Source organism: Magnolia sinica, chromosome 4, assembly GCF_029962835.1.
Source record: "Magnolia sinica isolate HGM2019 chromosome 4, MsV1, whole genome shotgun sequence".
Lineage (NCBI taxonomy): Eukaryota > Viridiplantae > Streptophyta > Magnoliopsida > Magnoliales > Magnoliaceae > Magnolia > Magnolia sinica.
This window is the reverse complement of record NC_080576.1, coordinates 2,875,359-2,947,447: the sequence shown is the minus strand read 5'-3', so window position 1 is coordinate 2,947,447 and position 72,089 is coordinate 2,875,359. Positions and strand designations below refer to the sequence as shown.

The 72,089-nt window shown below is 42.9% G+C and overlaps 2 protein-coding genes, 1 long non-coding RNA gene, 1 other non-coding gene and 1 pseudogene across 4 annotated transcripts; 4 read left to right on the top strand and 1 right to left on the bottom strand.

Annotated features, from left to right (window-relative positions):
* Positions 1 to 4,975: 4,975 nt before the first annotated feature.
* Positions 4,976 to 5,082, top strand: LOC131244765 (small nucleolar RNA R71). The gene has a single exon (XR_009170542.1). It is a non-coding gene; the product is annotated as a small nucleolar RNA R71 (small nucleolar RNA).
* Positions 5,083 to 26,944: 21,862 nt separating this feature from the next.
* On the top strand, positions 26,945 to 46,098 carry LOC131242154 (DNA-directed RNA polymerases IV and V subunit 2-like). The gene is made up of 8 exons (XM_058240604.1): positions 26,945 to 27,236; positions 27,420 to 27,958; positions 29,901 to 30,113; positions 35,470 to 36,350; positions 37,830 to 38,118; positions 41,542 to 42,492; positions 42,717 to 42,988; positions 45,552 to 46,098. Coding segments are annotated over exons 1-8 (3,648 nt in total). The 5' UTR covers positions 26,945 to 27,235; the 3' UTR covers positions 46,054 to 46,098.
* On the top strand, positions 27,965 to 29,121 carry LOC131242156 (uncharacterized). The gene is made up of 2 exons (XR_009169529.1): positions 27,965 to 28,623; positions 28,777 to 29,121. It is a non-coding gene; the product is annotated as an uncharacterized LOC131242156 (long non-coding RNA).
* A 2,372-nt stretch (positions 46,099 to 48,470) lies between the features above and the next one.
* On the bottom strand, positions 48,471 to 50,266 carry LOC131241979 (pentatricopeptide repeat-containing protein At1g34160-like; annotated as a pseudogene).
* A 2,643-nt stretch (positions 50,267 to 52,909) lies between these two features.
* Positions 52,910 to 71,569, top strand: LOC131242155 (co-chaperone protein p23-1-like). Its single transcript, XM_058240605.1, has 6 exons — positions 52,910 to 53,063; positions 69,301 to 69,487; positions 69,858 to 70,020; positions 70,141 to 70,178; positions 70,264 to 70,318; positions 71,412 to 71,569. The coding sequence occupies exons 1-6, from the start codon at positions 53,029 to 53,031 to the stop codon at positions 71,486 to 71,488; spliced, it is 555 nt and encodes a 184-aa protein (XP_058096588.1). The 5' UTR covers positions 52,910 to 53,028; the 3' UTR covers positions 71,489 to 71,569.
* Positions 71,570 to 72,089: the final 520 nt, after the last annotated feature.

The following is a 72,089-nucleotide window of genomic DNA, read 5'->3' as shown; positions in this document are numbered from 1 at the left end:
TAGGTGCTCTCGATTGCATTTAGCGTATGCAACAAGCCTTTAAACCCCTAGGTTGCCCCTAGTGGACGAGTTGTAGTCTCGTGAGGGTTTGCAGTAATGTTACCCACAAACATTGAACTAACTAATGATAAAAATGAAATGAAATGAAGAGCTGGGTTGCCTCCCAGGAGCACTAAGTTTACCGTCTTCAGCCAGACAAATAAAGCAACTACCCTAGTCCTATGAAAGCGATAAACCTACCTATACCTCTATCAGACTAGGAGATCAATCCTGGTAAACAGGAGCAGTCAGGGGCATGGACATGTCCTCTGAATCAAATTTCTCGACAAATGGTTTCAATCGTTGTCCATTGACTTTAAACTCCTTGCCATTGTTGGGATCTCTTATCTCAACGGCCCCATGAGGAAAAACAGTAACAACAATGTAAGGGCTGGTCCAACGAGATCGAAGCTTACCCGGAAAGAGATGTAATCGAGAATTGTACAAAAGGACCTTCTGACCATGTGTGAATGATTTTCGCAAAATGTGTTGGTCTTGAAATGCTTTCATCTTGTCCTTGTAAATTCTCGAATTATCGTACGCATCATTCCGGATTTCCTCAAGTTCATTCAATTGAAGTTTGCGTAGCGAGCCAGCATTGTCCAGATTAAAATTAAGATTTTTGATCGCCCAGTACGCTTTATGTTCCAGCTCCACAGGCAAGTGACAAGCTTTCCCATAGACAAGTCTAAAGGGAGACATTCCAATAGGGGTTTTAAAGGCAATACGGTATGCCCATAAGGCATCGGTCAATCGGATTGACCAATCCTTACGATCAAGGTTAACCATTTTCTCCAAAATATGTTTAATTTTCCTATTAGAAATCTCAGCTTGCCCACTTGTCTGTGGGTGGTACGGGGTGCTCACCCTATGAGAGATACTGTATTTATTCATTAAGCTCTCAAATGGTTTATTACAAAAGTGTGAGCCCCCATCACTAATAATGGCTCGAGGCGTTCCGAATCGAGAAAGGATGTTTTCTTTTAGGAATTTAATGACCGTGCGATGGTCATTAGTTCGACACGGAATCGCTTCGACCCATTTAGTGACATAATCCACGGCGAGCAAAATATATAGATTTTCAAACATTGGGGGAATAGTCCCATGAAATCGATGCCCCAGCAATCAAATGCTTCAATGATAAGGATGAGATTCAAAGGCATCATATTTCGACGGGATAATGCTCCCAATTTTTGACAACGCTCACAAGCTTTGCAAAACTCATGAGTGTCTCTAAACATAGTGGGCCAGTAAAAGCCACACTGCAGAATCTTGGCCGTAGTCTTTTTAGCAGAAAAGTGACCACCACAGGCCTGTGAGTGACAGAAGGAGATGACGCTCTGATGCTCATCGTCCGGTACACATCTCCTTAGGATTTAGTCTGGACAATATTTAAATAAATAAGGATCATCCCAGAAAAAGTTGCGCACCTCGGTGAAGAATTTCTTCTTATCTTGCGCAGTCCACTGTGTCGTATGGCACCTGTAGCAAGATAATTAGCAATATCAGCAAACCAAGGTGAATGGGAGACTCTGAACAGTTGTTCATCAGGGAACATGTCATTGATATGGGTCGTTTCAAGGGAATCAGAAGTATTAAGGCGAGAAAGGTGATCGGCTACAACGTTTTCTACTCCCTTTTTATCTTTAATTTCCAAATCAAATTCTTGAAGTAAAAGGATCCATCGTATCATGCGGGGCTTAGAATCATTCTTAGAAAGAAGATACTTCAGTGTTGCATGATATGTATAGATAATGATCTTGGATCCGATCAGGTAGGACCTAAATTTGTCCAAGGCGAACACTAAGGCTAAGAGTTCCTTTTCCGTAGTTGAGTAGTTCACTTGGACCGGATTTAAAATCCTACTTGCGTAATGAATGACGTGGGGCCTCTTATCTTTTCTCTAGCCTAGAACCGCTCCAAGAGCATAATCAGAAGCGTCGCACATAAGCTCAAAAGGAAGGCTCCAGTCAGGTGGCTGCATGATAGGTGCAGTGATTAACGTGCCCTTAAGCTTGGTGAAAGCTTCCTGGCATTGCTCAGTCCACTCGTACGGAGCATCCTTTTGAAGAAGATTACATAAAGGACGAGAGAGGAGACTAAAGTCCTTTATGAATCGCCTGTAAAATCCTGCGTGTCCTAAGAAGGATCGCACATCTCTAATGTTCTTAGGTGGAGGTAGGTTAGAGATAAGATCGATTTTTGCCTTATCTACCTCGATTCCCTTGGACGAGATGATATGCCCAAGAACAATTCCCTTTTGAACCACGAAATGGCACTTCTCCCAATTAAGTACCAAGTTCTTTTCTTCACATCTTTTCAACACACATTTAAGACTTTCCAAGCACTTGCTGAAAGATGGACCGTAAACAGAGAAATCGTCCATGAAGACCTCTAGATATTGCCCCACCATATCAGAAAAGATACTAAGCATACATCGCTGAAAGGTGGCAGGGGCATTACATAGTCCAAATGGCATCCTTCGGTAGGCAAAGGTGCCGTAGGGACATGTAAATGTGGTCTTTTCCTGGTCTTCAGGGGCTATCTCTATCTGGTTGTAGCCCGAATACCCGTCAAGAAAACTGTAATAGGAATGACCAGCTAACCTTTCCAGGATCTGATCAATGAATGGTAAAGGAAAGTGGTCTTTCCTCGTGACGGTATTCAACTTCCTGTAGTCAATGCACATTCTCCAACCAGTAGTGACTCTAGTTGGCACGAGTTCATTATTAGCATTGGCTACGATGGTGATTCCGGACTTCTTAGGGACCACTTGAGTTGGACTCACCCATTGACTATCAGATATAGGGTATATGATACCCACGTCCAATAGTTTAAGAACATCGGCCTTAACCACTTCCTTCATGTTTGGATTTAGTCTACGTTGTGGTTGTCAAGTGGTTTTTGCATTATCCTCAAGATATATGTGGTGAGTACAAATCGAGGGATCGATTCCCTTGAGGTCCGCTATCGTCCATCCCAGGGCTCCTTTATGCTCAATGGGAGTAGATATGAGCATACTCTCCTGTTCTTTCTCCAAGTGGGCAGAGATCACCACCGGATATGTCTCATCTTGACCTAAATAGGCATATTTCAAATCAGAGGGCAAAGGTTTTAGGTCAAGCTTCGGCGGCTTGAGGTTAGACGGTAAAGGCACTACATCGATTTGTGTCAATTCTTCAAATTGTGGCCTCCACTGGTTAACTTCAAGTACCGGTGCAGTATCAAGCAAGGCGCACGTCTCCCTAATCATGTCATCATCAAAATCATAGGAGTGGGCCAGGCACGTCTCTAGATGGTCGGAGGATAAAGTTAGAGGTGTCATATCTTCCACGAAAGAGTCAATCATGTTAATGTCGTGAAAATCGTCATCCTCCTCTAAGTTTCTGCCGTTATTGAAAAAGATGTTTGACTTCAATGTCATATTCCCAAAAGACATAGTCATGACACCATTCCTGCAATTGATAATTGCATTTGAGGTGACAAGGAATGGGCGACCAAGAATGACGGGGATCTGAGTGCTCATGTTATTGATGGGTTCGGTGTCTAGGATGATAAAATCTACAGGATAGTAAAATCTATCAACTTGGACCAACACATCCTCAATTATCCCTCTTGGTACACGAACAGTGCGATCAGCAAGTTGTAATGTGGTTAGGGTGGGTTTTAATTCACCCAAACCTAAGTGTTTGTATACCACGTAGGGAATCAGATTGACGCTTGCTCCTAAGTCAAGAAGTGCATGATCAATTCGATTGTCCCCGATTACACAAGATATGGTTGGGCTACCGGGATCATTGAATTTCTGTGGCACGTCTTGCTTTAGGATGACACTCACTTTCTCGGTCAAGAAGATCTTCTTTTGAATACTCTGTCGTTGTTTGGTCGTGCATAAGTCTTTCAGGAATTTGGCATATGAAGGTATCTGTTTCACGACATCAAGTAGAGAAATGTTGACTTTCACTTGTTTCAACACCTCTAGGATATCCTGAGAGTTAGAGAGAGGTTTTTGTGAAATCAACCGTTGAGGGAACGGAGCAACTGACTTCCCTAGAAGTTCCGGTTCTAATTTTTACGGGGCATCACTAGATTCATCATTGTTGTCCTCTTCTGGTTCTTGAGGCTTTTCGGGCCTAACCGGAAGAGTTTTATCAATGATCTTTCCACTCCTAAGAGTGGTGATGGATTTAGCGTGCCCCATCTGATTTGAAGAGCTGGGATCACTAATCTCCACTGCGGTTTAGGGTTGAGGAGAGGTTGTGCAGGAAGCATCCCCTTTTCTATAACCGTCATACAAGAATCTATCTTTTGCATAAAATCTGTAATTTCCCGCATTGTCTGAGCCAACTCTTATATGAAATTTTGAACCGGTTCCTCTTGAGGTTTCACTTGATTTGGATTTTGATTGAAGAAACCTTGAGGGGTAGCCGTTTGTCCATTCCTCCAACTAAAGTTTGGATGATTTTTCCAACCAAGATTGTACGTATTTGGGTTAGGTCCAGTAAAAGGTCTTTGATGGTTGTTTACGGCATTAGCTTGTTCATTCAACACTCCTCGAAAGGCGGGTATTATAGGACAATTTTCAGTTGTATGAATGTTGCAATCACAAATGCCGCAAATAATTTCATTAACCTTATCCTTCTTTCCTTCCATGGCCTCAACTTTTCTTATGAGCGTAGTCACTTTACACTTGAGATCATCCTCTTCTTTCAAGAGATATAATCCACCTTTCTCCTTTAATTAAGTCGGCCTAGACGTGGTGTTTGATTTTGGGTAGTAGTCCCAAGATTGTGTTTTTTCAGCCAGACTGTCGAGGTAGTCCCATACCTCGTCGTCATATTTATTAATGAACTCTTCATTACACATTATCTCGACCATTTGGCGCATGGAAGATGTCAGTCCATCATAGAAAAAATTTGTAATGCGCCACGTTTCAAATCCGTGTTGCGGGTATGAACTGACCAAATCTTTGAACCTTTCCCAACATTGGAAGAATGTTTCATCTTCCTTTTGGGCAAAGTTCATGATTGCTTTTCTGAGGGTAATCGTTTTATGATGTGGGAAGAATTTTTTTATAAATTCTCTCTGCATGTTGTTCCATGTGCCAATGGATCTAGGACGCAGTGAATGTAACCACATCTTAGCTTTCTCTTTTAAGGAAAAAGGAAAGAGTTTCAGCCTGATTGTATCCTCAGATACATTAGGAAAACATGATGTAGCTATAATCTCATCGAACTCTTTAAAATGTAAATATGGACTCTCCATTTCAAGTTCATGGAATTTGGGAAGGAGTTGGATAACTCCTGGCTTGATGTCCATTTGTCATGTGTTTTCAGGAAAAATCATGTATGAGGGCGTACTCACTCCCGCCGGTTGTAGATAATCTCGTAAAGTACGAGGCGAGGGTGCCTGATGCACCTCGTTCTCATCTTGGGTATCCTCCACCCTGGGTGGAAGTAGAGGAGGTTGGTCTTCAGCCATAACTTCAATTAACTCAGGGGATTTCGAGTGGTGTCTAGTCCTGTGATGGATAGTCAACCCCTCAACCAATCCTCCTTCAGTCAAGAGACGTCGAGTGTTGTCACGGGCCCACTTGGGCATGAAACACTCGCAGCCCTCAATCAAATTCGAACGAAAAGAAAATCTAGAAAAAAAGAGAGAGTTGGAAAGAAATTACCAACTTGAAGTCCCTAAGTTAAAGACCTGCAAAAGAAAACAAACAAGTCAATTTCTAAAAGAAGAAAAGTCTAAACTAGAAAGTAAATTACTAAAAGAGAACTGAAAAATAGAAAGTAGAGAGAAAGCTTACTGAATTAGAAATTTCTACCTTAAAAGCCTACACAATAAGAAAGTTAGTTTCTAAAAAGGAAAGTACCAGAATTAGAGAGTTTCTAAAAATGAAGGAAAGATGAGTTAGTTTCTAAAATTAAAAGAAAGCTCAGAATAAGAAAATTTCTAAAACTCAAATAATAATTCTAAAAATAGAAAAAGTAGAAGAATTAGAAAGGGATTACCAATTTAAAAGTTATTTCAGGATCCTACAAAATAGGAAAACAGGTTAGTTTCTAAAAATAAAATAAAAACTTTTAACCTAAAGTTAGTAAAACCCTAATCTTGACGTAATTCTAAAACTAATTAATTTCAGAAAACGTAGCCGTCAATCCCCGGCAACGGCGCCAAAAACTTGTTCACTCCCCAAGTATAGGGTTGTGATGTAGTAATAAACTCGGTAAGACCGAGGTCGAATCCCAAGGGACTGATACCTGTGCGTTATCTGAAACTAAGTAGAACTAGAACTTAGACTAAGATGTAATCTAAATCAAATAGAATTTAAGGAATAATTGTGGAATAATTATCTAAAACTTTAAACAATTCAGGGAAGGGAAACTAGGGATTCAGAGGATTCACTTGTAGAGATCAGGGAGATCTTATGCTTGCATCAAGAATCATGGAAATCAAACTGAACTTACTTGATTTAGTCTTCATGAGATGAAAGGTATATGAATTAGAATGGATTCCATCACTAAACCATGCCCAAGAAACAAAGTTAACAACAGAATTAAACTAATCACCAACCAATCAACATGCTATGAAGGTTAGGACGGGTACCATCATCCTACCATGCCCAGGAGACGATGGTGAACAACAGGGCTTCCTGACGTCATAAACATAAAAAGGGAAAAGGAAATATTCAAAGCCATTGCAGACCCATTGTAATTTCAGTCACAATAGACCATTAAAGACTAAAAATATTCCTTCCATAATCAACTAAAAACAAATTCAGTTCATGAATTTACATTAAAAGCATAGAATAGAATCTCCCATCTCGCTACAGGCTTCACCTCTTAGCCCTAGCTAAGAGGGTTAGCCTAGAAAAGATATGATTAGGCTATTTTCTTAAAATTAATAACAAAATAAAAACATAAAAAAAAAACTTCTAAAAGAAAGACTCTTCTCTGTTTCTCTTCCTCTCTCCCTGACGTCCAGCCAAAGCTCCTTCCAAAAACTCCCCTCCACATCCAGCCCAGGCCTTCTTTTAATAACATCCCGGAGATGCTAGGTCCCTCCTTACCTTCTCTACACACTACACTTTGTAAAAGAGCCGGACACGAGTCTCTGTTTTACGCAGCAACAATGCACAAATATCCTACGTTTGAACTGAAACCGAGACGAATGGTCATCCATTCCGCGAATTACAACTGCATAAGAAAGGTAAAAACCCTCCTATCCACCTTTTGGACGGTCTGGATAATCAATCTGATCTTGTATTTGATCACATAATGGCCCACAGCGGCCGGTTTTCTCGGCGTGCGGAGGCTGCGAAACGGTCTTGCGCTGGTATGATGGTGGGCCAATTTCTTGGTGTTTCTCGCGAGATCGGGTCCGTTCATTGGATTGTACATGGAAAACCAGTCGAACATGACCGTTTTTCGTCCGTTTTTATGTGGCCCTCCTTAGCTTTTTAGACCGTCGTCCGAACTGCGTTTGGACGATGAAAAACTGATCATGCAGCTCTCTTCAAATTCACTCTCCTAGGTCTACATTAGCTGGGTCGTTGGAGACTACTGAACGGTTTAGACCATCGAATCGATCATGGCCACGGATACAAAACTGCCCGGATCTTTCGGTCACGCGCGAACAGAGCTTTCGCTCTTCTTGCGCTGTGATGATGGTGGGCCCCAATTAGCTATCTTTTTGAGAAATCCAATCCGTCCATTATGATCCTCTCGAAAATCCATTAGGGAATGGATGGTTTTGGATTGATTTATGCGTGGCCCACAGGAGTCTTCTAACTGCCGTCCATCGTCCGTTTTGTCGGTTGAAATATGATATACTCTATCTCTTGAAATTCTGTCACCTAAGCTTTGGTAATAAGGCCTTTGAAATCTTAATGGACGGCACGGATCTTCTAATTACATGATGAATGGGGCCCACTAAGCAAATCCAAAGACGGACAGCGTTAACGCTGTTGCGTTTTTAACGAGTTTGAGTTTTTGTCGGTCAGCGCCTGCTGACCGACTTTGAGTGCATGGGTGCACGGCTGGTGCACGTGCACACTGTGCACATGCAATGCACACATGGGGTCCATCATGGTGTATGTACAAGATCTCCTCCGTCCATCTGGTTCTTCATATGATTTAAGGTGTTGAGACCGAAGATGAGGTATATCAAGAGATCAGGTGGGCCCCAGATCAGTAAATTGTGGGCTGATCTGTCCGTTGGGCCACTTCCACAGCGATCCAATGGATGATTTTTGATGTGTACGGATTTGTGGGGCCCTGGCCATGTATGAAGTTTTGAACTGAACGGATGGTGGGAACCCCATGATCTTGCATTCTGGCTGACTTTCAGGCAGCTTGAGTTTCAGATCCTCGATTTTCGCAGATCCCTGGCGTGTAATTCCATAGATCTTGGTCCCCTTGAGTCCGTCCCTTGCCTTGGTGCATTCTGAACGTTAAATCCGTGCTTTTAGCATCCCGATCCAGTCCCAGCTCGCAATTCCACCTTGCAACACAAACATGATTAAAATGGGATATTAGACGGTACCATGTTCATAAATCCAGGCAATAGCTGGGTCTTATATGCAATATTTGACCCTCAACATAGCGCGACTTTGGTTTAAGCAGCTGAAACTAAAGTCCGTTAGCACGTTCGCGGAACTCAGCGATGCCTTTCTCACCAATTTCATTGGCGGGAAGAAGAAGTTGAAGCCCCCTGCGCATCTGAACAACATAGTTCAGAAGGAAGGAGAGCTACTGAAAGACTACAGCAAACGTTTCAACTTTGAATCACTCTAAGTTCGGAAACATTCAGATGAAACGACACTCAATTCCATCATGCAAGGCGTTAGGGATAAGCCGTTTCTGGCATCCCTTGACAAAAATCTGCCTGAAACTTTGGCTGAATTCATGACTCAGTCATATAAATACGCGGACGCCGAGGAAACAAAAAACTTGCGTGAGGCCGCCCAGAACACAAAAACTTCAGCCAAAAAGTTAGCTAAAAAGGAAGTTGACTCGACCGAAGGAAAGAAGGGTAAGGACGACGGAACACGCGATGAACGCAAGTCGGGCAAGCGACCCGACCGAAGGTTTTCTACATGCACCCCGCTTAATAAACCTCAAGAGCAGGTGCTGATAGAAATCAAGAGTGAAGGATTTGTCAGTTGACCGAATAAGCTTCGGAATAATCCGAACTGACAGAATAAGGATAAATATTGCCACTACCATCGCGATCATGGTCACAGTACGAGTGATTGTTATCACTTGAAGTAAGAGATCAAAAAGCTTATCCGAGAAGGCTGACTCAGAGAACACGTCGAAAGAATCGGGACAACGGAAGAACGCTCGGGGGACAACCGACCCACGAAGGAAATCCGGACTATTATCGGTGGTCCCCGCGACGGAGGCGGTTTAAATAATGCTCAGAAAAGTCACGCCAAGAGCATCAGTCGACCCGAGTCCGAGATCCTAATCATAGCTCGGCCTTCGAAGGAAAAGAAGAAAGAAAAATATTACATCTCGTTCACCGATGAAGATGCTCGAGGCATCCATCATCCTTATGATGACGCATTAGTTATCACTCTAACCATCGCAAACCGAAGGGTGTTTTGCATACTCGTCGACACAGGATCGTCCGTTGACGTACTGTTCACTCGGGCATTCAACAAAATGGGTATTGACGATCGACCTTATGGCTGGTGCGTACCCCATTGATCGGATTCTCGGGAGGACAAATACTCTCAGAAGGTATCATCTCGCTACTACTTACTGCTGAAAACCCTCCACATCAGGCGACAGTAATGGTCGACTTTCTGATAGTCGATCAGTCGTCCGTTTATAATGCGATACTTGGCCGACCCTCTCTGAGTCTCCTCCAAGTCGTGGTATACCATCTCTCTATAAAATTTCTGACTGAGGCGAGAGTGAGAATCGTTAAAGGGGATCAGCAAGACGCAAGACCCTGCTACGCAACAGCTGTAAAAGTCCCGATCGAGGTATTAATGATCGAGTCACTGGATCCCCGAGTCGAAACTTATGAGCAAGGGCAACCGGTGGAAGACCTTGTTTCAGTACCTTTGGTTGAGACTGATGGATCTAAAACGGTACAAATTGGCTCGTCTCTATGATCGCCATTAAAAAACAGTCTGATAGCCCTACTCGGGCGATACGCTGACATATTTGTATGGAGCCATGAAGACATGCTGAGAATTGACCCATTTGTTATCACACATCGACTTAACATCGATCCAACCTACCAGCCGATCCGATAGAAGCGACGTCCGCTCGGTCCTGAAAGGTACGCAATCATGGAAGAATAGGTTAGCAAGCTCCTCAAGGCCAAATTCATAGAAGAGATATACTACCCGGAATGGGTAGCCAACGTCGTACTTGCGAAAAAAACCAATGGAAGGTGGAGTGGCTGTATTGACTATACCGACCTGAATAAAGCCTGCCCAAATGATAGTTTTCCTCTTCCGAGGATCGATCAGTTGGTGGATAGCACTGCGGGGCACGAACTTCTTAGTTTTATGGATGCTTATTTAGGGTACAATCAAATTGTAATGCATTAATCTGATAAATCTAAGACCACCTTTGTCACCGACAAATGTCTTTATTGTTACCGAGTGATGTCGTTTGGTTTGAAAAATGCTGGAGCGACTTATCAAAGATTAGTTAACAAAATTTTTACTCGATTGATCGGCCGAACCATGGAAGTGTACATTGACGACATGTTCGTCAAAAGTGTACACGCAACCAACCATATAGCCAACCTAGAAGAAATGTTCCTGATCTTACGTAAGGTCCAAATGAAGTTAAACCTGAGCAAGTGTGCCTTTGGTGTGAGCTCTGGAAAGTTCCTCGGATTCCTAGTCAGCCAGTGAGGAATCTAGACAAATCCGGAGAAAATTAAGGCATTACTCGACATGGAGTCTCCAAAAACTATAAAAGACATACAAAGATTGACTGGACGAGTAGCGGCACTCAATCGTTTCCTCTCCCGAGCCACCGATAAATGTCTCCCATTTTTTAAACAATTGAAGGAACGACAAACGGTAGATTAGACGGAAGAATGCGAAACAGCGTTCCCGCAATTAAAGTCTTGCCTCAGGTCTCCGCCCTTCTTATCGAAACCCGAGCCAGGAGAAGCCCTGTTGTTGTATCTTACGATGTCCGAGGCAGTAGTTAACTTGGCACTGATACGGGAGCTCGAAGGGAAACAACTATCGGTTTATTACGTCAGCAAAGCAATACAACCAGCAGAGATGAGATACCCACTCCTGGAAAAAGTGGCCCTAGTGTTGGTTGTCTCCTCGCGACGACTTCGGCCATATTTTCAAGCTCATACAATTATCGTCATGACTGATCTCCTACTATGTCAGGTCCTACAGAAACCAGAAGCTTCAGGCCGACTCACAAAGTGGGCGATTGAACTCAGCGAATTCGATATCCAATTCAAGCCGAGATTAGCAGTTAAGGGGCAAGCCGTGGTCGACTTCATTGCTGAAGTGAAACCACGAGCAGATTCAAGGGCTTGGAATACTGAGCCTACTAAAGAATTGACCACCGCTTCTCCCGAGTCAACGCCCGACCCAATCCCCTGAAAGTTGTATGTCGATGACTCCTCCAACTCTAAGGCAAGTAGGGCAGGAGTAGTGTCACGGTTCAAACCTGGAAAATCGGATTCACAGGAATCCCGATCGCCGAACCAGGTGCCGACAGCCTCCGTAGTACCACATTCTCGGCTCCTAGCGTCCATACGCCAGATTCCGATCCTGGGATCCTATAAAGAGGATTTTTCAATGTACATTTAACTTGTAATAAGATAACCACAAGATTACCCAATTTACAAAGGCAACATCATCATCACATATCCACTAATATAATCATTTGAGTACAATGCTAAAAGGAAAATACATCAATGAAAATCAAGCTCCACAAGACCGTTGCACGCTCCAAGCTCAACATTGCTGCAACCTAACATCACTTGCATGCATCTATCGTGCATAAGCTTATAGAAAGCTTAGAGGGTGGTGTAAGTGTGTGCATAAGGTAAGTGTCAAGTATGCAATACAATGCCATAAATCATACAATGGAATAAATGGAAATACTGACAAGATAAGATATTAGAGTAAGTGGAATTATACTGGTAAGTCCATTAGTCATACAATATCAGAGTACGCAATACAGATCAGTTATACAAATGAGGAGTCAAAGAGAGCCAAATATTAGATGCTGATGGTGAAAATGCAATATGTAAATCCTACTAAGTCCGTTTAGGCTATATAAGTGCAGAAACATAGTAACCCAAAATGCTAAGTACTGCGGATGCAATGCAATATGCAGTGCGAATGAAATGACCATGCTGGAGTGTAAAGTCGGGATGATAGTACGTAGTATCGCAGGCTATGGGGTCTATCACAAGGGACTTCTATCGAAACCAGTCTCATACCTAAATTTGTATAGTCAGACTCAACGTGGTAAATTCCTGATCTCAGGTTAGTCGCGCGCCCGACCGAAATCTTAGCCATGCGAAGGTACACGTAACAAATAATTGCGCACAACCAGCCTAAGTGGATAGTGAATGAATGAATGAGTATGCAATTCCTGCTCGATCAGTCCACATATCAGTACGGTTACTCTTTGGAAAATCACCGGGGTCTATTACACTCCAAACCAGGTTGCCGCCCCATCGCGCGCAACAAGGTGAGTGAAAGAGACCTCACTATCCGCCTGCCAATATCGGACTCGGCTCGTCGATAGCGAACCCATTCCTCGAGCTGGTCAGACTCAGCCTAGCATTGCCCCCTCCTCTCGGGCAGGTAAGACCGTACCCCCTTCCAACCGACCACGACACAGTGGGCGACGCGGCCTATCGGTATACGGCCCCCATGCTCTCATGCATCTACTTGGTCTAGACATTGGAGCAACCTTTGGAACCAAGAGGGTTCTGGAACTTTCACCCAAGGATATCTATAGCACCCCATGTAGAATGAATTTTCGGTGTCCCATCTAGCCATCCACGATATGCATATGGAGGCTACAACCCTGATGTCGCTAGGGCGTACAGTAATCATAATCACACAATGCGAGATGTATGAGTCACACAGTCCAATCATGCATTGATCCTGCGCATACCGTGCACTCATGTGGGGCAACTCCGCCCATCAGGGAGTTCCATGAACAACCTGCCCCATGGCATATGCAACGGTCAACCAAATCTCATATCAAACATGCAGATGATGCGTATGGACATGTATCATGATGCTATGCTGTCACATACTCATAATCAATATCAATAACCGGCATCAATAATCAGCCTCGACAATGTGGACATTTAACCATCATTGCCTCCAAGGAATAACCCACATAGAGCCTAACATATAGTAGATCCATGGCCTCACACAAGGGTCAAATATACAACACTATGAGCCTCAGTCAAGAACTTAATACACATCACGATGGGCCTAACATACATCACGATGGGCTTCATCGCCTGGCCCTCAAATGCATCACAATGGGCCTCATCACATAGGCCTCATACACATCTCATTGAAACTTAAACACGGCCTGAATACACATCACAATGGGCCTCAAATATGGGCCGCGTAAACATCGCATAAGTCTTGACAATCAGCATCGGCAATCAAAATCGGCCTTGACATTTGAAATTGGCCTCAACAATCGAAATTGACACTCGGAATCGGCCTCAACAATCGGAATAGGCCTATACAATCGGCCTCGACGAATCAGAATCAGCCTCGATACTCGGCCTCGACAATCGGAATTGGCCTATACAATCGGCCTCAACAAATCAGAATCGGTCTCGATTATTGGAATCGACCTATATAATCAGCCTCGACAAATCAGAATTGGCCTTGATTATCAGAATCAGCCTATATAATCGGCCTCGACAAATCAGAATCGGCCTCAATTATCGGAATCGATCGATAATCGAAATCGGTAAATCGGTCACGTCAATCGGAATCGGCAATCGGTCGTGACGATCGGAATCGATCAATAATTAGCATCAGCAAATCAGTCACGTCAGTCAGAATCGACAATCGGTCATGACAATCGGAATTGATCGATAATCAGCATTGGCAAATCGGTCACGTCAATCGAAATCGGCAATCGGTCATGACAATCGAAATCGATTGATAATCGGAGTCGGTAAATCGGTTACGTAAATCAGAATTGGCAATTGGTCATAACAATCAAAATCGATCGATAATCAGCATCGGCAAATCGGTCATGTTAATTGGAATCAACAATCAGTCATGATAATCGGAATCGATTGATAATTGGAGTTGGTAAATCGGTCAAGTCAATCAGAATCGGCAATCGATCTTGACAATCGGAATCAATCGATAATCGGAATCGGCAAATCGGTCATGTTAATCAGTATAGGCAATCGGTCATGACAATCGAAATCAATCGATAATCAGAATCGGCAAATCGGTTATGTCAATCAGAATCGGTAAGAATTGGCTTAACAAGGCCTAAGAGATGGTCACAATGAGGACATCTAGCCATCATTGCCCATCAATGTGGACATCTAACTAACATTGCTCCCAAGGAGTGGCCCACATAAGGGATTCATACACAATGTAACGACCACTCATACATCACATTGGGCCTTGCCATCTGGGCCGGAAATACATCATAATGGCCCACAACGCATGGGCCTCAATATACAACGAGTGGACCCTACAAGATGGGCCTCAAATACATCAGGGTCGGCCTCATGAATGGGCCACAAATACATCCAGGTGGGCCCCACGGATGGGCCATAAAGACATAAAGGTAGGGCCCACAGTATACTCTCCATCCAATCTGTTTATAAGGTCACAAAGCCCTGAATAAGAGGTAAAACAAATTTCATACAGATCCAAAGCTCTGTGACCTAAAAAGGGTTTCAAGGGTAGCCGTTCAATTCTCTAATGTTTTCTACTGTGAGGTCCACTTGATGGCTGGACGGTGTGGGTCACAAATACATCACGGTGCACCCCACATAGCCTGTCAGATGGACGGCTGATACAAAATACATACAATCAAGGCGGGACCCATGAAACGTACTGACATCTTCACAGTAGCAAAATGTTGCTAATGGATGGTGAGATATAACACATACATCAAATGAGGGCCCTACCGTCCAGGGTCTGGACGGTGTGGCAAAACACATATTTCACGGTGGGTCCCACCTTCTAATGGACGGCGTGAATGAAACACATATCATGGTGGGCCCCTCCTGCCAAATGGATGGACGTGTGAATGTAACACTTACCCCAAATCAGACCCACTGACTGATGCCAGTACAGCAGCCACATTGGTGGGGTCCTTGATCACGTCCAGGCATTTGGACAGCTTGGATAAAGCAGATGGACGGTAGGGATATAACATATACTTCATGTGTTTCCCACACATGTGGCCCTCACACGCAACAACGTGCCTTCTTGGCACCGTCTAGATAGACAGTGCATATGCAAAATACATATATTAAAGGTGGGGCCCACCAGATATAATATATAATATATATAATATAATATAATATATAATATAACACTATATATTACATGTAATATATTATATAATGTATAATACATTACATACAGCATCGTCCAGGCCCTTGACGGCCTGGATACGAAACACACATCAAGGTGGGGTCCGCACGTTCCACCTGATGGACGACGTGACTACAAATACGTCAGGGCAGGGCCTGTACAGCGGATGAACGGTGCAGATATTGCACACGTACAGTGGGTGGGGGGCCGCAAATGGACAAATGGTTTGGATCATAACACATATCTCATGATGGGACCGCCTGAGCATGTTGACGTGAATGCAGCAGCATACATGTGGGTCCCACCGTCCTGTGGCGTACGGATAGAGTGGATGTAGAATAGATACATCAAGGTGGGTCCCACCCACACGTGCAGCACGTGTGAGGTGGGTTCATACGTCTGTTGCTTAAAAAAAGGGATGGACGAGATGGTATATAACACATACCTCTTGCATGGTCCAGAGGACCTACTGGCGTCCACACTCCAGCTGATTGGCTAGTGGGACCCACAACGCTTGTTGCTATGAAATGGATGGTGGGGATTAAAAAATCAGACCCACCTGCTAACGTTAGTATAGCAACTATATAGCTGTTGTACACTAGCCGCTCCTTGCCAAAAAGAGTGGGTCCCACGTAGGTGAACCAGATACTCCACATGGGCTCCCAGCTACTGGACAGCATGGGGCACAACACATACATATAATACAGCTTCAAGGTGGGCATCACGCCAACGTCCAGTGCAGAAGAACACTTGCATCAAAGTGGGTCCACGTGGTGGCCCACCAGCTTGAATGGAAGCTGATATTTGTGATTTCCTCCCGGTCTGGGGCAGTCCAAACAGACAACAACGGTGGACCCCGGACATGGCAGCGAGGTGGGCCTCACTTGGACAGCGGTGCATCCCACGTAGTGGACGGCATGGATCACATTCATGCATCATCGGATGGGCCACACATCAAGAGAGAGGGAGACAGCGGTGATGGAGGGACCCCACCACTATGGGCCCCTCAATACATGCATTAAATGGGTCCCACCACATGTGGGCCCTCAAATCATCAAATCTAATAAATAAAATCACCCACCTCGAGATCTCTCCTTCCTTCTTCCGCCAATGCATGATAGAGTCCCAAAGGGATAATTTCAATGGTTGAGATGAGCTTAGGATGATGGGATCGGGTGGTAGAAAGGTGGGCCACACTACTCTCTCCCATGGAAGCCATGGACGTGAGTTGCTCCCATGGAGCTTGGGAGAAATGAGAGAGAGAGAGATGAGAGAGAGAGATGATGGGAGAGAAGTGATGGGAGAGAGGGATGGTGAGTGATGTAAGTAGGTACTTTGTTGTAAGAAAATGTTGACTTTTGGGGAGGGTGGTTGTACTTGGGGATGGGTGTGAGTGATGGTGAGTGATAGGAGTGTACTTGACATTTGATGTGATGGATTCTCTTGGGATTTGTAACGCGCGGTGTTTTTCTTGAACTGAACGCGGGTCCACATCTCTTGGCTTGGGTATCGCCTCGATGTATAAGACGCGACATCGGAACCGCGACGATGGTGCGGTCGCAAGGATACAAGTCTCGGTTCGAGTCGACTCAGATATAAGGGACACGACTCAGGACCACGCGTAAATGCCGGTAATAGGTCGAGGGTTGTCGAAATTCAACCGGGAGTACCACGGAAGCCTACGGAACGGTACTGTTTAGAATACGGGTCTTACAAGTAGTGCTGGAAACTCCTGATCAAACCTACATGTAGTATGCCTTAAGACTTGGATTTCAAGCCTTAAACAACACAGCAGAATATGAAGCTTTATTGCTCGGCCTTCGACTCGCGGCCAGTTTGTGCGTTACGCATCTCAATGTTTCCAGCGATTCACAATTGGTCGTCAATCAAGTCGCTGGTGTGTATCAAACACGTAAAGAGCAATTGAAAGCATACGTGGAGAAAGCCAAAGAGTTAATCGATGGATTTCAACAGTGTATGGTTGCTCGGATCCCTCAGACAGAAAACGCCAAAGCCGATCTGTTAGCGATACTTGCCTCAGCCGACGAGGATGACATACATAGGTCCATTCCAATCAAGTACGTCGCTGAACCGAGTATCGGTGAACCAGTTAGCTTGGCCATGCATACAATCGATTCGGAACCCACTTGGCTCGACCCGATTATCCGATATCTCGACAATGGAGAGTTGCCCGAAGATCACTTCGAGGCTCGACGATTAAAAATCCGAGCTTCTTGTTACATCATACTCAACGAGGTGTTGTACAAGAAAGGTTATTACGCTCCGTTACTACGATGTCTAAACCCAGTGAAGCCGACTACGTACTACGAGAAATACATGAAGGAATATATGGAAACCATTCAGGAGGACGATCACTCGCGTATGAGGTTCTACGTCAAGGGTACTATTGGCCGACCATCCAGCACGACGCTTGTAAGCTCGTCCACAGATACGACAAATGTCAACGGTTCGCAGCCATTCCAAGGCAACCCCCGGAAGAGCTAAACTCCAATGACCGGTCCTTGGCCCTTCGCGTAGTGGGGAATCGATATTATCGGATCACTACCCATGGAAAAAGGACAAACCAAATTCTCTATCGCAGTAGTGAACTACTTCATAAAGTGGGTCAAGGCTGAGCCACTGGTAAAAATAACCGAGCAGAAGATCACAGACTTTGTATGGAAGAACATTGTCTGCCGTTTCGAGGTACCCCGGACCATTGTTACCAACAATGGAAAGTAGTTTGATAATAAGAGCTTTCGTGAAATATGCGATAATCTCTGAATCAGAAATGTATACGCATCACTCCATCATCCTCAGACGAATGAACAAGTTGAGGCGATTAATAAGATCATCAAACGACATCTCTGAATTAAGCTTGACCGAGCCAAAGGAGCGTGGGCCGAAGAACTCCCAAAGATACTGTGGGCATACCGAACCACGGTTCGAACCACTACATGAGAAACCCCTTTCTCCTTCGCTTATGGTTCAAAAACCGTTACCCCGGTCGAGATCGGGCTACCCTCAGCCCGAATCAGTTCGTTTAACGAAGAGAATAATTAAGAACTCTTGGCCCTCAGACTTGACCTAGTGAACGAACAAAGAGAAAGAACTCGGTTACGAACTATGGCTCGATAACAACAAGTAACTTGGTTTTATAATGCCCGAGTTAAGGTCAGGCGATTTCGAGTCGGGGACATGGTTCTCTGAAAAATGTTCCTCAATACTAAGGAAGTTGGTGCGGGCACACTGGGACCCAACTGGGAAGGACTCTATGTCATCTCAAGCACCATCCGACCATGAACGTATCGATTGGAAGACTTAACTGGACAGTTGCTACCCCATCCGTGGAATGCCAAGCATCTAAAAATCTACTATCCCTAGGTCAGCCTAGCGAAGCATTTAGAAAGATTTAAAACCAACAAGCATATAAACTGAATCAAGATGAATAAAAGAAAACCGAGTATATTCATTTATCCATGCATTTGTTACATCGAGCTACATCTTGTTGTGGCATTACATTGATAAAGTAAATGGCTTAAAATCAAAAGCAAAGGTTAGCCATAACACGCAAGCATCTTCCTTGGCCGTGGATACTTTTGAGCCCGCCCTGGAGCTCAGTTTGTTTGGAGAGCTGGTGTGAGTACCAAAAATGGAGCTGATGATGGTACCAAAAGAAGTGGTTCAGACTCAGCTACCACTACTAGGAGTAACCTCAGGAGTTGTCTCGACCTCGACACCAGCCGCAGCATCAGCAGGTTTAGCGGCCTCATCCTCCGATTCCTCGGAATCAGCGGCACCTTCTTCAAATCCCTAGAGATCAAGGTCGGAAAAAGATTCCTTCATCACCTTGATACAAGCCGTGTATCCGCTCTGATACAAGCGATCCCTCTCCTCCTCAAATTCTTGAGATTTGAGAAAGGCCTGCACAGCCCGATCCTTGGCCTCCGTGGCCTCGATGATGGCCTTCCGAATGGCTGCCTCAACCTCACCCTTGGTCCGAGCCAACTTATCCGCGTAAGAGGCGTGGGCTTGACGGATTCACCGACTCTCTTCTTGAGCCTCCATCAGTAGTGAAATCAAGCGAGCGCATTCGGCTTTGGCGTCAGCAGTGGCCTTCCGAGCAAGTCCCAACTCACCCGACAAAATTTCAGCCTCAGCCAAGGAAGCCTTGACTTTTGCTCCCGCCTCAGCTGCCTACTTTTGAGCGGCAGTCAGATCTGAGCAGGCCTTAACCAAACAAGGAGCTAGTTACACAAGGAAAATGTGAGGTTAGACTGAGTCACCAATAGAAGAAATCACAAAAAAAGAGAGAGATCACCGATGTTACCTCAAGAAGTATCTTCACCGTATAACCAAGAGTTTGCAGCGAAGAGGCGTTGTAGAGACTAGTGAAGTCTTTCTTGCTCCCATGAGTGATGGCCTAAGGGATCATCCCCGATACCACCTGCTGGAAAGGCGAAGGCTCCTGTTGAGTCATCCCCCTCCTGAATCTCCCCTCTCTGCTCCTCTCTTAGTTCCGAGACTCGCTTTACAACGGGCCCGGGCTCAGAAGCCACTTGAGACTCGGCATGAGCCGCTCCTATCTCTTCCGCCCTCTCTTCGGGGTCAGAAAGCACGACACGGTCGAGACGACCGGAGCAGGGGCGACTGGGGCGGATAGCTCCTTAGCCTTCGGAGCCGTCTTCGCCTTCTTTGAAGGTCAATGCTCTTACAGAAGCACCGACCTCTGAGAAGCCTTCATTTTTTACGCCGGTTTAAGAAAAGGGTCGAGCTTCAGCTATCTCTGTATTAGATAAGGTAAATAGTTAGATAAAATCCAATAGAAACCGTCATAATAAATCAAGGATACCTGTCACGGCAGAGTCTGGGCCCGAGAGAAGGAGACACTCCGGTTGAAGAAGAGACTTCTAAGACTGATCTTTCAGACTTAGTCCCCTCAGATCCGTGATCTGAGCTAGAGCACCAGTTCCTAGCTTCGGCCTTCTCTTGGGGATATCTGCAAAACGCGTTCATTTAGACTCGGGAATGTCAAAACAAAAAAAATAAGGAGAAAGGAAATGCCGAGTCACCTGCTTCAAAAAACGTCCGGGGATACAAGATTCGAAGAGCCCAGGCTCGGCAGTCTCCCAGCGACCGCATGCCCAGAACCACCTCTTTTTCCAGTGTTTGTTGTAGGTAGGAGGGTCGGTTATCAAAGGACCGCCCTTGTTCCGCCAAGCACACAGGAAGTACCAGCTGGGTTGTTGAGGGTTTGGCCGTATTTGGTACAAATAAAGGAACTCGTCCATAGTTAGTGGAGGTTACTCTGTCTCGGCCCACAACACTGAACATCCGAACAAGTTCCTCCACCCGTTTGGCACTATCTGCCCAGGAGCGATTCAGAGTCGGGACAGAAAATCCCGAGCAACGGGTTGGAGGGGCAGACGTAAGCTACATTGCATTGCGACTTGAAAAATTGTGACCATCCCAACAGGAGGATGGTCAGGCAATTCACTTGGAAGGGGAAGACGAATAATAACTGAGTCGGGGAGATGATACACGACTCGAATCCTGTCTAAATCCACCTCAGTTAACTGATGGGATTGAACCCTTCTGATCGTCTCCAACTTCTCCCTCAGCAGCATCTCCTTCTTCGTCTGCTGACTCAACGGCCCTGGTCGACCTTCTGAGAGGAACCGATTCAGTGGTTTCCTTTAACTCCTCATCCTCTTCTTCCAAGTCATCCCCAGGAAAACGGGGGTTAGGTCTCCCAAGGGTAGTCACCAGAGACGCCCCTCCGCCGGAAGGACCCGCCGAAGCAAGACGTTCCGCTGAAGTTCAAGACGTTCTTTCAGAGAATCGGAAAGCTTCATTAGCACTAATCGCCAACTCCGCCAGCAATGAGGGCGATTTCGAGACATTCTAGAGATGTCCCGTTTCGTCCTCATCACCGAAAATTCCTTCCCGGGGACTTGAAGAGTGTGCTGCCATTAAAGAGTTGAAAATGAAATGGAGGGAAAGAAAACTTACCGGAGAGGCGAAAAGCGCACAGTTGGAGAAGTAAAAAGGAGAAGAAAAGTGAAAATAATAGAGGAAGTGACGAAACGCGAAGACAGGCAGAGAGGAGGAGAAAGGAAGAAGAGAAAACGGGAAAGGAAAGCTCGCACGAAAATGGAAAACAAATCCCGCTCTCTCATTTTATACCCGAGCCACGTGACAACGACATTTAAGGAGGAGTTAAATCGACGCCTGCTTCGACTCCCCCGCCTGACACATGGCGCATGTCGATTGACGCAAGTAACACCTTCGCCATGCGTTCGATGCTCATAAGCGGACGAAACGTTCTGACGGCTGTCCGCTCATGCGACCTCGATGACCGAACCGACGCCAGTTAAGAACGACACAAGAAGCATTAAATGCCTCATCATAACCTTAGTCTCTAGGGCACACCGACTCAAAAAACTTGGTACTCCTTAGTGTCGACCTAACTAACACAAGGAGTAGGGGGCTTACTATTGGGGAAAAAACACTAAGTCCGGAGACCCGGTTATGGAATGAACCAACTCTATCAACACTGCCCGAGAGTCCAAGGTAACGTGTTGGTCTGAGATGAGACAAAGCCTGTAGGAGAGACTTAGGTCGGATTCCTGGAAAACGAATCCCGACCGAGACCTTAATAGTCGGGAGCCATAGGCAAAGTAAGACATATAAAGTTGGCTCGGTTAACGAGACAACAATGTCTAAAGAGGCCGATTGAGGCCTTAAAGCTAAAAGCAACCTGACTGACCCATACAAGGCCGGTTACAATGTCAGTTATCGGATTAAGGAAGAACATCGGCCATAAGCCGATCCTGTTCCGTCCGACAAGAAGCAAAAAGCTTTATTCTTGTAGCCAGCCGAGACTCGTTTGTTGCTTAAGTCGGTCAAGGCCGAGCCAAGCGAGGAAGAAACGGTGTAAGCTTAAATACCGTTCCGAAAATATTGGGAAAGAATTCTCGATCCCGAGGATCTCTAGATCGGGAAGCATCCGTAAGTAGATTACGACTAAATCAAATCTCTCAGAAATCAGGGAGAGAATCCACATACGGCGGGATCCTCCCTCTCCTATAAATAAGAGACACTTCAAGGGTGAAAGGTACGTAAAAACTCTCTCCCCTAAACCTTTAATACCGTAAGACCCAAATTCCTAGCCTGACTTTGGCATCGGAGGGTCCCCTGCTCTAGTCAGGGTCTTCTCTGTCTTCTTCTTGTGTAGGTACTCGAAGGTATGAAGAGGGTGGACCAGATTTTTGCATCAACAGATTTGAAACCCCTTGATTGAAGGGATTTGAAACCCCTGGATTTGAATTTACGGTGCCAAATAACCCAAGGGATTTAAAATCCCTTCTAATCCTCTCAAATCCCCCAAATCCATGGTGCCAAACAACCCCTAAGGTTACTTGTGTATATTGAGTATATTGCGATGGTCATCAACGTGACTTCAAACTAGCTGTGTGTGGGACCCTGGCCGTAGGCCCACCTTGACACAAACTGTATACCCGTTTTTGTCATTATTTTAGGGCATGTACCAATAATGAAGCAGATACAAATTTCATGTGTACCGGACTGAGACTACAGGAAACGTTGGTGGTTGAGGCTATGTTTAGCGCATGGTACTAAGTAGCATGGAGTTGCATTTGGTCCATGCAAATTCCATCAAACCTTTGGAAAATAAATACTACTGGATTTTTAGCCAATTTTGAAATCCATTATATCTTTAGGCCTTGTTGATGTATGTGTTTTATCCACACCGTTCATATATGCATATTTTATGCATAACATTTGATAAGCATAAATGTACAGGTGATCGATATCAGTTGTGAAATCTAATTCATTGATTATAATTTCATGATCCACCAAATACAAGTTTTACTTGATAAGGTGTTTTTCTTCGTGAGAGAATTTCATCCTAAATGTGGGATTGGATTATCAAAATACCCTAATATTTCTAGACATGTAATGACTATGCAGTAATAGTATTAATTCTATCTAATACAATTCTATATCAGTTAATCTTGTAGGTCTAAATGTTCAGCTCAACGTAATAATTGTTTACCATCTAATCGGTTGATAATGTCAAGTAGAAGCAGATGAATAAGAACGATCCAAAACTTTTGGCTTATAAAAGGTTTTTTTAACAGTTAATAGCCAATGTTTCTCATGTTGTCGTGCACTTTAAATTTGTATACACTTTATTTTAAGAATTAGAACTTAAAATTCGCTAGCAAAGCGGATGGACATCATGTATATACAATGCATGTATAGAGGTGGACTCTACTCTTAGCTCCCACCTACATGGCTAGGTTGTAGCCGTCACAGTCATTTATGAAGATTACGGTGATTATACCTGACAGTTTGATCATCTAATCGGGATGCAGGTTGAATCTTGAGGAGGTGTTTGGCGTATGGAATTAGATAATATTAAGTAGGATAAACTTTAGATTTCTTGGTTTGAAAAATCATCCTTGTTTGTTCTTCTTAGGCTTCCAATATTGGATCCTATGCATGGAGTAGGGAGGTTTAGCGAAAGCTTTCAACAACTCAATCAGAATTCCTAGAATCAATGGGATTGCCTTTAAAAAACATGGGCCCACCTTGATATTTGTGAGGAATTCACCCAATCTATCTGTTTTACAAGATCATTTGATGGTACGCGACCAAAATGAGGTAGATTTAAAACTCAAGTGGGCCACGCAAGAGAAAACAATGGGGATTGAGTGACCACCATTGAAATATTCATATGGATACAAAAGTTTCGTATCACAATAGAGATTTCTATGTTGTCTATTCATCACGGTAGGAATGAACTTATAAATAATTAGGATGACATATAAACATCAAGGTGAAGCTCAGGAAGGTTTCAACGGTATAAAATTCTTTCCCCACTCTTTCCTCTCATATGGCCCTCTTGAGTTTTGAGTTTGCTTAACTTTTGGTAGCATGTCCTAGAATGATATTACAAAATGGATGGACGGGGTAGATTGCTCACAAAATCAAGGTAGGCCCCACCTTACTTCTCTACATAGTTTTCAGACACAATTTTCAAGAATGGTAGTTGTTTTCCATGTACAGCTAGGGGTGTACACGAACCGAGCTAGCTCGGTTAGCTCACTCGACTCGACTCGGTTCGAAGTTGAGTTTGAGCTGATTTTTTGAGCTTGAAAATGAGTTCGAGTCGAGTTCGACCAGGCCCCGGTTCGACTCGACTCGACTTGAATCCAGCTCGAATCGAACCAGCTTCGAACACCTTCTAACTAAGCAACATAAAAACCAATGTTGGGGATTTCTGGAATGAGAAATCGGCTAATAACGAATTGATGGTTAGAACCGAGCAAAGGAACAACCACTTGATACTAATGAATTCTTCTCATTTAACTCGGCCGAAGACGAAACCAGCTCCAAACCAAAAACGGGTGCATTGCCACCACCGATATCCAATCCTTTGAAAGCATTAAATGGGTCGGTTGGTCGTCCAGGTTTGGCGCCAGACTTGTTTGCTAGCATGCCTGCTTCGGTCTATGAGGAAATGTATGTTCTCCCACCGTTGGGGAGTTGAAAGCAGTTTTAATGGGTGCTGGCTCTGGATTGAAGGTATTTGCCATTGCTAGTGTCGCGGCAACAACCGCCTCTTGTTTATTTTTGAAGCTACAGTTTAGGTGTTCGTGGAAATGCCTCAATGACGAACTCGGCCTGAGCCGCTGACCGAACCGAGCAGAGTTGGCCAGTCAGGCTCGAGAACTGAGCCGAGCCGAGTTCGAGCCGACATCAGCCAGTGGCCAAGCCGAGTCAAGCAGAGGCCGACTCGACTCGATGTACATCTAAATGAATCAATACATGTATTTAAACCATGCATCTTACCTAATCCCAACATCAAAGTGAATAATAGGCTCACTCCCGCGGCATTAAGGGACAATCCACCAACAGGTACGCTTATCACCAAAAAGCAACTCCATCCCATCTAATACAACCTGATTCCATGCCCAAGCACCCTTGAGTGTGGACGGGGACAAAACAAGCTACTTGGTCACCTACAGGCAAATGTGCCCCAGCTCGTGAAATTGTGACATTTTTCCGCCAGAATACAAAACATGTTTAGGAGATCAGTACCGTGAAAGTGGCAGGCCTCGTCATCAAGACGATCTTTATCTAAAATCACACTGATCCGCTAACTAGGTTGATCCAAACCTATATGTTGAGTCAGACCGTTGGTTTTCCATTGATTCGAACAGTGTGACCCACTTGATCAAAACACCAGCGTGATTCCCGTACCAGGTGATCGTCATGGTGGGGCCTATGGCTTTAATGGCACTGATTTTGATCACAAGCGGCATTCTGGCGGTAACGATGGTCGGTGCTATAAGTTGCGGTACCCTGCTAGGCAATCAGTTCTCATTTTTTACGTGAGACTCTAGCCGTTGGATTTGGGATCATGTTGGGACGATCCAAACCGTTTACATGATGGGCCTCACTGTACATAAGTGACAACGAGAATTTGTCAATATTAGAACATCCTATCAAAGGGATGAAAATCTATGGTTTGTTAAAGATGACGGTTCTTATTCAAAGAAAGAGAGTTAAATGATCAAAGGGTTGAAATGCTCCATCCCGAGAGTTTTATTTTATTTTTGTTTTTTTTAATCCCTATCCACGATGAGGCCCATCATATAAGCGGTCTGGATCATCGATCCATGACCCCAGATAAAACGTCTAAAGTGCCCAAGCAAAGAAAGCAGACAGTCTAAAGTGTACTGAGTAAACTCTGCGGGGCCAAAGTGATTTAAGTATTTTCATCCACTCCGTCCATCAGTTTTAACATGTAATTTTAGCACATGCAACAAAAATAGAATAATATAAAAATCTCAAGTGGATCACACCATACGAAAAACTGCGAATTGAATCCCTGGAGTCCAAAACTTCTCAGAGGCTACAGAGGTTTCGCATCAATCTGATGTCTTTTTTTTCCTTCATCCATGTCTGTGTTGTCTTTTGAACAGGTTGGATGGCAAATAATCATAACTGTGACCCATGGGAATGTTTCAACGGTGTACATCATTCTTTCCACTTTTTCTTGGGGTGTGGTCCACTTTAGCTTTGAATATGATTCAATTTTTGGTAATGACTTAAAATGATCTGGTTAAACGGATTTACGGAATGGATAATGCACTTAAATCAATGGTGGGCTCCACAGAGTTTACTCAGCAGGCTGAAGCGTACTGAGTTAGTACGCAATCCCCGCTTCCCTATCTCGAATGCATGCAATAAACGTGTGGACCGTTCACACGTGTGAAGTGACTGTACTTAAATGATGCCGATCAGTTCTGCAAGCCCATTTCGCAAACGTCAGTCTCCCCTTCCATTTCCACAGCTACCTTCTCTCCGGCGTAGAGTCTACCTGCAAAAACAACAGAGAAACGCCATAGAATCTACCCGCAAAAACAACTGAGGAACGCCATTTCTGCTCTAACAGCACTCACACATTGCTTTTGAACGAGAAATCTCTGCTTTCGATGCCCTAGCTTTTCTGCTCCCATTGCATTTTAGTAAATTTCCTTTCAGTAGAGAGCTGAAGATTTTCTGCAAAAAGAATTCCACGGGAAAAAAGACTTCGACAGTAAGATTCTTCCTATTTTACCCTTCTATTTTCTTACAATGCATGTTGTTTTAAGATATCTTCTTCTGCGATTCGTGCTGAAATTAGGGCTAAAACGTTCAAAAAGCTAAAAAAAATCTGACTTTGATGCCCTAGCTTCCTTTTTCGCGTGACATTTTGGTAAAAAGGCTCTTTTATTTTTAGTGGAAGATTCTAAGAATATAAGCAGCAGCGACGAAGAAGTTGAAGAGGAAGGACTTGAAGACGTTCCGATGCCCGCCAATGGAAAAGTCCCGCCCTCATCCGAGCCGTTGGATCTTGACATATCCATCGACGATTACATGGACGATGGCAGTGACAATATCGCTGCCAGCAGCAGCGGGTCCTTGGATTTGAGCGAGGAGTTCTTGACCAAGTTCTGCAAAGATGCAGCCCGGTCTTTCTTCGATGAGTGGGGCTTGATCAGCCATCAGATTAACTCATACAACGAATTTACAGAGAACGGGATTCAAAAGATCTTTGACTCAATTGGCGAGATTGTGGTGGAACCCGGGTATGATCCATCGAAGAAAACGGATGGTGGGTGGAGGCATGCATCGGTGACGTTCGGGAAGGTAACTTTGGAGGAGCCAAAGTTTTGGACTGGGGAGAAGGCCCAGGACGAGCTGAAGGTGATGCCAAGGCATGCACGGCTTCAGAACATGACCTACTCATCTAGGATGAAAGTCGAAGTCAAGTTGCAGGTAACCGAATTTGAAGGAATTGTTTGCTTGTGAGTCCTTGCTATCTGCAATAATCTAGAAATATTTAAATTTCTGTGTTATCTTATTTTGCATGTTTACAAGAAATGGTTGTTTCATTATAGTACGTTTGGCAGGATATTCAATGATCCTAAATCCTGCTCTTAGTCCAACAGAGGTAGTTTCTGTTCTGATTGGATGCAGTTGTTGCCAAATGTGATAGATAGATAGCGGAATTACATTGGTTCTTCCATATAACTCGGCCACCAAACGCACCTGGGGACCCAAAAACGAAAATGTGGGACATATATGTGATTTTATTGCGATAAATGGTGCATTAGTACGTTTGTTCAAAAAGAAAACATTGTGTAGACCAACAAAAGAAGAGAAAAGAAGAGAAAAGAAAACAGAGTAATATGAATTACAATATTATGGGACTTTTCGGGTGTATACTAGAATGGAATGAGAATGGAACTGGCATTTTTCAAAAGTGGAGCTGTTTGGAGCATCCTGGAAAATGCAAATGGTGGGATGTGCTAAATGCTCTCATCTGCAGAAGCACCTCAATGAGAATGGGTCACAGTTGATGCATGCACCTGTTTTCATATTATGGAAGATCCAACCTGGTGATACATTATCCATGGTTCTAATTTTTATTTGTATTTGAGGTGAGTATCAAAAGCTGACAATATTGACTGCTTATTGTTTTATTTACATACGATGATAATAGCATTTCTTAACGCAGTGTCCTAAAATTTGACGTGACATGGATTTTTCTTTTTTGTTTTTGTTTTCATTTCTTTCTTTTCTTTTGGTATCAGTAACAAGATTTGATTGAAGAAAAAACTAAGGATACAAGGGTTAAAGAAGAGGCAAGAAGAACCGACTACGGCCTCACATCACTCTTTGCTTAGCAAGAGTGTTGGCAGTCTTGCATCCCATTGATTGAAAAAAAAGAGGGAAAAAGATATTGGTTGGCTCCCCTTAGTACATAAGAAATTCATAATAAGGGAGCCAACTTCTGCATTTTGGGTATGGTAAAGGATATCCTCTGACTGCTGGGATCCAATGAAATTGCCCTTGTTTCTTGATAAAATTTTCATCTAACCTTCCAAAAAAAAAAAAAAAGAGAAAAAAAAGAAGAAACTGCCCTTTTAATAGTGTTCCGAGAATCATCTTCCACAATCTGAACCTCACCTAAGGTTTTCATAGTATGGAAATGAATCACACTTTGTTGTTGCCATTTTAAGTGCATCTACTGTTTCAGGATGCATTTGGACGTACAGTCACTGTGGAGCACAATTATTGCCTACAGCCACATGGCAGTGAGCAATTAAAATATTCATCTGAATAGAAACATTAATCCTTTTGTCATCATTGCAATTACTCTTGTTTCATCCAAATTAAAATGAACCTGATCAGAATTTGCAGCTGGTTATTTTCTTCAAATAAAGCCTCGCTTGTTGAAACTTAACTAGTGCAATTTATGTCAATTATATATCAAACAGAAGTGATAGAGAGAGAAAAGAAGAAGAAGAAGAAACAAACTCATTTTCTGTGGACGTGTTAATGTAGCTGTCAGTGCTCTGTCTGCCGAGCAACAAACAATCAGGTGCAGGCTAACTGAAACAAGCGATAGAACTGATATTTGGGCCATTCTACTTCCACTTGACGGTGAGACACATGGATGGTTACATCTCACACGTGTGAAAGTGGATGGCCAAAGGAAACCTCCCAAACTCAATTTCCAGGGAAAATACCTCTGACCTCTTTTTTTTTTTTTTTCAGAAAAGCACAGTTGAATAGCAGTATTTCATGTTAAATTTTAAAAGCTCGTCACCCAAGAAATCCCAAGAAATCCCTAAGTTCAGTTTGTCTATATGTGAAGGACTACACTTTGGTATTCATTGTACTTATTTTTTTGTGCATCCTTTGAATTTATCAGGTTTATATTCAAGAGCCTCTCAATAGTGATAAATGCAAAACTGGGAAAGAAAAGTATATTTGTAAGAAGGTGCTGAGTGAAGAAACAAAGGACATTGTTATTGGCAGGATGCCTGTGATGGTTAAATCTAAGCTTTGCTGGCTGGATAGGCTTGAGAAGAGTGATTGCCCTTTTGATCATGGAGGGTATTTTTTGATTAAGGGCATGGAAAAGGTCAGTAAAATTCTAAATCTGCTCCACCATCAATCTAGGGCACATTTAGCAACTTGAAGAAAATAGATGGTAGTGCTACGACCACCGATGAGCTGTAATTATTATTAGCCACGTTAGCATTTTGTCTGTCATCTAGCCAACATATCATGGTGAGAACATCTTTCGTGAAGGTATAAATCCTTTTTTGAAGAAAATGGAGGAAAGATGCAAAAGACAATAAACAAAATGCTGTTGTGTGGCTGTTATCGTGACAGCCCACCAGGAGCTGTCGAACTCTATCATATATGCCCTTCATGGTAACCAGACAGCCCCTAAGTTTCATGTATGTAAAGTATTTTGTTGCTTACACCACTTTTTGTATTTGTAGACATTTTTAGTCAGTATGCAGTAGTTATTTAACACGTTGCACATGTTGGTGACTGCAACCAAATGTTCTAGTTTCTTTACCTTTTTTCTTGTTTTTGTCAATTATTTTAAGTATACTAAAATGGTGTCTTCTTCTCCGTTTGATAATTTTTTTATTGGGCGATAGACTTTATTAAGCTGCAAAGCAGTAACAAAAAGAAAGACCACCCACCACAGATGTGCCAAACACATGCGCACACACATCCTAAAAAAAAAAAGAAAAAAAGAAAGAAGAAAGAACAGATAAACCAAAAATAAACGAGCCCAAAAGCCAGGGCACCAGCCCACACATAACCGTAAAATAACACCCCATCATGCCCTCACAAGGAATACTTAATGACTATCAACAATAAATATTTATTATGCAGAGCACCACTCTTAGCATAAAGATCTCCCTCTTCATTCTCTTCTCTTGGGATTAGCATGAGAGACATGGAGCAATTTTTGCAGAGATCAGAGACCCCAATAGTATCAGCTATACTCCACGGGAATGAAGCTACTTTTGTCCAAGCAATAGCACTTTCTGAATCACCTTCTGACACTGCAGGATTGAGATTGAGATCAACAGCCAACTTCACTTCTTGGATAGGGCTGCATCTTCTGCTGCAGTTGAATCGGAAATTTTGAAATTCACAGAGGATTCCACAATCATCGTTCCCCTATGGTCTCGCACGAGACCCTCCAATCCCAGGGTTCCACAAATGAACAGACGTCAAAAATTATTTCAAACATCCCCTGAGGAGGCCTCCAAGAGCTTTATGCCTTATTCTTAAAGAGAAGTTGCTTGCCAATTGTTGAGAATCCAGTCCGCCTAGAGATCCCTGAAATTAGGATTGAACCAGTGCCGGCTTGCTCCCAACTTCCAAGACTTCTTGAATTTGCCTCTGAACGAGTTTGCTTTACCGGGGAAGATCTGGTTATTTCTTCCAGCCAGAGGCCATAAAGCAGAAAAATAGACATTTTCCAAAAGAATTGTATAACAATCCTCTGACCAGCTCCAACATAAGGTGAGGCAAACCTCAGGATATCCTGAATAAAGAAATAAGCTCTGACCATAAGTCTCTAGAGAAAAGAGCAATGAATCAACAAGTGAGATATGGTCTCCTCGTTTGCCCTACTTGGATAGCATCTGTTTGGAATTATTATCCCACAATTTCTGAGATGATCCGCCATTTGATCTTATCTAAGCTTGCTGCCCATACAAGTGCCTGATATTCATAGGAACAGGAGCAAACCAGATTTCTTAAATGCTGGCGAGAAATTGTCCATCCTCCCATTAGGCTCATTCACCTGTGATTTAATCGAGAGGGTTTGATAGGGTCTAGAGCATTGTTGTCAAATAGTATAACTGATTATATGTGACCCAAGGGGCCTGTGCACATATGCGATGGCATAATGGCATATGCCATCGCACAACCCTCCAAAAAATTTACATTTTTTCACTGCACAAGTGATGGCGTAATAGCATATTCAATTGCATAATCGAATAAGCAATCGTATAATCACATAAGCCATGTCATAATGCCTAATGATCATAAAACCGCATATGCCACTATGGCATATGTGATCGCATATGACAACACTGGTCTAAATGCTTGAACCGATTGAGGCATTGAGCGTGACGAATCAATCCCTTTATCTCATAGCCCAACCCCACCTCCAATGGTTTAGGTCCTCGGTTGAACTCCTCTCGTGGGCCCCATGTCACATGAGTCTCACCTCACACAAGTCACCCGCCTCACATGGGCCATCCACCCCGAGTGTGCCCCCGCATCCCACAGCCTACCCCACTCAAGCCCGGTGTGAAAATGCTCCTGCATTAATCACTCTCGGTGAGGAGTCTCAAACACGAGATACCTTGCTCTGATACCACTTCGATGCAGGACAACTAATTGCTTTCTCTAAAAGCTTGAACTGATAGAGCGTGGAAAATCAATCCCTTTATCTCATAACCCAGGCTCCACTTCCCATGGGTTAGGTCCTCGGCCGAACTCCCCTCGTGAGCCTCACATCACACAGGTTTTGCCTCACACGAGTCACCTGCCTCACACGGGCCGCCCCGCCCCAAGTGTGCCCCACATCTCACATGCCACCCAACTCGAGCTTGGTGTGAAAATGCCCCTGCATTACCTATCCACCCCATCCATTGGGATGCACACCCTATCTAGGATCTTTAACAGGCGTGCAAAGAGGGGAATCTCCTCTTTCAAATACCTTCTAAACTGAGGACGCCAGATTGCTTTGCGATTTCACCAATGGAAAGCATCACAGACGCTGGCTCCTCTGTTTATCACGATTCATGAGAGGACTTCAAAACCTGATCTTAGAGCTAGATCCAACTCTAATGTGGAATAATCCAGCTCCGAAACTGTGAGCCAATAAAATTGCTTGGCGTATCTCGGATCACTGCTGGCTGAAACCCAGTTTTATATCCCAGCCGCTAGCTGCAACCCCCTATTTTGCTGTGAGGACAGATTTGAGCAAGGATGATTCCTAATGCCAAATTTCCACCACCATTTAGCAAAGAAAGCCAAATTCATCAATCTTATGCTTCAAAGACCCAAACCAGAGCAGCTGATTGGCTTGCAAACCTTCTCCCACATGATCAGTTGATACTTGTGAGCTCCTTACCAATCATTCCAAAGAAACTGCTTTTGAATTACTTCTATTTGCGTGACTGACTGCTTTGACCAGGCATCTTAGAATCAACAACAAATAGATCAGGTATAGTAAGCATTGATTTGATAAGCATGATTGTGCTCCCAGAGATAGAAGCTTACTTTTCCAAGGGGCCGACCTCCATTTAAAAGTTTTGGTCAACCATCCAAAGTGAGTGCTCCTATTCTTCCACTGAACACTGGGATTCTCATATGCTTAAGTGGTAATTCAGACACAGCACAACCCATCTCGCAAGCTAAGCTATACACCACAATACTATCAATTTATCCCAGCGATGCAACTTCTGAACATATTAACTCTCAAGCTCAAGACAGTTTTGAAAACCAGCATTATATCTGTGAAATTGCATGGATCTGCTGCTGAACCATCTCCAAAAAGCATGATGATTTCAGCATACAGAACGTGAGAGACCTGGACAAAGGGATTGCAGAATTGCATCCCACTGATAAGCCCCCTCTTAATTCTCTTCTTGATAAGCCTGGATAATTCTTCCATTACTATTGAGTACAACAAAAGGGGACAATGGATCCCCTTGATGGATACCTTTCTCTCCTATGAAGAAGCCAAATGGGTATCCATTTAGGACTGAGTACCAACGTGAAGATATACACGCCCACATCCGGTCTCTCCACTTTTGCTCAAAGCCAATGTGGTCCATCAGATCCGAAGCTTTCTCGAAATCTGCCTTGAAGAGAAACCCTTTGTTGCCCTTTACACAATAATCATCCAACACTTGATTTGCTAAAAAAAGGGATCACCCTTGAAGATACTCCTCCCATGGATAAAAGCACTTTGAGAAGAAGAAATTACTGAACTGATAACCCTCAATCAAGAGGCCAACACCTCTGTGATCAGTTTATAAGCAAACCCGATGAGACAAATTTTGCCTATACTCGGAGACAAATTCAACATTATCTTTCTTCAGCACAGAGCGATGAAGGATCCCAGAGCTTTCATGATGGCTGCTTGAATGTGAAACTTTTTAGACACAGCCAACAGATCTCCCTGGACCACATCCCAACATCTTTGAAGAAAGAGAAGTGGAAATCCATCCAGGCTAGGCACGATCCCACTAGGAGTAAAAACAAATGGAAGAAAAAAGACGAAAAAAATAAAAGCTTCTCCTATTTTTTCAATCTCAAAATCACATTCCAATTCCATAGCCTGAGCTAGCGAGATGGAGTTACAAAAATGCATCATTGAAGTAAGAAACCGCACTGTTGCTAATCTCTACTTCTCCTTGCAGCATGTTCTCCCTGTTGTTGATGACTGCAATGTGGTTGGTCCGCCTTCTAGACCTGGCGAGTTTTTGGAAATATGTAGTATTGTGATCTGCCTGTTGGTACCCACACCCACCCACCCATCCACAAAGTGCTTGGAACCTCCAAGCATGTGCTTAGGGGTGCCTAACTGCCTATGCATTTCAGGCACCCCAAGGGCAGTTGCCTGGGTGCACCTAGTGCCTTTATATATACTGCCCTTATCTGGGGATATAGTGAACCCTTTTTTTTTTTTTTTTGTCATAAGTAACAAAGAATAGCATAGAACAATCTTTCAGCCCACCTATACAGGTGGCCCATTTTACTAAAAAATACAAAACCCTACTAAAAACCATTTTCCTTTTACCATTCTCATTTTGGAAGCATCTTATGTTTCTCTCTCCCCAAATAGCCCACAGGCCAGCCAAAAGGCCTAACCTCCGAAGGCCCCTAGGCTGCTTCTGCAAAACCATCCCATGGCCATGCCAATAGAAGATCACCCATCAACCTCGGCATGACCCAAACCATGCTGAAACTTCTGAGGATTGCATTCCGCTCCACATGCTGTTCGTGAAAGGGCAATGGATAAAGAGGGAACTTAATGTGAACTTCTGAGGATATGGTGAACTTAATGCGAATAAACACTCCATTTTGAATGTGATTCTTTTCCTTTTATCAGATGTGGAGAATTTTGGAACACTTTGAAGCATTGTGTTACTTCAAAGTGATTTGAATGTGTTATTTCAAAGTTGATTTGAATGTGTTATTTCAAAGTGATTTAAATTAAAGGATATATTATTCTCTAATTTGCAACAAATCATCAATTTGTCATATGAGATTTACACAGTTCATTGCACCCTTCGTGTTAATTTATTTTTGCTTGATTTGATTAAAGAAGCACCAAACTAATTCTACTGTTCTTGGCTTATTTATCCTGTAACATGGATGGGGTCTCAACTGTAACTTCTCTGAATTTCTTGTTCAAAATTTGAATTTCAGTTTGTCAATTGCAGACCTTTATTGCACAGGAGGAAAGATGCCTAACAAGACTTTGGATTTCTAATAAACCAAGTTGGGCTGTTCAATACATGTCATTGTTCAAGAGGAAAAGACTTTTTGTTAAGCTCACGGAAACCCCAAAAGCTGATGGTCTTAATGGAGGAAAAGTCATCACTGTGTATTTCTTATACCAGTCAGTTCCTATCTGGATTATGTTTTTTGCACTTGGTGCATCATCGGATAAAGAAATTTTCCAGATGATTGATCTTGACATTAGTGACTCTGGCTTGGTGAATATACTTCTGTCAACAGTTAATGAAGCTGATGAGATATGCGAAGCTTTTCGCAAACAAGGAAAAGCTCTTGAATATATTGATAAACAAGTGAAAAGTTCAAAATTTCCACCTGAGGAGTCGATAGAAGAATGCATTAACAAGTACTTGTTTCCCGATCTTAATGGTCACAGGCAGAAGGCTCTTTTTCTTGGATACATGGTGAAGTGTCTTTTGCTGTCATATTCTGGGAGACGAAAGTGTGATAACAGAGATGATTTCAGAAACAAAAGGTTGGATTTAGCTGGTGAGTTGCTTGCACGAGAGTTGCGAGTGCACATCAAACATGCTGAGAGGCGCATGGTCAAAACCATGCAGAGAGATCTATATGGTGACCGTAGTGTGCAGTTCATCGAACGCTATCTCGATGCATCTATCATCACGAATGGTCTTTCTAGGGCCTTTTCAACTGGATCATGGTCTCATCCTTTCAAACGGAATGAAAGGTGTCCTGGAATTGTGGCGACTTTGAGGAGGACAAACCCCCTCCAAATGATGTGCGACTTGAGGAAGACACGTCAGCGGGTCACATATACTGGAATTACTGGAGATGCCAGATTTCCGTAAGTCCTACATATATGAACTTATTCCAGCAGATTTATTGCATTCTAGATCTTATTAGTTGTTAAATTTTAGGTTTAGGCAGTTCTTATGCTGTGTTGGATCATGGATGTAGATTTCCTAATTCCGGTAAAGTTAGTGCAATTTATATATTGTCCATCTATAACACTTTTGCATTTTTATTATTTTGGGAAGTGTTTTTTTTAGTGTAATATAGGTCATGATTATTGTCCAGGTGGATTGATTGTTCATCCTATAGTATCATGGATGTAGATTTCCTAATTCCGGGTTTTTTTTGTTGTTGTGCAATATAGGTCATGTTTATTGTCCAGGTGGATCCTAACTCTCCGTTTGATTGTTCATCCTATACAAGTGTTATTTAGGAACATGCAAAATTGCAATATTTCGTTTTTCCTCTTATAAATGTCTGATCATCGCAATTTTTTTGACTGGTGTCTGATCATCAAATTTGAACAATTTACTGTAAAGAATGCAATCCAAGAAACTGACAAGGTCAAGTTGAATTATTATTATTATTTTAAACCGAGAAGTCGAGTTGAATTATTACTACTTGACTCCATACATTAATCTTTAGCATGATAATTATTCACCAATTATTTTAAATGTTTTTAACATGTATTCAATGGTGTGCCAGACGATTCTTTGATAAGAATATTGTCTGTCTACTTGACCTGTTGAAAGCCGACCAAATAGGCCCTAGTTGAGCACAAATTAAGTATCATTATCATCAAAGCCTTATCCCAACTAATTGGGTCAGCAACATGAATCCTATTACACCATTCCGCTATTACGGACTGTATCTGGTTTCTGGTTTCTACGCAAGATGACAAATCAGTGAGCTCGAACAGGAACCAAGCATGGTGTTGTAAATTAGGGTCCATTATATTGAAATACAACAAAAGAAGAAGATAAAAAAATGAGATAGCTTTTCCCTTGTAATTTTTCTAAAATGGTTAATTCCAACTTAAGTGCATTGAATAGCACTCAAATCTTGTGTTTTGATCACCAAAATAACTTAGAACTAGTATAAAATGAGTTTTTAAGATTCCTCCATGGTCGAAATGAAGAAAGAAGTGAAAAAAAAAAAAAACCAGAGAAAAGTTTCCGTGAAATGAAATGGGCCCTTTATGACCATATTGGCCTGTTGGCCCTGTATAGGTGCCAATATGGGTGTAACAGTCTGTACAGATTTCTGCTGGAGTTATTAGCGAATTGGAAGTCTGACTTGTAATTGAGCCGCCTCATTTGCACCATGAATCCATTTCCTCGTCCTTAATGTTAGAGAGGATACTGCAAACAATATTTGATGTTTTGTGCCTAGTTACCTTAGATCTGGAACCAATATTTTGTACCTAACCTGGTCAATGATATATAAACTTCCATCTTACAAGTGCATTGCATGATGCATGCGTGGAGATACTCGGTTATATAGTTGAGCTCACAGTATTTGCTACATGCAGGAACCCTTCCTACTGGGGAAAGGTGTGCTTTCTTTCTACCCCAGATGGCGAAAATTGTGGACTTGTAAAAAATTTGGCAGTCACCGGTCTTGTGAGCACGAATTTGGTGGAAGTTCCTCTGGATAAGTTGGTACGCTGTGGAATGGAACGTCTGAATGAGGATACTCTGTTGTTGAATCGGAAGGATAAAGTTTTCTTGAATGGAAATTGGGTTGGAGTTTGTAGAGATTCCAGTTTATTTGTTAAGAAACTCAGAAATGTGCGCCGTAACAAGCAGATTGATTCCAAGGTTGGTTTTCGTCCTCCTCTTGATGCAGTTTGCAGGTGTTTGGAATTCAGTAAAAATATTTGTGCTTGGTTATGGTGCATGCAGCCCATTGTACCGTGGAAGCATGCACTACTCTGATGCAAAAAGAAAAAAAAAGAAAAAAAAAAAGAAAATATGCTGCAAATTTAGCTCATATATGTATGTATCTCCCTTTGTGCGATCGTGTGTGCTTGCGCGTGGGTGTGGGTGTGTGTGTGAGGGTGGTTGTGTGTTTTGGTGGGTTGTTTATGTGCGTGCGCTGCATGTTGGGCATGTGTGTGTGTATGCGCCTATCCAGTTATTTATACAAATCTTCTATTGGTATTCAGAGTTTTTTTTTTTTGAATTAATTTCTTTTCTTTCATATATATATATATATATATATATTCAATTGTACAGAATTTGTTTGAGACAAGGTGTATGTGTGGAACAATGGGAAATAGGTGTGGATTGTAATGATTTAAGAGTTAAGACTTTGTATGCAAACAAGGATATGTATGGATGCATGCATGTATTTGTCATCATCATCATTGAATCTTTTCTCGCTACCTCCATGCCTCCATCCACAATTCTTCCCCTTGCTGTTTTAGCCTTCAACTCGAACCAACTCACTCATAACTGGTGCAGTTCTGGGTCACCTTTGCACATGGCCACACCATACAGGTCTACTTTCCCTCCTTTCATTACCTATTGGTGCTACTCTTAAGTTCTATCAAGTGCATTCATCTCTAATTCTATCCTTTCTCTTCTTGCCACTCATGACCATAAGGACCACATGCATGCACATGCACACACATACACAGAAAAAAGAAATCTTTCAAAACAGTGTATGCAAACAAGGAATGAACACACACATGGGGACAAACACAAACTGTTCTAAATTAAAAAAATGTCCTCTTCTCTATATTTTCTTTATTTATCTGTTGCAATTAAAAGATTTTTGGCAATTCTACGTGGCCCTAGATCTCATAGGTGGTGTATTCAAGTTCCTCTCAATTAGCTTTAATTCCATCTCGATTGCTAGGCAATTCTACATGGCCCTAGATCTGATAGGTGGTGTATTCAAGTTCCTCTTAATTAGCTTTAATTCCATCTCGATTGCTACATCACCTCAAAGTCAGTGTTTCATCTTTATCAAAACTGAGCCAATTAGAATGACTTTTTGTTTGTAGCACACACAACTCAAGGGTCAGTTGGATCATTCACAATTTTGTGGTAGAATCTGCAAATTAGGTGTGGTCAAACTTGCAATCTACATTAAGCAGTTAAGAGAGGTTAGTTACATGTAGTGTGACTGTGAAGCAAAGCAGCAATAGATTTGGATACGGGAAGTGTCTATTTTAAGATACGGTATAAAACAGGCGGAAGTGGGAGCAGGAGTCTATAGCGTCATATACCTGTTATTTGTTTATTGTATGTTTTACGAATCCGTACTCTACTGCTCTCCGGTGCTTACAGTATCAGTTATTGGTATCACACGTCTCCAATCCAATAAACAGGAGGAACTGTAAAATCCCCCCGTGTCGCATGATATATTGACGATACCATATGATATAACCAATATCGTCAATACAATGCAATATATCCCCAAAATCGCTTCGTAAAGTTCCCTTGTATCATTGATACGTGTGATATGTATTGACAATACTGAGAGACTGTACCCTCTGAAAATTCCGTAAAAAAAAAAAACAAGCAAAAGAACTAAATTCCCCTTTTTCGGGGGAAAGAAAACTGCATGCCTGCAAATCCTTCTCCTCCTGTTCTTCTCTTATTCTTCTTGGCACCTTCGCTCTCTCTCTCTGATGTATGTCATTTGACATAAAAGAGCCTGAAAAGGCTCCTCTCTCTCTCGGTCTCTGTCATTTCACCTAAAAGAGCCTGAACAGTGTTGTCATTAGAAAGGGAAGTTACGGGATACTCAGGCAGCATATGATGCTTGATACACCAGTACTTGGAAATTGTGCACGGGGCATTTATATTAACTCAAACTAAACCAGTTGACGTATGAACCCATTGTGACTAAGTTTTGGTCCCAAAATCAGATTGTTTGAACAGTCCCAACCTTTGATTTGTGGACACTTGTTGATACAGCACCAGTGGATATTTTCATTCTTAACCGTCCAATAAATGTCTACCAATTTGATTGTGATATGATGAAATAAGCCTAATTTTCTTTAGGTTATGATGCGTCTAAGCTATAAAAGATAATCTAGACAGTTTGATATATCTACTCGTTTGCCACATTGCAAATTTGAAGTAATTTCTAAATGGCTGTGTATCATCCATCATACCTATTAGAGTAGAAAAGTTTTTCTCATGAGTTATATGGTACTCAGGCTACCTAGTACCTATGGAACTTGATACACAGGCACTTAGAAAATGTGCACATGGCACGTATTAAATATTTAAATAAAATGAAACTGACTAGATTGTGCGGCACGTTGTTGCCAAAACAGTCCAAAGATCAGATTGGTTGAACAATCCTAACCTCTGATTTCTGGACACTCGTTTTTTGAAATAGGACTATCGGATATTTTTCATTGTTAACCAGCCAAGAAATGTCACAAATCGGATATTCATGTAAGCAAATAAGCTTAATTTTTTGTTGATGAAACATCCACACTGGTTACATAATTTGAATATAAAATTTATCTTTTCTCATTTAGAATAAACTACCTTGTTAATTCAGCACCATGTAAAAAATGCTGGTAACTCTTTGATTGTATGCATGGCATAGTTGTACAACAATCTAGACTGTCCAAATTGTTGGCCCACCACTCTGATAGTCAAATAAATAAGCATAATTTTTGGTTCATCATGCATCTAAATTGATACTCATTGTTTGGATGGTCTAATCTGAATTAGTTGTAGGACATGAATGAGATGAACTCATTTTGGATATAACTGCGTCACTTTTGTTCGACAGCAAATACTGTAGGACCCTATACAAAGGAAACTTTTTATGCATACCCCTTTTTTTGTGATGTTTCGAGTATTGTGTACCCACGATTCTTTCAACTTCTTTTGTAGTTCCTGAAACTGTGATGCATTCCCCAGAACCTGTGATACTTCCCTTGTGATACCGATATGTTTCTGTTATGGCAGTCAACGGGCCCGGCCTCGGGTTGACTTGGCCCAGATTTTGAACTGTTTCGGGCTGGGCCTATTCAAAATTCTGATTTTGCAGGCCCGAGCCGGGCCTATTGACACCCCTAGTATCTGTATCCCAAGGGTGCGATACATGCATCTATACTGATACTGTGAACACTGCCACTCAAGGTTGAATTTGGTTGTAATGCCTGTTTCTTCTGCAAGCACCAAACTTGCTTTATTTTATACACTCCTTTCAATTGATTCTACTATTAAATGTAAGATTTGATGCTTATAATTTTTCTTCTATTGTAGGTGGAAATCAAAAGGGACCAGCTTCAGGGTGAAGTCCGTATATTTTCTGATGCCGGAAGAATCTTGAGGCCACTCTTGATTGTTGAGAATTTAAAGAACATCAAATATTTCAAAGGAGGACCTTACTCCTTCCAGTATCTTTTGGATGAGAAGGTTGTAGAACTTATAGGTGTTGAAGAAGAAGAGGATTGTTTAACAGCATGGGGCATCAAATACCTCTTCATGGGTGATAAAGGTCACTCATCCCCAAAATACAGCCACTGTGAACTTGACCTCTCATTTTTATTGGGTTTAAGCTGTGGTATCATACCATTTGCGAACCATAATTTTGCCAGGAGGGTGCTTTACCAATCTGAGAAGCATTCTCAGCAGGCTATCGGGTTCTGCACTCTAAACCCAGATATCAGAGTGGACACTCTCTCTCATCAACTTTATTACCCTCAGAGGCCACTCTTTAGGACCATGGTAGCTGATTCCCTTGGAAAACCAGAAACACCAGGCAAGAAGGATATTTTACCCATGCCTGAATATTTTAATGGGCAAAATGCTATTGTGGCAGTAAATGTTCATCAAGGGTACAACCAAGAGGATTCTTTGGTCATGAACCGTGCCTCACTAGAGCGTGGAATGTTTCGAACGGAACATCATAGGAGTTATAAAGCAGAGGTCGAGAACAAAGAGGTTTTGGAGACCAAACGTTTAAAACCGAAGGACAGGGTGGATTTTTGTAAAATACAAAGTAAAATAGGGCGTGTTGACAGTCTCGATGATGATGGGTTCCCATATATTGGTGCAAATCTGCAAAGTGGTGATATTGTCATCGGGAAGGGTGCCGAATCTGGAGCAGATCATAGTATCAAGCTGAAACACACGGAAAGAGGCAAGGTACAAAGAGTTGTACTATCTGCAAATGACGATGGGAAGAACTTTGCAGTAGTCTCTTTGAGACAGGTTCTCTCTCTCTCTCTCTCTCTCTCTCTCTCTCTCTCATTTCTATAGTTCTGCATGTATGTATTTTGTGTAAGCTGGCATCTCATGGCCACTGCTCTTTATTGACATAAGAGTCAGTTATGCATTTGCTGTGAGTCCAAAGAGTTGTTACATTCAAGTACATCATTAAGTTTTATATTCTGATTATGGACTGCAGGATGTGATTTTCTGAGCTTGTGGTGCAGGTTCGCTCTCCTTGTCTTGGGGACAAGTTCTCGAGCATGCATGGTCAAAAAGGAGTAGTTGGTTTCCTGGAGTCTCAAGAGAATTTCCCTTTCACAATTCAAGGAATTGTTCCTGATATTGTTATAAATCCACATGCTTTTCCAACCCGACAAACTCCTGGGCAGCTGCTTGAGGCTGCTTTGGGTAAGGGAATTGCCTGCGGTGGTTCGATGAGATACGCCACCCCTTTCACCACTGCCTCTGTTGATGTCATAACTGACCAGCTGCACAGGTATCATCTAGATGTCTTCTGACCATTTAGCTTCATAGAAATGAGAATGGTAAAATATAATATTGTTTTGTTGTGATTGATGCTACAGTTGTATTGTAGTCTTCTTGGATGTGGTTCATTGGTAGCTAAGCCGCATGGTCACGAGAAACCCCAAACCATTGCTATCTTCTTGACATTGATACTGGATTTTAAATTACTGTATCATTATCAGGATCAATAATCCCATTGGTCTTTCTCTGCTACAGAGATAAATTGTTGTAGGTTTTTGAAATTTGTTTCAATAGGTGCATCAACAATCAAAGCAAGCACAGGGTAATCCCTCATCCTGCTTCCTTGATGCAAGGGGTTTAACCCCTAGTTGGTAACAGTGGCCCAATTTGAAGATGGAAGAACGGTGACATCCAGCTCCATGGTTTCCTAAATCTGTAGTAGGGGCATTGTGGTCAAGAACTTTAGCTATTGCTTAAGGTTGGCTCTTCAAGTTTTGCTGTTGACGGTATTTAAAATAGCATTTGTAGCATGCACTACATAGCATGGCGTAGCATACACAGAGTTAATCAAGTGTTGCATATGCTATGTTGGTTGTAGTTTGTGGCGTAGGTAGCGTCTGCCATGGGAGATTTTGGTTTAAAGCTAAAAAAAATTAAGTTATTCAGTTTATGTTAGTTTAGCACTTTCAATTGGCAACTCATTATCATCCCATATGGCACTGATGTATGGCTTATCCAGACCATCCAAACTGTGCGTCCTATCATGGATGGAGCACATCTCCAGAATCACAATGATCAAGAAATACTAACCATCCATACAACTATGCCAAGCGTATGCCTATATGGTTGAAGAGATGAAACAAATTTTAAATGGTGTAAACTAGCAGAGAAATCTAGCCTTTATAAAACAAAAAAGCTCTCAAAAGATGTCATTCAATAGTCCTAATGCTTCAGCCATATATACTGTGTGCCCTAAAATTCTGCCTCTTCAATTCTCTGAATCAATGCAACCATTCTAGACAAAAATCTAGGGGATCAATCAGCCCTAGTAGAAGAACATCTTGCTAAATTTTATACGGCATTGGAGCCCAAACAAAGGAGAAATCAAGTTTCCCCCTTTTCACGTCTCTATGGCTGTAGAACTTGATTTTTTTTTTTTTTTGGTTAGATTGAATCTCTTCTAGAGCTCAAGATAGGTATGTTTTTGTTCTTAATATCTGATTTTCATTTCAGTGTGTATGAGCTGAAGAGAGGTATGTTTTTGTTCTTAATCCCTGAATTTTATTTCAGTTTGTATGAAGATTCATGTTCGTTTTTGTTTTGTTTTTGTTTATGATTTTTCCTTTTTGGGAGTTTCGTTCCCACGCAATGCTGTGGAATAAGCTTTTTCCATAATAATTAGTAGTGAGGGGTCTGCTGTGGTGCATGGCATGGCATGGCATCCAACCCATCTAGTCCAGGAAGGTCGATCCAACCATCATGTGGGCTGCTCTACAGAGTTTCTTGTGTGGCTGTCCATCGTTTTCCATGGTGCGCCCAGATGATTTGATAGGCATGGTCTTGGGGCAACCCATCTTCATGGTTGGGCTCACTTGATGTGCTGGTTGGATGGCATGCCCAGCGCGGTGGCCACCACACATGCAGTTGCATGCTTGTGATTTTTTATTTTCCCTGAAACTGCAATGTTTTTGTGCTGTACGAGTGCGGTTGTGGGTGGTGTGGGTGTGGGCGTGCATGTACATTCTCCTATGATTAAAAATATAGAAGCAGTGCGTAGCCTAAGCTGGCTGCATGCTTTAGAGGGGGTGAGCAGTATGAGACAATCTATTTGCTATTATTTAAAACACTGGCTAACGATTACTTAACTGAAGAATGTCCAGGAATATGGTGGTCATGTTTTGTATATTGCTTATTTAATGGGAAATTTTAAATGATGAGTATTCACTACTGCTACAAAATATCTTCCATGGGCTTTGCTATAACATGCACATCTGGTCATGGCCACATGTGCAAAGTTGGCACATCTAGCTGACATCAGGTGGGCCCGGCATCGATAACCTGGACAACATTAGACTGATCAACTTATAACATGGGACACGTACACTGATTTATGCCGCTGGCAATTTTGTTAGAAGCATCCGTTGTTATCTTACATGGGGGCCCCACCTGATGTCTTGATTGGCCTGATTTGGATGTCAGGTCATCTTCGCTCGGGCTCACTTGATGCAACTGTCAACAGGCCAGGCCTGGGCTAAGCAAAATCAAAATTTTGAATAGGCCAGGCGGGAACAGTTCAAGCACTGGGCCAAAGCCAGGCCCAGCCCATTGTAATCCCCATCATACATGGCTTGGATGTTTTCTGTATATACCAGATTGGCATGTGGCTGCATAGAGGTGCATGTGGACCTAGCACCGCTCTATATCCATAAACCTCCCTGGCATTTTCATGGAAATCTCGAAGCCCTGGGTTGCTCTATCTGAATTCTTTCCGTCAAAGCCTGGATGTTTCTTAATTTGGTTTCCCCTTTCAGAGTTTGATTTTCTCAGTATTGTGGAATTTATTTACATTGCAGGGCCGGATTTTCAAGATGGGGAAGTGAGAGAGTTTACAATGGCCGGACTGGTGAAATGTTAAGTTCTTTGATCTTTATTGGCCCAACATTTTATCAGCGGCTGATTCATATGGCCGAGGACAAGGTGAAGTTCAGGAACACTGGACCAGTTCACCCTCTAACTCGGCAGCCAGTGGCCGATCGAAAGAGGTTTGGCGGTGTCAAGTTTGGTGAGATGGAACGCGATTGTCTTCTCGCCCATGGTGCGGCTGCCAACCTTTATGAGAGGCTCTTCATGCTTAGTGACTTCTCACAGATGTTCATCTGCCAGAAATGTACCCGGGCCGCAAATGTAATACAAAGGACTGTGCCTGGTGGAAAGAAAATCCGTGGTCCATTCTGCCGTTTCTGTGATTCTGCGGAAAACATTGTGAAGGTGAATGTGCCGTATGGTGCAAAATTACTCTACCAGGAGCTTTTTAGCATGGGTATATGTCTAAAATTTGACACTGAGGTTTGTTGAATCAGAAGGGTTTCATTTTGTTATCTAACATGTTCTTTGTTACTATGTTTTTTTCTTCTTCTTTTCGGTTGGTCTTTTGCTTTTGTGCATATGCTTTTCTTCTTTATCGGCCCTCACCACTGTCAGTTACTCTGCTGGATGATATGTATAGCCTCTTATGCTGTTTCTCGCAAGTCATTAACGCATTCTGGCATATGATTTTACCTGAACCTGCCTGGGATGATTATATGCATGATTTTGTTTTAATCCTAACCTGAATCAGCATTTCTTTAACCCTTCTCTTTGCAAACCTGATTTTCTTGTGATCAAACTGGTCTACAATTGATGCCTTTGCAATGTATTTTCTTTATCACTGAAAAGTGCTTAATGTTGTTTAATCATTTGAATGCCCCAATCCCTTCACAGATCTTGCACTGGATTTTACAGAAAAGTGGAAATGCTTGCTATGATGATGCCGTTTGGATCATTGATACCTGTTGTTTCAGCTATTTTAAGCTACGATTAGGCAAAATTGGTAGGAATATTGTTTGGTTATGGATGAGGACTGCTGCTCTTGCACACACAAAAAAAAAAGATGTGATCAACATGTATGCATGCATTTAGATAAAGAGGTCTCTCTCCTTTTTAAAATTAGCTTGCAAGATAACAACCAATTGGATAGTCAGCAAGCTGTTTAAAGCAGACGGCATTTGTCTCTAGATGCCCAATAAGGAAAATAATGCGTGATTTTGATAGGTTATCATAGATAGTCCTATAGTTGACTCTTTACCCCGAAGCTGTATAAATCCCGAACCTAGAAAATTATAGGAAAATTCAAATTCATTCTATTGTTTGGCCCTGACAGAGTCATCTGGTATCCGTATGGTGATCCAGCCTCTTCATCTTCTGGGCCTATACTGGATATGAGATACCTCAACACCTCGTCTTTAGATGATCTGGAACTGGTCAACTTCGCCTCATTGCTGGAAAGGGCATTTCCGACGATTGATTTTCATTATATGACTAGGATCTTCTAACAGGAGAGAAAATGTCCTGTGGGGCTGCACGAAGTCAGAGCCACCGGTTATGAAAAAAGAGCGCTATTTTTCTAGCTTCAGCAATTAAAACACGTCTAAAAGTGGTGAAGGATTTCCTGCTCCTATGTTTAAATGTCCGAGTAAATGCATTTTCAAAGGAGCCTCTGTTGGGACATGGACTCTGCTATAATGGATGCGGTGGTGACCTGATGTGGAGGGATTTGATTGGGCCATGTTCCTGATTTGATCCGGCCATGTGCCTGTAAGATATGTGGTGGGGTTTGATTGGGCCATGTTCCTGATTTGATCGGGCCATGTGCCTGTAAGATATGGCCACACAAAGTATGTTATGTTTGGAAGTTGTTAGGTCCAACAGGTTCACCTAAGATGTTGGTGGTGGTAGGATCACCATGCAATCTGCACCTGCTGGGTATCTACTTTTGCAGTCACATGGCTGGTGGAAATAGCGGACGATCAACCTGTCCATCACCTACAGCGCCTCGTTATAACCATCCAAAACTCAGGTAGGCCAAACCATGGGAAATAATTGTTATGGAACGCCCACAATTAGTTTGGTGTGAGACCCACAGTGGTGTACATATGCCATCTAGTCCATTCATCTGATGTTTCATCAGCATGCAAGCATTACCAAAAAATTACAGTATTCTATCATCTGAGAGTCTCATCAGGATGCAAGCATTACCAAAAGATTACAGTATTCTAAAACTCAGGTGGACCATACAATGTGAATTTGGAGTTTTCTGGTATAGATCTTTTGCGGTGGCCTCACCTGAGTGTTGAATCATCTTTATTTTTGAGATCAAGGCCCCAAAAGGGATCTGGTACATCACGAGTGGCATGGATTTTATGCATGTTAAGTCATTTCTCTCACATTAGTGAATATAATTGAAGTAGATAGCTAGCTATGCCATCTGCCCAATCATATCCCACCACATCCCAACAACAACATGCGTGGTGACCCCAACATCACATGGCTACCCCGTGTCAGGACTCCATGGGGCCACCATCCATTTTGTCAGCTCATTTTTGGCACCATATTCAAAGCTCAAGTGGACCACACCACAGGAAACAGTTGTATCATGACGTCAGTGCCCGCAGCGATGTTTATTTGTCATCCAACTTGTTCCCAAGGTCAGGTAAACCTGGATGAAGGAAAACACAAACATCATATCGAAAACAATGGGGGTGGCCCTGTGAAGTTTTCAATGTGGCCGTTCTATCCTCACTTCAAGTTTGGCCTCATATCCTTAAAATGAGCAGGCAAAAGGGATGAACGAGGTAGATATAGCACATACATCACAGTGGGCCCCACACAGTTCTGGTCCTGACATCACGTAGCTAAGTGGTGTCCAGTTCACCCAGCAATCCGCTGTCCCCGATGCAGAGGTTTTCTAAAGCCAGGCTGACTTTCTCCAGGCAATGCCAGTGTCCAAAAGCTCATAATCACGAGTAATTCCATCTAGTCCAGATCCGTCACCAGTAATCCCCACATGAACAGGATCCATCCGTAAACCTGTAGAACCGGTCCCAATCTCTAACAACAATTTCTCAACCATAGATCTTCGAAACCAGCTTAATCACATCATGACAATCAGCGCAAATCCCAAGGGTCTTGATCACCTGAATTGGAGCCCCACTTTTCGTCCTAAGTAAACCGTATGCCACAACCAATTTCTCACTAGGTAGAAAAGAGCATTCTCCTTCTCCTTCTCTCCAATGTCATGTAACACGAAATCCGTCTTAAGCAAGTACCCAAATGCCTTTATCCGAAATCCGATCTCATCCAACATGCTATAAATCTCCTTCCAATCGGAGTGTCCATGATCGTCATTCACAAACTTATGAATCATATCGTTTATTTCAATGAAACTGAAGTCCGAGACTTTTCTCACATCATTGCTCTTCATGGCTTCTCTTATACGCCCCACGTCGTCCCACCGCTCGTATGCGGCATAGACGTTCGACATGAGCACGTAGTCCCCGTCACTGTTCGACCCCATTGCAGATAGTTGCTGCAAGGCGCACTCCGTTTGCTCGACGTTCTTATACGTCTTGCACGCCCCCAAGAGACTTTGCTAGAGGACGACGTCGGGGCGACAGATGCATTGATATTATGATACTGTTTGCCTCGTCGAGCCGCTGGGCCCAGCCTAGGAGATCGACGATGCACCCGTAGTGCTTAATGTTTGGGCCACACTATACCTTGCCATGTCGTTGAATAGATGGAGCTCGTCGTCGGCCCTCGTGGTTGCATGCACAGAGCACGGCGAGGTAAGTTACTGCATCGGGCTCGACCTCAGTCGGATGTATCTGTCTAAACAGCTCTACTGCATGGGGCCCGCTACCATGCATGACGAGCGCCATGATTATGGTGTTCCTAGTCATTTAGCTCTTAGTGGCCATGCTACCGAACACATACAACACCTCGTCGATGGAGCTGCACTTTGCGTACATGGCGATGAGCACGTTGCACATGCACAAATTCGTGTTAAAGCTCTCATCGCACATGTAGGAACGGACGGCTTCGCCCTCCTTCAATGCGCCCAGCTATGAGCAGGCCGATAGCACACCAATGACCGTGATCTCGTTAGGCTGCGCCCCTTCAAGCCACATGCGGCTGAAGAGAGCCAATGCGTCCCTGGGCCGGCTCTCTTGAGCCAAGCCAATTATCAAGGCATTCTACATCGCGACGTCTCTTAGCGACATTTCATCGAACACCTGCTCCGTGCAGTCGAGATCCCCACACTTAACGTACAAATCAAGGACGGTCGTCTGGAGCCAGATGTCTGCTTCGAAGTTGAGACGGACGAGCTGGGTGTGGATCTGCTTCCCTTCGACGAGGGTAAACACACGTGCGCAGGACTTGAGGGCGAAGGAGCACGTGAGGGCGTCGGGTCTGTGGGGCTGGCGAATCATGGTAAGGTATCACCTGATGGCTCGCTTTGGGTGAGGCCACGGATGACTGCGTTCCAGTCGTTGGTAATGAGTTCTTCGATCTGACGAAAAAGGTCACATACATAGTCGAGATTTCCAGCGAGAGAGATTGCGTAGAGCTCGACAAGCTTGATTCGAGAGGGGCAGTTTTGGAAAATCCCAGATGTGATCATTTGGGCTTGGAGCTGCTTCATGTGCGTAATCGCCATGCATCTAGGTAACATCGACTCGATAATGGGCATTGATTGTAAAATCACGCAAATCAGACTATAATATAAGGAAGCGGATTGGTTGGTGTACCACACACCACCGATCTGACTAGTGTGTTAACGTCACCAAGTTATGTGGGTCCCATCATGAGCTATGTGTTTTATCCTAACCGTCCGTTGATTTGGAGAGCTTGTCCTAAGGCTTGAACTGAAAAAAGACAGATCCAAAAATCAAGTGTGTGGGTCGAATAAAGCATGATGGACAGTTTGTATTGTAGAGATAGGGGTGGGGATGGGCCCAACTGGGTGTTGGACCGGCTTGGATATATTGCTTGGCCCATGAACTAGGCTTGGGCCTGGCATGTATGGACAGATCAGTCTTCTTGGTTAGGCTACACATGGATCTTGCATGTGGACCGTTGGCTTCATTTTTCTAATTGTCTATTTCTTTGTGAATGTGTGACCCACTTCTGCAATGGATGGACTAGGATCATGGATCACTTTTCAAACTGGGCAGGTCGGGCCCGGACCCAATCAATTTTTTACTAGCTCGGTTTTGGGCTTGGTGGACTAGCCTAGCCCGATCCATGGCCCATGGCTCCCCCGCGGATGGCTAAAAACCACACCCTTCAATCGGTGGCCAACTGGGGCCCACATACTAATCTGTCTAATGATCAGAACTGTCCATGTTGTGAATTTAGATTAATGAGAATAAGATTTTCAATGGTTGGCATTAAATTCCAAAAACTAAAGATTACAGTCATCCATGAAGCGTAATTACAAGTTAATAGCCTATTTATACTAGTAACGAATACATGGACGGTTCAGATCATCGAACCATCTAAGCATGTGGGCCATAGGAGTGTCTCCGTACAGCCATCCTTAGTCGCGACAAGGCAAAACGAGGTCGAGGTAATAAAATCACACGCCCTTCGCAAGGGTTCTTAGCACGCGCCACACGTGCTGCACCAAAGAGGAACGGAAGCCTCTAGAGTCTCTCGGCAGCTGATGCTACTGCCGCCGCTAGGTTTCTCCCACTATAAATACATATTCATTCATTCCTCACCGCATGTCTTCTGTTTTTCTCATTTCCTCTCTCTCCATTGGAAAAAGATGAGGTTACTCTCTCTCTCTCTCTCTCTCTCTCTCTCTCCCTCTCCCTCCTCTATATTTCTCTTGTTTTAGTCTCCTGCTCTTATGTATATGCATACTGATGAAGTACAGGTGGGAGTAAGCTAGCTTGTGCCGCCAACACGCCACACATGTAGGAAATCCGTACCACGCGAATGGTAGGCCCCACCTTGAACATCACCTGGCACAAAAATCAGGTAGGTCCGTATATTGAGTCAAGACTGCCGGTTGTGTAATGATCCCAATTGTGTGGCCCACCTGATGAACAGACCAGCCTGAGTTTTGCCCTAGGTGATCTAGATGGTGGGGACTACCGTTTGCACGGTACGCATTTCCTAGACAGGTGGCATGTTGGCGTAAAAGACCTGTTTCGACAACAAGTTCTCATACTTCTGGCTGTACCTGATCAGTTCTCACACGCATACATTGGGTATTGCTACCGCCCCCACCTTCATGGGGGCGTTAGCAATGTTCGCACAAGGGGGCGACCTATTGTTAATCCAAATTGTTCATTTATTCATACAAATAGGAGCAAGCCATGGTGCAAAAATCATTCCAATTGGGTGATCATAAGCTTCCAATCAATGACATGAAATTGGACAGTCAAGATTGATCGGAGAAACAAATAGGTCCAATCGTTGTCTTGAAGCATCAGCTAGATAAGTCCCAATTTATATTTCTTGTGATTTTAAAGTAACAATTTGCTTTGATGATTCTAACCATGTGATTTTCGCTCATTTGCAATGTACGGTTGCAAGAAGTTGGTCCCATTCAAAGGGTTAAGATCATCCGATTGGTGTGATTCTTGCACCATGGCTTCCTCCTAGTTGTTTGGATGAATAAATGGTTAAGATCAATGATAGGCCATCCCGTGTGCCATTTAAAAGGTTTTGGGACGTTGCTAAGGTCCCATGAAGGTGGGTAACATTTGAAAAACCCATACACATGCGTACATGCATGCACATGCATGGGATATATGGAGTAGTTGTATTATAGTGATGGAGTAGTAGTTGCATTCTTTCTACTTTCTAGTTATGAGGAAGTGTTTGTAGGATATTTTATCCGAGGATATGCTCAGTCTACTTGGGTTTCCATTATGCAAAAGTCCAATCTTAACCTCCTTGACTATTTTCTGGAAATGGGTGGTTGAGATGGGAGCATAGCAATTGTCTATTTTCAACTGGGAATGGAACCCAAGATTAATGGTGAGGATCTTCCAAGTTGGGAGATTTTTGGGGGAATGATCCATCCACTGTTGGCTTGCATCATCTTGATGTTCTGGTTTGCCAAACCATGTGCCCTGATGCATGAGGTGAAAACTCAAGTGCTCTGTGCATATTCTCGTGAGGAGGATCATATAAATCCTTCCCAAGAAGTTAACTCACCCATGTGCCAATTGACATGCATGTGTGAGATCCATGCCATTTACGAGGTTGGGTGCGTGAGAATGGCCTAAAGAAAGACACAGGTTGGCTCACTCATTAGGTAGCCCATAAGTGTATGGTGAATATGGACACTTGACCCTTCTTTTGCCCTCCATTTCTCTCAAGTTGGCTTGTTTGATGTGTGGATGAGCATGAATTTTGGGTCCGGGAAAGGATCAAAGTGTGTGCTTCTTGATGGATGTCTGAAATGTGTATGTGTCCCATGTTGGGAGGCATGCCATGAAGCCACACATCTATAGCACTCTACAAGAAAAGTTAGTATTAATCTCTTTTGATGTTTTATTCTTGTAAAATTGTATTGGTGATTTGTGATCTTTACATCAGAGGATTAGTTGCCATTTTTTGTGGTTATTTCTGCACCATAATTCTTCAATTCTAATTGTGTATGAAATGTACATGCAAATGTATCTGGAAAATAGTTATCCATTAAAGGTGAAACCAAAACCTGATTGATGTGCACCAATTTTGAGAAAAAGAGACCTTCCATTGTGTGGGCCCCCCAACAGATTGGCCACTATAGAAATCTTGCTGAGTAGAGGATCCAAACTCTCCAGTCTGGTGACTTGAAAATGGGCAGTAGAAAAGCTTAGTTACAATTGCATGCTCTGAAGTTTGAAGAGGAAAGGTAAACCAATTGATGTGTAGGATTGTCCAGCCTGTGTGATTAGTGGGGGGTGGTTGGTGAGACCAACCTGATGAACCATCCAATCGAGGGTCCGTGTGTTCAATTGAGCACCACCTCTCTAGATGAGAAGTTGGCGTTGCTTTGTGCTCATCTTAGATTTTCCTCTAGTTCATTGATGGGTGAAGAGTATATCTAATACTAGAGAACTAGAAAATGATAAGCTAATTTTCAGTTTTAACGGCAGTGTTGATGTGGCTCGTGATAGAGTGGAATGGCAAGCCCTTGAGAGAGTGGCATGGCAGAACATGATTCATGTAGCTGACCCCAATTAATTGGGATAAGGCTTAGATGATGGTGATGAACAATAGTATCGATGTGTGTCCTGCATTGCAACAATGGAATGTGCCTATTACATAATGTTAGAATCATGGATAACTGGTATTGTACTAGCCCAAGTGTTGCTTGTTCAAAAGGCAATAGTTGGGAATTGTGGAAGAAAAGAACAATAGAATTGTCAAGGATGCCTAGATATCCAATATTGCCCTCTTAGACAGAATCAAAGGTTCTATATTGGAATGCTCAAATCATCCTGCAGAATTGACTCGCTGGCTGAGTGATGTGTTATGGAATGAATGGTGTAGTTGTGCGGGTAATGGCCAATGGGTTGTCCTTTGTTAAACATTTCATTGAACCAAGTGTCTTGGGTTGTGTCTTAAAAGCACATGGTTTTTTTTTTCCTGTTTACATCTATTGCATGCCCTTTTGACTGGGGACGAGAAGGTGGTCTGAGACGGCACCATACTCTGCAAGCCAGTCCATACCCAGAATAACATCAAATCTTGCATTGGCCGATTTCGGGGACGATTTCTTTGTTGGTGGGGAGGATTGTGAGACCCGACCCAAGTTCGCTTGTGTGCATGTATGTGTGTGAGTATGCATTTCGTTTATTTTTGCTCCCGCGGTCCTATTGGTCAAATTCCGGCGACTCGCGACCTTCGGATAGTGATTGCGGTCACCCTTGAGTTCGGTCACGTAGACCCAACTCGGATTGACCCAAAACCTATGCCATTGCGACCGCATCGTCGCCGCGGTTCCAACGCCGCGTCTCATGCATAAATTCGATATGTCCATCAAAAGTTATGGGCAGCGCATCATTTGGACCGTTGATCGCATTTTTGGTGGGACGCACATGATTTACACGTTTCCCCATGTGCACGTTTGCCAATGGTGATGACATCACCATTTCCATGATGACCTATGGCCTAATCTATGGACCTATAGCCACCAAGCAAGCATGAGATTTCTTTCTCCAACAAATAATCATGAGCTATTTTTTTCAAAACAATCATGAGCTACCCTATCCCATGAGCACTCAAGTGTTTCTCTGTTCAAAGCTCACCTTTTTCTAAGAAATTCCATCATTTCACTTCTACAACTCTCCCATTTCTCTCCCTCTTTCTTCATTTCTCTCTTCTCATCTTTGCAAAAGGCCCTCCAACGTCCATCATTGCTGAAATTTTCAGCCCTCTTCCCTTTCTTTTCCCTCTAAATCTAACCATCAAAGACTTATCATCACCATAAAATCCTCTCCCTTGAGGCTTGAAGAGCATGGTGGTTGAAGAATCTTGAAGAATTCATCATGTGGGTGAGCATGTAGGATAGATTGCATGGTTTTTCTTTAAAGATCTTTTGTTGCTTCATATGGAGAGTGTATGCGTGTAGGACTCACCACATCAATGGTGGAGGTCCTACACCACTCCCTGTATGTGGTCTTTAGCCACCACTTGCATGCATGTGATCTTGATGGGGCCATTTCCCATGGATCCCATCTTGATGAGATTTCCTTTTATCTATACATCATGGGTCATCTAGACCTTAGATTCTTAGCTGTAGGGCTCATCCATGTATGAGATCCTCTTTGATCTTGCATGTACATGTTGTTTCCTTCATTGTGGAGGATTCGTAGTAGCGGAGCCCTCCCTATGGCCGGCATGTTTCATTTCTTCTTCTCTTCTCCCCCTTCTGCAGTTTGAATGTGATGATAGTGTGGCCTACCTGATGTGCCATGCAATTAGGATTTTCAGATTTTTAGGACTTCCAGGCCCAAGTTGCTAGACGCCTAGGTCCAACTGTGCTGCCTAGTTTTGTTGTTGGATATTGGAAGGCCTTTGGGCCTGATTTTAAGGATTATTTTGGAAGGGATTTGGGCCTGAGGGTTGTGTGACACATCAGGGTGGACCCCACCTTGTGGAATCTGTGATTTATTTCTCATTTATTAATTTTATGGGTTGATCTAGACAACAACATGTTGTCCAGATTGCTGGATTTTTTTTTTTTTTTTTTTAATGCTGTAATGTATGTATTGTAGGCCTTGTTTGTGGCTTCTTTTTTCCTGATTTTCTAAACTTTTCTTTGAGGTGTGGACCCCACCTGAAAGTATGTTAAACCTCACCTTCAAGTGTCCCAACTCTTGTCACGGCCCAGACTCAGTAACCGGACTCACAAGGAACCCGATAGCCGGTTCTGGCCGCAACAGCCTCCGTAGTGCTCCATTCTCGGCTCCTGTGACAGGTTCCGATCCTGGGATTCTACAAGGAGGATTTTCATGACAATATAATTAATTTCAATATGAGCAAACCCAAGATCTTAGCAAGTACATCTGAGAATAACAAGGGGCACACATCACAAAATCTACTAAGAATTTGAACTTTTACAAACTTACATCAGGTCCGAAAGGACATACATAAGATAAACAGAGAAAAGTCAGCAACACTGGAGTCCTCAAGCTCAACTCTACTCCACGCTCTGCTGCTACGATGCATGCATAGAGTCTCCTGCACGCATCAATCTTGCATAAGCTTATAAAAGCTTAGAGGGTGGTATAAGTGTGTGACCAAGGTGCACAGAAGGATAGCAGGAGGTACAAGGAAAGAAACATGCTCAATAAGAATATCACTAGCCTTACCAAGGCTTATTATGAATATGATGCAATGAGTACTGGACGCCATACTAAGGTAATGCATGAAGGGGCTTACACAGCCAATGCTAATGCGATACAAGTAATGTCAGTGCTCATATCCAAACCACATATCAAGTACATTTCCAATCATAAGGAAATCACCGGGGTCCATTACACTGTTGAATGACTGTCGCTCTACAGACCCCGCACAGTCAAACGAGCGTAAGAGACCTCACTACATGCCTGTGGACAGCCAATCACCAATAAAGCCTGACAGTAGCGGACCCATTTACGAGCTAGTCAGACTCAGTTTAGCAATGCCTCCTCACACCAGGTAGGTAAGGCCACACCCCTATCCAACCGACTACATGACAGTGGGAGTTACGGCCTAACGGTATAAGACCCTCGTGTGCTCATAGTTTCCACTCGGTCACGGCGTTAAAGCAGATCCTTTGTACCATGGAAGTTTTGAGAATTTCACCCATGGGCATCCTATGCACCTGGTATGCTCATGTAATATTTCCGGTGTCCACACATACGACCATCTACGAATGTCCCTGTGCAGGCAAGGCCCTGATGAAGCAAGGGCGGTATTATCATGAAACGCGATGCCAATGCATGAGTCACACACACAGATCATGCATAAGCTTAAGGCACTCAATGTGCATAAGGGAGAAACTCCATCCCTCAATGACCACCATACACTGCAATCAATTCATACAGATAATGCATATGGGTTACAATGATGTAAGTGTGCTACCTGTTAAGGTTTAGGCACATAGACAGGTCTTCTAAGAAGAAGAAGAATCCTCTAGTGGAGGCCTATTAATTTGGGACGGCCCACAAGCTAAGAGTGTCATGATCTTAAAAAGGAACGGTCCTAGCCAAGGCCAAGGTGGACCTTCAACCACTTATAAGGGCTTCTATGGGCTTACCTTAGGGCCACCAAGGAGGGCATCCAACCTCAACTGGGGTCCCAAACGGTAGCCCACTATGCATATAATGTAAAGTCTAAGGCCTAAGCAATGTATGGTCTAATGGGCCATACTCCAAGCCCAATCTCATAGACCATATAGTAGGCCCTCAAGTGAGGTTTAGGCCCAACCATAAGGGTCATAAACTCATGTATTGTGGTGGGCTTTATGGGCAGCCCGATAGTTCATCTACATGGGCGATTTTCACTAACACAAGTGAGTTGGGCCTCACCTTTTGGTCCAAGTATAGGGTCAATTTTAGTGGGCGGCCAAGAGCCCAACTTCTTGCATAATATTGCCCCTAAGCCCATCACAATAGATGGGGGAGTAGAGGCTTTGAGGCCTAAGATTAATGAGCCTAACCAAAAGAACTGAGTCCACAAGGCCTACTCACTAACACAAAAAGGGCGGCCATGCATATACTATATCTCATAATGGGTCCCAGGAAATGGCCCAAAACAAAAGTCATCCAATTCCTACATTATGATGGATTCGAGGGCAGCCCATAAGTCCAAGAATACGCATGGGCAAGACCTATACCGACAGGGTGGGCCTTGCCACATCAGCCCAAAGACTTAGCAAGGCCCTCCACAATATGCATTTATGTGGGCCTTGCAAGTCAGCCCACAATTAAGCATTTCATGAGGGCATCAAGGCTAATAGATACACATGATCAGCTTGTAAACAGCCCATTGGGCCCGTAAAACAATAAGGTCAGGCCCTGCACGATCTTGGGCTCAAGGAATAGATTTCCAGCCCAAAAGTCCCATAAAACTACCAAAATCTAGTTAAGGCTAGCCCATATTATCACCTCAAAGATGGGCCTTAAGAGGCACTAATTACGCCCAAAAATGTCTAAAGAAATAAGGCAAGGAGTGTGTGCAACACTCCCTTAAATATGGTGGGCCACAACAATTTCCAACACAATCAATCATGTAGCAATTTTGGGCCCCCTTGCTGGAAATCCAGCCCACCCACTTCCTGAGCCTGCTGGAGTCCAGAAATCTATCTAATTTAGATGGGTTACTGACCCATGGTGACCCACACTCATCACAGTGGGCCCCACCAGATGAACGGGGTGAAGAAAACACATAAAACAAGGTGGGCTTGCTGCTGGACTTTCCCAAAAATCCTGGACGTCCCAAGTGGGCCTGGGCGTCCCAAGGGCGTGGATGGCTGCCCCTTTGCAACCTCATGGTGGGCCCCACTTGTGGGCGTCCTTCAAGGGAGGTGGACCACTTCCAAGGGAGGCCACATGGTGGAGGACGGCCTGGGGAAATACATACATCAAAGTGGGCCACACACATGGGATGGCCAGCCCATCCTTGGGCGTCCCCATGGTGGGACGGCTGGCCCATTTTAGCCTCAAGGTGGGCCCAAAAACTCCCAAAATCTGATGGTTCAGGTGGCCCCCATGCACCTGAGATAGACCCCCACAAGGTGGGCCACAAAATGGGTGAAGGAGAAGGCCATAAATATTTTTAAATAAATTTTTGTACAAATGGACAGCAAGGTCCAGATTTTATCTTTCTGCTGGAGCAATGCTACTGTCCCTGACTTTTGCACCCCATTTGAGTGGGCCCAGGTCTATGTAGATTTGGAAAGATGCAAGGCCAACCTTCCTATACAAGTATACAGCAAGGTGAGGTCCACAAAGGTGGCCCACCATTTCAAGATCAGGCTGATATTTATGTTTTTCCAGCAAACAGTGTGGCTGGACAGTCCAGAAAAATCTGGACCGTCCACCCTCCTTGGCCCACCCTTTTGGGTGATCAAATAGGGACACTTGAAGGTGAGGTTTAACATACTTTCAGGTGGGGTCCACACCTCAAAGAAAAGTTTAGGAAATCAGGAAAAAAGAAGCCACAAACAAGGCCTACAATCCATACATTACAGCATAAAAAAAATTCCAGCAATCTGGACAGCAACATGTTACTGTCTAGATCAGCCCATAAAATTAATAAATGGGAAATAAATCACAGATTCCACAAGGTGGGGTCCACCCTGATGTGTCACACAACCCTCAGGCCCAAATCCCTTCCAAAATAATCCTTAAAATCAGGCCCAAAGGCCTTCCAATATCCAACAACAAAACTAGCCAGCACAATTGGACCTGGGCGTCTAGCAACTTGGGCTTGGAAGTATCAAAAATCTGAAAATCCTAGTTGCATGGCACATCAGGTGGGCCACACTATCATCACATCCAAACCACAGAAGGGGGAGAAGAGAAGAAGAAAGGAAACATGCAGGCCATAGGGAGGGCTCCGCTACTACGAACTCTCCACAATGAAGGAAACAACATGTACATGCAAGATCAAAGAGGATCCCATACATGCATGGGCTCTACAGCTAGGAATCTAAGGTCTAGATGACCCATGATGCATAGATGAAAGGAAATCTCATCAAGATGGGGTCCATGGAGAATGGCCCCATCAAGATCACATGTAAGCAAGTGGTGGCTAAAGACCACATCCAGGGAGTGGTGTAGGACCTCCACCATTGACGTGGTGAGTCCTACACGCATACACTCTCCATATGAAGCAACAAAAGATCTTTAAAGAAAAATCATGCAATCTGTCCTACATGCTCACCCACATGATGAATTCTTCAAGATTCTTCAACCACCATGCTCTTCAAGCCTCAAGGGAGAGGATTTTATGGTGATGCTAGGTCTTTGATGGTTAGATTTAGAGGGAAAAGAGAGGGAAGAGAGCTGAAAATTTCAGCAATGGTGGACGTTGGAGGGCCTTTTGCAAAGAGGAGAAGAGAGAAATGAAGAAAGAGGGAAAGAGATGGGAGAGTTGTAGAAGTGAAGTGATGGAATTTCTTAGAAAAAGGTGAGCTTTGAACAGAGAAATACTTAAGTGCTCATGGGATAGGGTAGCTCATGATTGCTTTGAAAAAAACAACTCATGATTATTTGTTGGAGAAAGAAATCTTATGCTTGCTTGGTGGCTATAGGTCCATAGACTAGGCCATAGGTCATCATGGAAATGGTGATGTCATCACCATTGGCAAACGTGCATATGGGGAAACGTGTAAATCATGTGCGTCCCACCAAAAATGCGATCAATGGTCCAAATGATGCGCGGCCCATAACTTTTGATGGACATCGAATTTACGCATGAGACGCGGCGTTGGAACCGCGGAGACGATGCGGTCGCAATGGCATAGGTATTGGGTCAATCCGAGTCGAGTCTACTTGACCGAACTCAAGGGTGACTGCAATCACTATCCGAAGGTCGTGGGTCGTCGGAATTTGACCGGTAGGACCGCGGGACAAAATAAATGACATGCATACACACACATGCACACAAGCGAATTCGAATCGGGTCTCACAATCCTCCCTACCAACAAAGAAATTTCGTCTCCAAAATTGGCCAATGCAGGACAAAATGAAGAGCAAACACCATCATCATATAGCAATCATCAAAAGTGAATGCAATATAATTTGCATATATCAATCAACAAACAAATGGGATAACGCTCTCTAATCTCGGCCTCGCGTTCTCAAGATGCCTCGACCTCCGAATGATGACCCCATTGCACCTTCACCAAGGGAATGACCTTGGTCCTGAGGACCTGCTCCTTTCGATTAAGAATACGAATTGGCTGCTCAATATAGGAAGCATCCTCACGTACCTCCAGGGGCTGCCTATCTATCACAGGCATAGTGTCTGACTGGAGTCTCGGTCTGAAATGATCGAAACTGGGACGCCCTGCAGTCTCACTATCCCCTCAATGAATATCCTCGCCAACCGGTCTATAGGCCAGGAAGCACGCACTGGAATGAAATGAGCCGACTTCGTCAGACGATCGATGATAACTCAGATGGTATCATGACCGCGCTGAGTCCTCGGCAAACCTGTGATGAAGTCCATCGATACGTGCTCCCACTTCCACTCTGGAATGCTCAACGGCTGCAAGGGACCAGGGGGTCTCTGGTGATCGGCCTTGACGCGCTGACATGTGTCACACTCGGCCACAAAACTCGCAATTTGGCACTTTATCCCCTGTAAGAAGTACTATCTCCTCATATCACGATACATCTTCGTGGAGCCCGGGTGAGTGCCTTGGTCATCAGATCACGACGCAACTCTGGCACGTCTGGGACATAATCGGCCTCTAAAGCGTAATCCATCATCAGAACCAATCTGCCAGTCTGACTGCTCTACGGATGCGGCCTCTGCTTGGTACTCCTGAAGTGACTCGTTCGTCTGCTGAGCCTTGATCACCCTAGCCACCAAAGAGGGTTGAATCGACAAGCTCGAAAGCTGAACAATGGAAGACTGCAGACCAAACTCAAAGTCATACTCTGAAACATATTTGAGCATCTGTCACTGTCGAACCATCTTATGTGCCACCAGGCCTCGTGACTGACGGATGAGCGCGTCCGCTACCACATTTGCCTTGTCCGGGTGATACTGAAGGTCGAAATCATAGTCCTTCAACAGCTTCATCCATCGCCTTTGATGCAGGTTCAACTCGGACTGCGAAAATAAATACTTTAAGTTCTTATGATCCGAGAAGAGCTTAAACCTGACCCCATATAAATAATGCCTTCACACTTTCAGTGCGAAGACAACTGCTGCAAGCTCCAAATCATGAGTGGGGTAGTTCAGCTCATGGACCTTGAGCTGGCGCGAGGCATACGCCACTGGCTTCTCGTGCTGCATCAGTACAACACCCAAGCCAACTTTGGAGGCATCAGTGAAAACAACGAAACCCTCACTCCCATTAGGAAGAGTGAGAACAGGAGCGGACGTGAGGCGGTCCTTCAACTCCTTGAATGCCTCCTCACAGGCATCACTCCAGACGATCTCGACGGCTTTCCGTGTCAGCCGGGTCAGCGGTGTAGCAATACAGGAGAATCCCTCGATAAACCATCGGTAATATCCCGCTAGACCCAGGAAGCTACGGATCTCGAACACGTTCGTGGGCTGGCTCCACTGACGCACTGCATCAACCTTCGAGGAGTCCACAGCGACACCCTCCCTCGTTACCACGTAACCGAGGAACTTCATCTCCTCCCGCCAAAACTCGCACTTCTCCAGCTTTGCATACATCCGGTGGGCATGGAGGGTCTTAAGCACAATTTGCAGGTGCTCAGCATGGTCCTCTCAGGTCCTCGAATATACAAGAATATCATTAATGAATACCACCACGAACTGATCGAGGAACGGCCAGACGGCCTCGTTCATCAGCTGCATGAATACGGCAGGCGCATTAGTCAGTCCGAATGATATGACCAGAAACTCAAAGTGACTATAGCGCGTCCGGAAGGCCGTCTTCGGAATGTCATCTTCTCGGACCCGAATCTGATGATAACCGAAGCGCAAGTCTATCTTGGAAAAATACTGTGCACCCTGCAACTAATCGAACAGATCATCAATACGGGGAAGCGGGTATCGGTTCTTGATGGTGAATCTGTTGAGCTCGCGATAGTCCACACAGAGCCGTAACGAACCATCCTTCTTTTTCACAAACAATACCGGGGCTCCCCAAGGCGAACTGCTGGGACGAATAAAACCTAACTCTCGGAGCTCATCCAACTGCTCCTGCAGTTCCCTCAATTCTAACGGTGCCATCCGATAGGCGGCCTTCGAGATAGGCGCGGTATCGGGCACCAAATCAATCTGAAACTCTACCTGCCGGCGCGGCGGCAAACCCGGAATCTCCTAAAACACATCCGGGTACTCACAAACAACTAGCAGCTGCTCGAAACTCTCTGCTACAGAATCCTCAATGATCGAAGCCAAGAAACTAGATAACGGCTCTCCTTTGGGCTCAGCAACGAATTTTGAGATCTTGTTCATTGACAACCAATTCAAGAGCATAAAAATCGAAGGAACCATAGACTCAAATGACATTGGAGACCATTGATACTTTCATGGTCTTGGGATTCGAATATCTAAATTGAAAGAAGCCTTGAGAACAATGAGTACGATGAAAGTATGAAAGGCCCTCGGATTAGATGATTTATTGATAGAGGTTTGGAATTGTATCGGAGATTGTGAACGCCCATACACGAGCGCGGTGCCCCCCACTTCTACTTTTTTTTGCCTTTGTTGGTGCAATTAGAGTGTGGTACGGACTTAGGTTCGAAAATTCATTTAGCTCGGAGTCGCTACTAGCCAAATGAAGCTTAAAATATACAATCAGCTAGAAATGCTAGAATCGCTTTTGGAGTTGGGGAATCGCGAGATTCCACTCAAGCGATTTATGCGGTTTGGTATGTGACTTTAGATTCCAAGTAATAGTCTCAGTGACGGAAAAGGAAAGGGTTTAGGCACATTTTTTCGTTTGCACCACTTATAGTCTCTACTTTATGGGATTTGACGGTTTTTTTTTGGAATTTGGCAGAATTTCAGTGTGACTACATCTAGTTGTGCTTCATAGACTTTAAGACTCCGACAAACAAAGAAAGTAAATATCACCTACCAATTCTTCACAGGGTTTAAGACTATGGGTAGGCAAATAAAATAAAAAAGCGAATGTGGGTAGGCAAATAAAATAAAAAAGAGAATGTGGGTAGGAGAGATGATTGCAAAATAAAATAAAAAGTGAGTTTTTGCTTGTGACTTTTTCAAAATATTTGGAATAGAATGCAGATTGATTTTGAGATGTAAGAAAAAAAAGAGAGACCAAAAACCCTGGGCCGGGTAGTATGTCAACATTATTGGATTTTTTTTTCTGACATCCTAGAATCCCGTATAGGCCCTCCGTGCACTTTGCCTCTCCTAAACTCTCCTAGCCTCTCCAACATTCTCTCTAGATGTCTCCCTTTCTCATTATCAACCCCCCCTCCTCAACGCGGGGCCTCCTTATGAATGACAACAAAGTGTTGCTTATATAGATGTCAGGCGTATGGTATTGTTGTCAACTTCTATCAATGGGCTTTAAATTATATGTTTAAAATAATATATAAAAAGACACTCTTATGGGCAACAACATTTGATATTTAAAATAATATATAAAGTAATGATATAAATGTAACTTTATTTATATATATTAAAAAAATATAAAAAATATATAAGATAATTTTAAAATAATATAATGTTTTAATAATTTATAAAGTCGTGACGATAACTTTAAATTAACATTTAGTGTTTTTAATAATTGTAGACACCCCACCCAAAATGAGAAAGAACTATTCTTCGAACTTTGCCTTGGCTTCAATAAAATTGTCTCTCGTTGACCTATTATAAATCATTAAAATTCTGAACGGGGAAGTGGGGAGCAACCCTGGCATGTTCCAGGAATAACTGATGGACCAAATCAGTAGACCAGGGGCCTAACCAATCCGATCTTGACCAAATCGCTTGAACCATTTGGAGATTTGAAACATGCATCACTCCGAGAAACCGTCTTTGACCAATCTAAAAGGCCTTGAAATTTTAGATGGATTAGAGAGAACAGGTGCTTGGTATGATCCGAAAATGATTAACAGACTGGATTGGTGGATTGTAACTCGACGAGATTAGATATAAACAGATTGTCTAGGTTGTCCAGAAACTTCGGCCATACACATCTTCGATCAAATCACACTAGGAAGATCCCAAAGACATTGGAAATCCAAACGGGTCGAGTTAAAAGGGTCTCGGGCTCTTCCTAGAGATGACCGATCGGCCAACGTAAAATCCAATGAAGACTAAGTCATGGCTGCTCACCCGAACTCTAGAACCTTGAAAACTCTTTGTACATAACAACTGATGTATGAAATGACAAAATAAACTCTCCTCATCTAATGACCACTTTCCTTGCTACTCAGTCTCCCCTAGATATCATAGTATTGAGGTGTGAAGATCACGTTTCTAGGTTATGTCGAGCTCAAAATGAGTATGCATATTCTTCTACACAAAATGGTTGTGATGCTACAAAAAGCAAAATTTGAGTAAGACGATAACAACTAAACGATCACCGATTATGATTCATTGTTAAGGCGGTCAAATGATCTTCTCAACAAGTCTAAGTTTGCTTCCATCCGAGTTATGATAAGGAAAATTTAGCCCGTTTATTGAAATTGTGCGTTGCTGATTTTGCACACCAAGCAGTCACACTGTTGACAGACCAGACGATATCCAATTGAAGTGATTCCAATCTCGTTAGAAAGCTTAGCTAATGATCTTTTCAACAAACCTAAGATCACTAAAAATAGATGGACAAACAAGGAAAATACGAGCATATTTTTTGCAGCTGTAGAAAAGGACAAAACTAGAATAATTTTATTGTTAAAAATTTATATGGACATTATTACTTTATATATTATTAAAACATTATATATTATTTTAAAGTCATCTTATATTTTATTATTATAGAAAAAGTTACTTTTACATCATTACTTTATATATATTATTTTAAATAAAAAATGTTGTTGCCCACAAGATTGTCATCTTATATATTATTTTAAACATACAATCCAATGCTTGTATACCTAAGTCAACAACAATATCATTCGTTAGGAGACCGGGTGGAAGAGAGCCAGAGTAGAGGGAGAATTTGGTAGAGGCAAGGGGTATGGAGGTCCTGTTAGAGAGAGAGAGAGAGAGAGAGAGAGAGAGAGAGAGAGAGAGAGAGAATTTAGTAAAAGGCAAGGTGTCCAGAGGGCATGTTCGAGGTTCCGGGATGCTAGAAAAAATTTCACCGATGCAGACATGCTACCCGGCCAAGGAGACAATAAAGGAAAGATAACCTGTCTAAGAAGCCATTGAAATCAAGAGTAGGGCTGGAATCAAGAATATCCGACCATCTATTTTGCAAAAAAGGGTCTTTGGTCTCCCTTTTCTATTCTCACATCTCTAATTAATTGCATTCTATTCCACACATCATGAAAACATCGGTAGCACACACTCACTCACTTCTGCCTACATTATTTCTTTTGTTTTATTTGCCTACATGGGGTCTTAAATCCTGTGAAATAAGGCGAGGTGCTATTTACTTTATTTCCCTTGCCAGAGTTTTGAACTTTGTGAAGCACAACCAGATGTTGCAATGTCGAAACTATGTTGAATTCCCAAAACATCGTTAAATTTCATAAAGTAGAGACTACACGTAGTGCGAGCGGAAAATGGTGCTTAACCTCTTCCTTTTCTAGCACTAAGGCCCTTACTTAGGATCTATAGTCGTATACCAAATTGTAAGAGTCGCTTGAGTTGGAGAATCTTGCAATTCCCCAATCCTAAAAGCGATTCTATGGTTTCTAGCCTGCCGTAGATTTTATGCTTCATTTGGCTAGTGACGACTCCAAACTAAATGTATTTTCACACCCGAGTCAGTACCACACTCCAACGGAAGTAGAAAAGCTAAGTAAATAGCACTTAATCTTACTTCATAAGATGAGAGAGGGCATAAACACAATGCTAGATTTATGAAGGGGTGCTTTACAATCTAAAGGATTTAGAATTGGTCGGACTAAAATAGGAGTGCAATTTTATTAATAATAGGAGTGGGAACAAGGAATTAGTTATGATTGCTGACAAAGAAGTTGCCTATAGAGTTCAAGTTAGGTGGAAGAAGTGGGGATGTGCCTATGGAGTTCTATGCGATTGTCGTGTACCACTCAAACTGAAGTATGGAAGAGAAATTTTATAGGATAGCTATAAGGCCAGCCATGCTTTACGGAACAAAATGTTGCATAGTTAAGGACCAACATGTTCATTGGATGAGTGTAGCTGAAATGAGGATATTTAGATGGATGAGCGGCAAGATGAGGAAGGATGGAGTTAGAAATGAATGTATTCAGGGGAATTTAGGCGTAGCGCCAATAAATAATAAGAGGAGGGAAAGTAGACTTGTATGGTTTGGTCCTGTGCAATGGAGACCAAGAACCATAGTGCTTAGGAGTGAGTTGATATAAGTTGAAAGCTCTAAAAGGGCAAGGGGAAGTCCCAAAAGGACGTCGATGGAGGTAGTAAGAACAAGCTTGATGATGTCTGGTCTAATTGAAGGTGGAATGGCAGGAAAGGATTCATTTAGCCAACCCCAATTAATTGGGATTAGAGGCTTAGACGATGATGATGATGGTCTGCCTGCCCTCGTCGCTGATTTTTCACTTTATGAAATATCTAGTTATTCACTAAAAAGGGGAAAAAAAAAAGGAGCAGTGGCATTTTGAGTTTCATTCAAATGGCAACAGACTCGAGATTTCTACCACGTCTAAGATCAATATATAACTAATCTCAAAATTGGGCTGCATATTTTGGGTGGAAAGCAATTTTATGTCTCCCATGTGCAAACAGCTACTAACTTCTTAGATGAGGTAGAATCCTGGTTGGTTTTTACGTTTGACATCTGTGTTAACTGTTACCCAAATCACTGATCCGCATCTGTTAAAGCACTTGGCATGTTTACAGATATTCCATTTCATACAATACCTGCCCTAAGAAGATGGCACAACCACTTTTCTACCGCAACATGTAAAACCTAAGCCTCTGAAAAGTGTATTGTCCGGTATGGTGCAGGATTCCATCCATGTGATGGCCATGGTCCAGTGATCCAGACCATTGATCTTGTTGTTCTCATTGTGGAGGTTGGTCCAAAAATCAGACAGAACAAAATATTGTATCCCTTAGACAATAGACAATCTGAAGAAAAAAATTCTGATGATAGACAATCTGAAGAAAAGCGGGATGATTTTACCGAATGTATGCCTTTGCTGCCTGAGGAAAGAAGAGTCAGTTGATCATCTTCTAGTGCACTGCCCTTTTATTGCGAATATATGGGCAGATTTTAGCTTTCGGTTCGGCATAAATTGGTGTCTCTCTGGTTCGGCGGATCTCCTTCTAAAAGCATGGCATGGAATTTCAATGGTAAAAAACAAGACCCTCATGTGGCATATGGCTCTTCCTGCCATCTGGTGGGCTGTCTGGATAGAAAGAAATGGAAGATGCTTCAGAAATGTGTCCAGTTCTGCTGATGTTGTGTCGTCCAATGCTAAGCGTATGCTGATTGAATGGGCTGTCCATGTTGATGCCTTGGAGTCTAGTTTTTCTTGGAGTCTAGTTTTTCTCGCTTTCTCAGCGGAAATCTGCTCCTGCTTCTGTTTTTCTTTTCTCTTATTAATATATAGTCATCTTTCTATATATATATATATATATATATATATATATATATATATATATATATTGTATCCCTTAGATCTTTACCTACAAGTAGACCACATAAATACATGTGATAATAGATGGAACATATGCCGAAGATTGAAAGGACAGGGTTTCCAATTTAGCAGATTGTTCAGGCAAGCAAATCTGTGGCCTAACAAACTATAGGTTTTTTTAGGCTCATAAATGATGCATGCCTGCCCAAAGAGTCGATATGTTGGGTTTGTGGGGGAATAGAGAAGCACAGTTTTAGGACAATCGGACCTCTATGGTCCAAATGAGTTGCACGTATTCTGCTAGAAGTATGCTGAAGATTTCAGATGCTCCAGAGATCTCTCCAGGCAAACTCTTTCATTCAACCACCAGCACCCTCTATTGAGTGTCTCGAAATGTGGCCAGGACAGAATGTCCTGTGTCTAAATATAATCACAGACCTCCACTTGAGGTGAGTCTCAGGTACTTTATTACACAGTAGACCACACATTCCCCATATTTGCTTGGAGAAAGAAACTATTCTTTCTTCTTTATTTTGTTTCAAGAAGGGTTATGAGCTCCTCTGTCAGGCGATAGGTGCAAGATACTACATGCTCTATAGCAGTTGAATGTGGTTTATTCAGTGCAGTTGCTAGAATTGATAGAATTAAGAACATTGTGGAAAGTTGTTTTGTTATCCCATTAACAGTAACAGGTATATATACAAAACTAATCAGTTTCTCAATCTAATCTATGATATCATGTAACCTATTGTTTTGCTGTACATACAGCTGTGGATATATCTAATATCCCAACAACAATGAGGTCCTGACTCACCTTTATGGGCATCTTGTTTTTCAGCCGACATCCGACGGTGAAGTGGGCCCAGAGGTCTGATAAAGTTTACATCACTGTTGAATTACCAGATGCCAATGATGTAAAGCTCAATCTGGAACCAGAAGGGAAGTTCTTTTTCTCTGCCACTAGTGGTGCTGACAAGATCCCCTATGAAGTTGACATCGACTTGCATGATAAAGTTAATGTGGATGTAAGTGCCTGTTTAGAACAATCCTGGTGCAGATGACATACATGCAAGCCAATCCTGACTGTGAAATATTTGGCCTGATTGTGGATGGATCATATCCTGAAAATCAAACTGATCAGATGATCTTAACCATCTCAACTGCTGACCTGCTCTTCTTAATTGTCCATTTGATGGGTAGTGATTGGTCTGGTTAGTATGATCTTTAGGCAACGGAGCCCACAATGTTGACGGTATGGGTTAGCTTTCGTCTACACAGTATGCCACAATTCCTGTGGATTAGTTGCTGCAATTCATTACTTTCTATTGTGGCAACCACAAAAAAATAAAAAATAAAATAAAAAATGAAGGAATGCATTTATGAGCACTGTTGCAGGAGAGCAAGGCTAGCATTGGGGTGAGGAATATATGTTACCTTGTGAAAAAAGCTGAGAAGAAATGGTGGAGTAGGCTGTTAAAGCAGGAAGGGAAGCCTCCTGTGTTTTTGAAAGTAGACTGGGACAAATGGGTCGATGAAGATGAAGAGCAGGAACACAAATGTAGGTTCCACCCCTTCTTCCTCTTGAACACTTTACCTTTTTATGTTTTTTTTTGTATGCCAGGTTGCATTTTTATTCGTTGTTCTGTGCTAGATATCTGATTATTTCTGTATGTCCCAGCTGGAGATGACATGGACTTTGGTGGCATGGATTTCTCGGTATGTAGCCAAGTCTACTTGTAAAAAGCCACAAGGATTGGATATCATACAACAATCTTCATATTCTTTTTTTCCTTCTGTGCAGAACTTAAACCTGGGTGGTGCAGGCGATTTTGACATGGATGATGACAAGGATGAAGGTAAGGAACTTTGCTAGGAATGCCGTTCAGCTGACTTTGCATTTACAGTATCAGCTCCTTTTTTCTTTTCCATCTTTGGCATGCATGGATGAATCGGAACTGTTTATTCAGTAAGTTCTGTGGTGAATAAGGTCATAAGACCAAAAAACGACACTTTTGGTGGATAATACAAACCCTTCAATCAGTGGTGCATGCAAATGGAAACTCGAATGAGGATCCTTAGGAAATCCATCCCTTTTTTTCCATGGAAATCCATTGTTATTTCCACAATAATGGGAGACACCTCTTTACCGTTGATCATCAAGCTTGGGTTCATTTCCATGGAAGTCAAACTGCAAAACAAACAATGTACATTGACAGGACTCTTTTCCATTTCCACTGTTTGTTTTCCATATTGATTGATTTCCAGGAGGGTTTTCCTATCCACATTTCAATATCAGCCTACTCAAAGACAATTAGCAATAGTTCACGCTCAGGGAAAAAATAAAAAATAAAAAATCTTCCTAGATATGGTTAGGACTTAGGGTAAGTCAGATTAAGGCAATTTTTGGATCATGGGCCAATCAATGGGGGCCAGGGATGCATAAAGATCATCATAGACCAGCCATGTCATATTCACAATACTAAAATTTGGAGGCAGGAAAATGATCTGCCTCCTAAGCCATTGGATCTCTTCCTATCATGGATTGCTCCTTTGATCTGACCAAAGTCTTGAAGATGGCATAGATTTTGAAAAGCTGAATGCTTCTCTGCAGATACTTGTAGAAACTTTTATGTTCCCATAACATACCCAAAGACCTGTGAAGTAGAAGAGTAGCAGATAGCTAGGGGTCCTATGGATGCGTCCCAAAGTCAAGAGCAGACCTGATAATACAGCAGAAGGAATGGTATTATATTCTGCTTCTGCAATGAGGGCATCTGATCTCTCTCCATCCTCCCAAATCCCATATCCATGATGTTTCATTTTTGGCCTGAAAAACCACGAATGTGGATTCGCTAGTTGTTAAGACCCGTTTCAATCTTGTGGTCTGCTTTGAATTATTTAAATAGTCCACCCCATTTTTTTTTCCTTAACTTATTCCAAGCTTTGCAGATGATGGCGAAACAACAGCGGCGACAAAGACGGCAGAAGACCCAACAGAGGGTGGTGGTTCAGAAGCAAAAGCTTAAAGTGTTCTCGACTGTTGTTCTGATTTCCTTCCAACCTATGTTAACTGTTGTAGTTTTCTTCTCATCACGTTTACCTCTTAATAGTGTACGATTTGCAGGAGGGAGGGAGAGAGAGAGAGACCACCACGTCTTCTAACTGGACAACTGGTCCAGAATTTTCCAGCCATCTCCATCACTTGTAGAGGGATTTTGTTAAATGAAGAGTTGTGGAGAACAAAAAAAGAAATTTTTTTTTTAAAAAACAATTTAATTGTTGCTGAACTCATGCATATTAGTAGGTGATTTTAGGTGTGCTTACAAAGCCATGCATGCCATTTTAATCTGTATTTTCCAGCCATGCACGTAGATGTGATTTTAGGTGTTACTTTGGTGGTAATATTGGGTGCCTGTGACTTTTGGGCCATGCCCAGCGCTGAACCTGCTCAACAAATCTGATGTGATTTCAGATGTCCTCTCACGTGTCAATGATTGACGGCTATCCAGACCATCCAAATTGTAGGTTTTGTTGTTGATGGAGCATGCATCTAATATCTCTGTTCAGTCAATCCTAACCATCCATTCACAGTTAAAGAGTCAAATTTGGTGGGTCCGGATTGCTGTA

Coding starts and splice junctions, on each gene's coding strand:
- LOC131242154 (XM_058240604.1), top strand. Junction 27,959..29,900: donor AAGTCGAAGTCAAGTTGCAG/GTAACCGAATTT, acceptor TGAATTTATCAG/GTTTATATTCAAGAGCCTCT. Junction 38,119..41,541: donor ACAAGCAGATTGATTCCAAG/GTTGGTTTTCGT, acceptor CTTCTATTGTAG/GTGGAAATCAAAAGGGACCA.
- LOC131242155 (XM_058240605.1), top strand. CDS start 53,029: ATGAAGCCACACATCTATAGCACTCTACAAGAAAA. Junction 53,064..69,300: donor TATAGCACTCTACAAGAAAA/GTTAGTATTAAT, acceptor CTTGTTTTTCAG/CCGACATCCGACGGTGAAGT. Junction 70,179..70,263: donor TTGGTGGCATGGATTTCTCG/GTATGTAGCCAA, acceptor CCTTCTGTGCAG/AACTTAAACCTGGGTGGTGC.